The sequence below is a fragment of the Urocampus carinirostris genome, chromosome 9 (genome assembly GCF_059441175.1).
Source record: "Urocampus carinirostris isolate Australia breed hairy pipefish chromosome 9, RoL_Ucar_1.0, whole genome shotgun sequence".
NCBI classification, from domain to species: Eukaryota; Metazoa; Chordata; class Actinopteri; order Syngnathiformes; family Syngnathidae; genus Urocampus; species Urocampus carinirostris.
This window is the reverse complement of record NC_142357.1, coordinates 1,220,712-1,292,800: the sequence shown is the minus strand read 5'-3', so window position 1 is coordinate 1,292,800 and position 72,089 is coordinate 1,220,712. Positions and strand designations below refer to the sequence as shown.

Below are 72,089 nucleotides of genomic sequence, written 5' to 3'. Positions count from 1 at the left end.
AGTTCCTGACGGTACTCCACTACTGGGAATGGACCTGTTCACTGCACTTCGCCTTCACATACAAGATGGGCAGATTGCAACACCTGCCGCATCGTAGATGAGTCACTCTGTCAACACTACAAATGCTTTAGGCGTTGCCACAGGTTTTATACACAAAGTTAAAGTGCGTGCTGATGTGCCTCCAGTCCAGCAAAAGCTACGCAGACTCCTATATGCCGTGCGTGACAAGGTGTCGGAGGAGCTGGCAAAACTGGAAACGAATACAAAACCGGGACATGAGAATGTTACTGCAGATTGCTTGTCACGTTTGCCTCTCCCCATCACAGACGACCACGAGGAGATGAAGTTGGAGATGGTGGCTGCTGTGTCTCCTGATTTTGCTGCAGTCACTGCTGATGAGCTCTCCAGTGCGTGTGAGGAATGTCCAGTGCTACAGAAGGTGCGACACTACATGCAGAAGGGATGGCCTCGTACTGCAAAAGGCCTTGACCCCCTCATCGTGCCATACCTTTGTGTGCAAAATGAGCTCGCCTTGCAGAACAGTGTCATTGTGCGTGGCACTCATCGTGTTGTGATACCACAACAGCTACAGGAAAAAAATGATCCAACCTGCTCATGCTACACACCAAGGGATCGTCCGCACAAAACAAAGACTGAGAGACTTGTACTGGTGGCCTAGAATGGATTCTCATGTTGAGCTCGCCATCAAATCATGCACCACCTGCTTGCAGCATGACGAAACCGCAATCACACGTACTGCCCCGTTACAGCCTGTGCCTACCCCAACTGCTGCCTGGGAAAAGTTTGCTGTGGACATTGTTGGTTCTATTCACTTTGCGCCGCTTCGCCATCACCCTCATTGACTATTACAGCCGATGGCCTGAGATTGCCTTCTGCTCAAATGTTACTTCTGCCTCTGTTATGACTTTTCTTTCCATTGTGTTTAGCAGAGAAGGTAATCCACAGGAAATTGTTACTGAAAATGGCCCTCACTTCGTGTCGACCGAGTTTGAAGCATTCCGTAGTGACAGGAACATCACACACCGTCGCAGCTCTGTGTACTACCCACAGGCCAACGGTGAAATTGAGCGTTTCAACAGAGTCTTCAAGGACTCTCTACAAAAAGCCAACATCGAAGGTAAACCACTGAAAGCCTTCTTCACTGAGTTTTTACACACTTACAGAGCCACACCACATGCCGTGACTTCAGTGTCCCCCGCTGAACTGTTGCATGGTAGACCACTGAATACAAAGCTTCGCATCACAGGTCTTCACTCCATGCGCCCCACTGCTGACAAAGGCAACATGCTACAAAACAAACAACGGAGGTCAAAACAATACACCGACAAACGTCGCGGTGCAAAATCACCCAGCTTCCAGATTGGCTCTGCGGTTCGCATCCGCAAACCTGGAATCATTGCCAAAGGACACTCAAAGTTCACCAAGCCACTGACAGTGGTAGCCCAAAAGGGTCCAGCCACTTATCTGCTGTCTGATGGAAAGGTGTGGAATGCTTTCCACCTTGCCCATTCTTCCACCTGTGCTGCTGCTTCAGCGCCACAGCCTGCTGATGCTGATGCTTGCCTCCTGCCAAGCAACCAAGGTGCTGAGCCACCTGAACCTGAAACTGAAACTGTGCCCTCACCACATCCCTCTCTGAGTGCACCGAGAATACGTCATGCTCCTGCATGGCTTCAAGATTATGTGACTTAAGAAAAAAAAAAAAAAGATACAGAAAAGATGTGGTGATGTTAAAAAAAAAAAAGACATGATGAATGTTCATTGTTTAAAAATTGTCATGTTTGTTTATGATGTGATCTTCATACAGTCTGCTTACGTTTACAAGGTTTACACACTTTTGCTTACCAATATTGACAAAATAGTTCCTTACATTATTGCTTACCTTTGATAAATATTTACCTCTAATCTGGTAATGAATATTGAAATGTATGTTTTCTATAAGCCCATACTTACCAAAGAGTTATTGCGTATTTCAGATTAATGCTACTGTTTGTGTCCTATTCTAACACAAAGGGAATATGTGGTGTCGTGTAATACACTCCCATTCCTGTGGTGTCGCTGTATACTAATGTGCAGCCTTGTACTTGTGCTTGACAACTACCGAGGGAGAAGTTAAGTAAACACTCTATATATGTACCGTCCGTGCCTGTCTCAAATCCTACTACAACCCTACTACATACACAACAGTTACTCAAACAAAGTTGCAGAAAACTTGAACGAAAATGGCGCACTACTAAGCTGGAGGTCTTCCTACTGGCCTGGTGTGACAGTTTGCTGAAATATAAAGTAGCTCTTGCCTCAGCTAAAGCTTCGTTTTTCTCTAAGATTATTGTTAAACATAAGAATAATCCGAAATTTTTGTTTGACACAGTGGCGAAACTTACCAGACAACAACTTAACCCAAATGGTTGCACTTATTCTGCGAACGACATTATGGAATTTTTCAATAAAAAGATTTAACTAATCAGGAATTAAATTTTAAAAGAACGCTCTGTATCCTCCTCCTATATCAAAGATATAGAGGTGTTAGGTAAGGACCGTTTCGGCGGTTGTTCAATTATTATTCAATTATTTCTTCTTGATAATCTAACACAGATAGTCAGTAGGGCCGAACAAACTACGTGCCTGCTCGATCCGTTTCCAGCTTCACTGGTGAAGGATCTGTTTGGGATCTTAGGACCATCAGTTTTAAATATTATTAATATATCGCTATCCTCGGGTATTGTTCCTGTAGCCTTTAAGTCTGCCATCATTAAACCCATGCTTAAGCCACCTAACCTTGACCCAGAAAGCCTAGGTAATTATAGGCCAGTGTCAAATCTGCCATTTTTTTCAAAATTACTTGAAAAGGTCGTTGCACAGCAGCTAAATGACTTCATGTCAGAAAATAACCTTTTTGAAACTGTCCAGTCAGCATTTAGGGCAAATCACTACTGAGACAGCCCTGGCAAAAGTAACCAATGATCTCCTTTTAGCAACAGATTTCGGTGCCTCATTAATGTTACTGCTGCTGGATCTCAGCGCTGCTTTTGATACTGTCGACCACAACATATTATTGGTTCGGCTAGAACGCATTGGTATCTCAGGAACTGTACTCTCGTAGTTTAGGTCCTACCTGTCAGACAGAATGCAATGTGTTAACTATGGCCATCTGACCTCTAAACAATCTAATGTCCCCTGTGGTGTTCCTCAAGGCTCTGTACTTGGCCCCCTTCTTTTTACTATTTATATGATCCCGCTTGGTGACATTATTCGCAAGTATAATATTAGTTTCCATTGCTATGCAGATGACACTCAACTGTATGTGCCACTGGAAAAAAACTGGACATTTAAGTTGTAGAAATCTGGAGGCTTGCATATTCAAAGATGGATGTGACTTAATTTTTTACGCCTTAACCCACAAAAAACTGAAATGTTGATTATTGGTCCAGCTCACTGTCGTCAGTTTTTTTCAAACACTACCCTGAACCTAGACAGATGTAATATCACCCATAGTGACTCGGTCAAAAATCTAGGTGTTATATTTGATCCTAATCTGTCGTTTCAGTTACACGTGAAAAATATTACTAGAATAGCTTTCTACCACCTCCGTAATATTGCGAAGATTCGTTCGACTCTGTCCCAATCAGATGCAGAGGTTTTAATTCATGCGTTTATTACTTCTCGGCTTGATTACTGTAATATATTGCTTTCTGGTCTCCCGGTGTCAGTATTAAAAGTTTTGCAGCTGGTTCAGAATGCGGCAGCTAGACTTTTGACTAAGACCAAAAAGTTTGAGGATATTACTCCTGTATTGGCCAACTTGCACTGGCTCCCAGTCCACTTAAGATGTGACTTTAAGGTTCTCTTATTAACATATAAATGTTTGCATGGGCTTGCACCCTTTTATCTCTCCGATTTGATTTCCCCCTATGTTCCTGCACGGAGTCTGCACTCGGAAAATGCCGGTCTACTTGTGACTCCGAGAGCCAAGAAGTCTGCAGGCTCGAGAGCGTTCTCCATCCGGGCCCCGGTGTTATGGAATGCCCTGCTTCTGGAGATAAGATCTGCAACCTCAACGGAAGTTTTTAAATCGAGGCTTAAGACACACTTCTATTCCAAAGCGTATGATTGATGCCCACCTCATATTCTGTCCTGTCCTGTCTTTTTCCGACGCCTGCCTGGCTGATACGAAGGAGAAGGATGATTTGAGATGAGTCAACGGACTAGCGTCTTACCTGCAGCATGTCAACTGCATCTACCAGCTGGCAGAGATAGGAAGTAGCGTCGTGGCCGTCATAGACTTTCTGGACTAGTTTACAGGCTGGGGGCGTCGTTGGTGTCATGCTCTCTCCGGACATATTCAATATCTTACCTAATGTTTACTATTATGTGTACAGTAATGCTAATTGTAATTCACCCTGGTCAACCCTGGAAGGGGGATTACCACATGTGGGGTCCTTTCTCAAAGTTACTCTTTTTTCCTCACACTGAGGTTTTTGAGTTGTTCCTTGCCCGCATGCTGGTTTAAGATCAGGTAATTGTGTAATTGTGTAATTTTGTAATTGTAATCCTGTGCAGTCCTTTGAGACATTTTTGTGATTAAGGGCTATATAAATAAATGTGACTTGACTTGACTTGACAAAACAGCTCGCCTCTTCTTTACACTTTACACCAACCAAATTGATTGGATCCACGAGAAATTAAACAATAAAAACGTCAAAGTTCTTAGCTCGCTAGAGATACAGTACACGTAGTATGTTTATACACAAACTCGGAAGTAAAAGCCGGATTTTCGGGCGAAAAGAAGAACTACAGTACTGTAGAAAAAGGTGCACAATATACAAAATCTAACTTACAGCAATATCCGTATATTTTTCGACATCCCGAAAAAAAATGTTCGTTTCTACCGTTTTTTGGAAGTCGAATCGTCGTAAGTATATCTTTTGTTCCTGAATAAACCGCTCCAATGACTGCATTATATTTGGTAAAAGTTTGGCAGTTCCGGTTTTAAACAAGCAAATGAGGTTATTGTTTTTTTTTTGGGTGGAGGGGTTTGCACGTAAAAATAGACTGTGCGATAAATTATATCGCTTTTTAATGTCAAAAGTTTGGGAATATGTGAGAACAATTTTCAGTCATTTTTCAACGATTTCACCTGTGCCCGCTCGTTTGGCACAAGCCGCTGCTGGCTTCCTGATTGTTTCCTCATCTTACTTGAGCTCAGTCCTTTCACTTGCCTGGTGTCAGTCGAACCTCTGTTTTCTCAAGGCAAGCATTTTTGACTCCCGTCGGTCCCGTTTTTCACCCATTTTCCACCTGTCCGTTCCTGATCTCCCTGTTTGTCTCCGGCTACGGCCCGTTTTTTGACCCCGACCATGTTTTATATCTCAATAAAACTTGTGACTAACATTTCGCATCTGGGTTGTACTTCCGTTCTGGTCGTGACAGTAGCAACTGATTATGTTTATGTGATTTTAAACTAAAAGGTTGTGTAAAGCATTTGACATTGGGTAAGAATTCCGTTTTGCAATGTCAAAACAAAAAAGATGAAACTATGTAAGAACTTGTGCATTGAATATCAAATACCATGTTCTAATTCAGTTACAGTGATTTAATTATTTGGTCGCAACTGGGCATGAGGAGTTATTTCGCGTTTGTAAAAGAAATTACGTTCCGGGTTGCCTTGACGACCAGTCCCCAGGAGGTCAGTCAGAGTGGTGGGAGTTGGTGGGGTCCAGACTGGGATTAAAGACTTGAGGACTGTCACACCACCAAGGACATCAAAACTGCATGCCACCACATAATTGAGACCAAACTCTATATCATGGTGTCAGGTATAAATTGGTAGGAATTTAGGGGTAATTCTGTCAAATTACAAACCAACCCATTTGCGTTTATAGTAAAAACTACGTACGTGTTGTTTTTCTATCCAAATGGGGCTTGTCAAGATTCCAGCGTCCATCTTTTTCTGTTTTGTCTTATTGTGTTCTAGTCAAGTTCCTTGTGTAGATTATTATTATAGAAAAATTCAATCATCTGAGTGTATGTGTGTGTATGTCTTGATTGAAGTACGTTCAAGTGTCAAAAGAATATTCATTAAAAAAACAATTCATTTAAAGTGTGTGGCCAACCTTTCAGGATAACTAAAAAAACGTTTTCGTTTGTTTCCCTCATAAGATTAATCAAAAATTAATGTGGTTCTCCAAAAAAGGGTAAATGTGTTTGAAAAGATTAAACTTGGCTCTTTATTTTAAATTGGTCAATTGATTATTTGTTAAAATAACTATTGACCACCCATATTTCCCTACAAATGTATAAGTTTGCTTTAAAACAAAGCACAAAAAAGCTATTATGTTGAGCTTGGTAAGTAAGTGTTTAACGACTTTTTTTCCCCTTCAAAGTTTAGACACGTCACCTTTGAAGTGTGATACAAATAACACAAAAGGATGGTGAATAACAATCAGGTATGGCGATGGTAGCCAATACAAGTATTGCAATTGTAAGCAGTTTTCCACTAGCATTTTGTACACTACTTGTGGCCAATTATAAAGACTTAATTTTCACAGAGCAGGGTGGGTGCAATGATCCAAAATGTTGTCTGGTTGAAAAAAGGAATTCTGTTTATGAAAGTGGAAACGGTAATAAGATGCAAGATTCAAGACAATATACATGACAAAATATGCAACAAAGTAAATTACATAATACATTACAAAATGCATAGTTATATGAATTCTTTATGATTATTTATTTAGGTATTACATTAAATATTTGTGTTCATTTGTTTAGATGGCATACATTTGGTGGTATTTATTTGGTCATACATTTATTTTTTCATATGGCAGTCCTCCATAAATGTAATTTATGTCAAAGGCGTTGGAGCCAGTCGTGTTTTGTTGAATACTTAATTGAAAATTGACAGGATAAAACTTAAAAGGTGCATTTGATATGCCACCGCTGATAAAATAAAAATGGTGTCAATGAACTACAGTTGTGGGTGGGAAATGTAGACTCTAAGAAGCAACTTCAACCTCACATTTACTAGTATGTCCAAATTATTTTGATAAGGGAGCGAAAGAGGATGGTGAGTTCGTAACCTGATTGAGTCAGTGGAATTGGGAATAGATATGTAACTCAATTATAGGAGGACATTTTAACCCTTCCCATATGCTTGGATGAACTGGATCAAGTGAAGACACTGTCACAATCACCCGGATCAGGAACACCTGTGTTCAGGATTTGGCGCCAACAGCCAGGACAGCTGATTGGCGCACCCTGTACATTTAAATCCCCAGCTTCCGGTAACACTTTATCCGATTGTACTATGCGATCTATTGCCATCTGCTCAGAAAGCCCGTACCTCCGACTCTTTGCCAGCCTCCTGTTTTTCTACCTGATCTCCGTTGCCGACCCGTTTCCAAATTTGCCTACGACCTGCCCTTGCCCGCCTGACTCCTGATCTCTCTTCCGAACACAACGACGCCCTTCTTCTCCAGCCCCAACCAACAACACGACGACTACGCCTGTCCGCGACCATTCCCGCCAAGACTTCACCCGCCTGTCAAGTCTCGACAATCCGTCAAACAACTGATCGAAGATTCACGTCTTGTCATTCCTTCCTTCCAATAAAAACCAAGAAACGAGTGCAAGTGATCTCAGTTTTCCTTCCGTCCTGCCTGACAGAACAATCGGATCACATAATGAGATCAGCGCACGTTTCTCCGAAGGAAGAACCAAGCAACTCGGAGCCTCCTTCCGCTCTACAACGGCTACAATGGACCGAGAGTGCCGTACAGAAGTCTGCAAGTGATGTCGCCACACCAGAACAACAAGTCCAACAGCAACTAGGTCTTCTGCAACAGCAACAACACCTCTTACTACAGAACCAACAGCAGGTCACGAGCCTGTCTGAGCAGCTGTCAAAATTACTGACGTCACCATTTCCACATTCCGTCAACCTGTCTCCGAGTCCACAAACACTCCCGCCGAGTCTTCCATTGCCTACCTCGCATGTCTCTGAAGCAGCAGAACCCCATGTGGGTGCACCCGAAAGGTTTTGCGGCGACCCTACCCAAGTCCGTGCCTTCCGCGTAAACTGTCGACTCATTTTTGATCTCCAACCCCGAAATTTTCGATCTGAGGGAACCAAGGTAGCGTCCGTCATTAACCACATGAATGGGAGAGCTCGGCTTTGGGGTACTGCCGAGTTTGAACGAGGATCGGTGGCATGTTCCTCGTTTGCACTATTCTCCCAGGAGATCCTGAAAGTATTCGATACTGGGTCTGCCGTTCGATCGCCGATTACTCCATTGACTTCAGAACACTCGCTAGCCAGAGTAATTGGAATGAGGAAGCGTTAGTGAACGCTTATCTCCACAGTTTGGCCGATTACTTGAAGGACGAGTTGGTGTCCCATACTCCGCCTTCTACCCTCGACGAAGCCATTGCACTGACGGCGCGAATTGACCGTCGGGTCCAAGCACGGCGACAGGAGAGGGGAAGAACAATACGACTCCAGACAAATTCGCCCAAAGAGCCAAGTGGGTTTCAAACGCCCCGATCCCCGATGACAGTTACTCACGAAGCCATGGAGATTAATCGGGCAGCGCTATCAGCGGGTTTCTGAGGGACTTTGTCTTTATTGCGGCGGCCAAGGGCATCAAATCTCAACGTGTCCGTTAAAAGGGGGGGCTCGTCGGACAATGGAGGCGTCCGATTGAGTTCTGCCCTTATCCCGTCCTCCGAAACCTCTCGACCTTCCCTCGAGTTGCATCTCTTGATTGCTGGTTCCCCACAGAGACTTTCCGCGCTAGTGGATTCCGGGGCCAAGTTAACATTTTGGACCTCTCCCTCGCCCACAAACTCAAGATCCCATTAAATTCCCTTGCTACTCCTATCACCGCCCGAGCACTAGATGGCCGTCTTCTGGTCACAGTTACCCATGTTACCGAACCAATGAAGATGAGACTTTCTGGCAATCATAGAGAGCAAATTCGGTTCCACCTGCTCCCATCCCCCAGCCAGCCACTCGTTTTGGGCCATCCATGGCTGGTGCGGCACAACCCTCACTTTGCTTGGCGATCGGGGACCGTAATGTAATGTGGCGTCGAGTGCCATCAAACCTGTCTACGTTCTGCATATCACCCCGAACGACCCGTGGCTTCCAAGTCTCCTCCTGACGTGTCCAAAGTCCCTGCCTGCTATCACCACCTACAGGAAGTTTTTAGCAAAGCCAAGGCCACTTCCCTTCCTCCATATCGCCCCTATGACTTGCTATCAACCTTCTGCCTGGCTCTACTCCCCCGCGGGGTCGTCTCTATTCCCTTTCGGCACCCGAAAGACAGTCCATGGAGGAATGCATCTCGGAGGCCTTGGCAGCCGGAATAATTCGGCCATCCTCTTCCCCGGCTGGAGCTGGTTTTTTCTTTGTTGGCAAGAAAGATGGTTCTTTACGACCGTGCATTGACTACAGGAGCCTTAATGACATAACAGTTAAGAATTGCTACCCTTTACCACTGCTCGCCTCCGCCTTTGAACTGCTGCAAGGGGCCACGGTGTTCACTAAACTGGACCTCAGAAACGCTTATCATCTGGTCCGTATCCGGGAGGGAGATGAATGGAAAACGGCCTTTAACACTCCCACGAGGCACTACGAATATTTAGTCATGCCTTTTGGTCTAACGAACGCCCCCCGCCGTCTTCCAGTCCCTTATCAACAACGTGCTGCATGATGTGCTCAACAAGTTCGTGTTTGTCTACTTGGATGACATTTTGATTTTCTCTAAATCCCTGGAGAAACACACGCAGCACGTCCAACTTGTCCTTCGACGACTCCCGGAAAACTCCCTCTTCGTTAAGGCTGAGAAGTGTGAGTTCCACGCCCAAACCGTGTCATTCCTGGGGTATATTATCACGGAGGGGAGATTACAGATGGATCCTGCAAAGGTGTCGGCAGTCACCTCCTGACCTGTCCCCACGGATCGCAAGAAGCTCCAGCAGTTCTTGGGTTTCGCCATTTTTTACCGACGATTCATTCGGAACTATAGCAGGTACCCTGATGGCTCTCACTAGTCCCAAAGAAACATTCAGATGGTCTCCTGCGGCCGACAAAGCATTCACCACCCTGAAGGCTCGATTTTCGACGGCCCCCATCCTCCAAGTACCTGACCCGGGGCGTCAGCTAGTTGTTGAAGTGGATGCCTCGGACATAGGAGTTGGGGCTGTTCTCTCTCAAAGGTCGACCGAGGACCAAAAGATGCACCCGTGTGCATTATTTTTTTACGTCGCTTATCCCCTGCCGAACGCAATTATGACGTGGGGGATCGTGAGCTGCTAGCAATAAAATTGGCCCTTGAGGAATGGCGCCACTGGATTGAAGGGGGGCCAGTTCCGTTCCTAGTTTGGACTGACCACAAGAATCTTGAATACATCCGTTCTGCTAAACGTTTGAACCCGAGACAATCCCGCTGGTCACTCTTCTTCACCCGTTTCAACTTCACCCTTTCCTACCGCGCCGGGTCCCGCAATGTCAAGCCAGATGCCCTTTTTCGCCAGTTTCAAAAGGAGGACAATCATTCCCAGGGTCCGACAGCCATCCTTCCTGAGTCCCGGTTACTGGCCACTCTCACCTGGGACATCGAGGACCGCGTCAAAGAGGCCCTCCAAGACCAAGCAGGCCCCAGTACTTGGTGTCTGCTGGATTTCTCAAGGCTTGTGGGAGCAAATAAACTCGAGTCAACGCAGGTCATTCAAGGGGGAGGAGTCAAGTCCACCCCAAAACTGAATAATCATAAAGAGGTCAGTCCACCGGATAGATATACAGACCCTGGTCAGTTTCCTATTCTAATCAAGGGAAATATAAGTCAATATATCCCATGGAATTGACCTTGCTGGACTGATCTCCCGATTGCCAGACATACATGAAGGTGCTGGAAAACTAATTTTGATGGATTTGAGGAAGAGACTATTGTTAAACTGCTGGCCATCGGCGATATCAAGTCAGTATTCGCACAAAGTGTAGGTCCTTCAATGATGGAGAATCTCCTGCGCCACAGCAACTATGGATAGATGATCGATGTGAAGGCCGATGGGACTGAGTTCAACGCCTACCGTGCAGTAGTGTGGAGAGCACTACGAGACGAATACCCTGCCAAAATCGATCAAAAGGCACAAAAATGTGAAACTTTCGGCGAAACCAAGAATCCAGCTTCATACATCAGCAGGCAGCTCAAATGATGGAAGCAGGAGAAAGAAGAAGTGGAGAACAGCCCTCTACTTTCAACTCGGTTTCGCAATGCCGTCATTGGAGCCCTGCCAATACAAGTTCAGAGTAAGCTGGAGGATGTCGTAGGGTTAACCTCGATGCCATACAGAGAGTTCCGCAACCATGTTGTCCACGCCATTGAAAAATTCAGGTAAGATCAACAAAGGCAGGATTTAGGCCGAATTTACAACTCATGCAGGGGAAACTGGCAGGGAACCAATAATCCAAGTCAAAGTTGAAGGCAACAAAATCCCAATGCTAGTTGACACCTGAGCTACATATACCAGCGTGAGTTCGGATTATCCCAAAACTTCCCTATGTCCAGCAAATACATAAAAACAGTAGGATTTTCGGGATCAAAAGAAACCATTCGAATGACAGCCCCAGTAAAAATCTCGACTGGGGAAGGCGAAATGATGATACCCATTCTGGTGTCAGATGAAACACAAGTACATTTGCTGGGAAGAGACGCTTTGTGTAAACTTGTTGTCAAACTGTGTTGCACTCCAGACGGGGTGTATCCGGATAGGATTGGACTCAAAAAATCAAATTTTACAACAAAGCAAATGCGCAAAGGTCTATTGGCTGGGGGATCTACAAGAGCCTGTTGATGACATTCTGAAAACAAGGGAACCTTTCATTTAATACAGATTCCATTTTGCATATTCAGGGATTTTGTGTTGCTTTTCGACTTTGTATTTGTTCAGTGTGTAAAAAACCTATGATTGTTTTGTATTTTACAATTTATTTTTTGTAGATCTGTAAATATTTTAATTTATAATTCCTATGTTTTTCAGTTTTTCACTTAAAATGGTATAAAAAAATCAATTACATAATTTGACTATAAATAGAAGATATAGTAAACGCAAATTCCTTTACTTGGATCAAAAATAAATGTATATGTAATAAAATCAAAGGAAGTAACGTCGTCGCTATAGTTTGTTTTTCAACCAAAAATATGAAAATTAAGGAGCTATGAACCAAGAAATCACCTAAAAGTTTATTTTTGTATTTATTCTTTGTTGTTGCACTGAAACGTTTTCACTTTTTAGTTTACATTTTGTGTCGTAATAGTCTGTAGTTTGCAATAGTATTTGATCTGTGCAGCCCTTTGACTCTTTGTGATTAAGGGCTATACAAATAAACGTGACTTGACTTGACTTGCAGGGATTCTGTGTTGCTGGACGTAAAAGTCCTTGGCTGCGAACCGTAGAGGGCGATGATGCTTTACATGACGCCATGATGCTAGCAACCACCAGGGAAGAGCAGGCGTATTATTATAATGAAGTAGACTTGTTTTATTTTTCTATCAAGGAAGACTGCAGACGAAAATGGCAATGGTAACAATTTCAAGCTTTTACAATCATTTCACCCTAATTTGCAGAACTTTTCAAACCTTGAAAACACAACATAAAAATTAAAGCATTTTCAAGGATGTCATGCACCCGTACAAACTCTAGAGGATATGGTGCAAGGTTTTTACATAAAATGTCTCTCTCTCTCCCTCTCTCTCTCTCTCTTTCCCTCTCTCTCTCTCTCTCTCTCTCTCACGTGCTCTATCATTCTCTCTCTCGCTGTCCCTCTTCCTCTCCTCTCTCTATCTCACCTTCCCCCTCTCTCTTTCCCTCTCTACCTCTCATCTCTCTCTCCCTTTTTTTCTCTCTCTTGCTCTACTTCTCTCTCTCTGTCCTTCTCTCTCCCCTCTCTCTCTCTCTCTCTCTCTCTCTTTGTCTCTCTTTCCCTTTCTCTCCGACTCTTTTCCTCTCCCCTCTCTTCCTCCCTCTCTCTCCTTCCCTCTCTCTTCCTCTCCTTCTATCTCTCTCTCTTTCTCTCTCTTTCCTTCTCTCTCTCCCCTTCTCTCTCTCCCCCTTCTGTCTTCCTTTCTCCTTTTCTCTCTCTCCCGCTCTGTTTCCCTCTCTCCTCTCTCTCATTTTCTCTCTCTCTTCATCTTTTCCTCGCCCTCTCTCTCTTTTGCTCTCATTCTCCCCCTCTCTCTCACTCTTGTCTTTCTCGCTTTCTTTTTTCGACCATTTTCTTTCTCCTGATTCTTTTTCTTTATTTATATGGCTCTATCTTTCTCACTCTCTCTTGTTCACACTTTTCTCTACGAGGCCCCTGCAATATGGGGCGGGGGCACTCGGTCTTGCTGGAGTATGTTTGAGCTCGCGCCTCTGAATCCTTCCCCTACAACTGGTCAGGCCTCTTTTTTTTTTTTTTTTTTTTTTTTTCTTGGAGGGTCTACACAGCATGCACTTACTTTTACTCAAGTACGTGAAAATGTCTACTAAACTATCATTTTAACTCAAAATCACTAAATCCAAATGACTGTTCCTCCTCGGTATTGGGGTAAAAAACTTTATTTATAATTATTTTTTTCCGTGCAGATTTTAATTATTATCAGCAATATACTGAACAAAAGGAGCCCAAAACCTTTTTTTTCCTTGTTTTTAGTTCTTTTTTCCTTTTATTTCTTCTATTGTTTCCTTTTCCCCAAGGTTTTCAAGTATGTTTTTTCTTGCTTCTTCTTTTCATCATTTTGTTTCCTGCTTGCTTTCTTCTCATTTTTCTCTCTTTTCCCTTTTTTATTCTTTGTTTTCTTTTCCCCTAGCTTTTTACTTCATTTTACTTTCCTTTATGTTTTCTTTATTTTTCTTCTTTTTTCTTTTTTTGTTTCCTAGCTTTCTCTCTTTTCTTCATTTTTCCTCTTTTTTTCCCTGCTCTTGTCTTCTTCTTTTTCAGTTTTTTCATTTATTCTTTATTTCTTTATCCCTTTTCCCGGGTTTACTTTTTTCTTGCTTTATTATTATTATTATTATTATTATTATTATTATTATTATTATTATTATTATTATTATTATTATTAATTTATTAATTTATTTATTTATTTATTTATTTATTTATTTTTACATACTTCTCTCGCCACTACATCCAGTTTTCTTTGGGTGGGGAGAGTGTGTCCGTGGTTGTGAACTGCCCACCCCTGGCCCCCTAGTAACAACACCCTTGACCAAACTTCTTTGAAATGAAAAAATAAAAAAATAAAAAACGGGGTTGCACAGAGGCACATCTTTTTACTAGTTTAGCTTTGGAAAGACGTTTCCATGACGTATGCAAGTCACTTACAAAAGCACCAGCTATCCTCCATACATCTGCGTTTAATTTCACAATTGTATTTATGGATGCACGCATAATTCTCTTTTTTTTCCCATTACCTGTTATGTATCTTTTTTTACCTGTACTGGGTTTTTTTCATGTCTACTTATAAACATTTACAATTGTGACCATGATTATTTTGACATAACTTGAGTCTGAGTACCTTTCTATATATCAGGCACAAAAAAATCAACCCTGCGCACAAAAATCAGGGCTTTTTATTGTAAAATTAATTCGCAAGAACGCAGGTTCCCTCTGCAGTCTTTAAGCCAGGTATTTGGAAGTCAATGTCTGGACTAGATTGAGTTAATAAAAAAGCAATCATGCATGTGAGCTTGAGTTCTTGCACCAGAAAAGAGAGTCAGGGGGACTAGAGAGGCGGCGGAGTGCATGGTGGGGATTGCTTTTCAAACAAAATATTATTATTGTATTTTTTATTACTACGGCATTAAAATATAGAGGAACAAGTGTGGTTTTATTTAAATATTGCCTTCCCTGTTAGGCTATGTAGCCACGGGTCCTTTCATACCTACGCGCCTACATCAATGTTACAGGGCAAGGTTCCATCTCTTCGATGAAAAAGCGCCTCTTTCACTTTGGCTCACTAAATAGAGACGACTCTTTCAGCTCCCAAACGACTCTTCAAATAAATCCACAAAATGTTAGTGGTATGTGACAAAAATTACTTTTTTAAAAACGTTTGTGGGCCGTGCAAACATTCAATAGTACGTTAGCTAATTCATTAAAATGTGAAAAAAATTTAATCATATCTGGTTGTATTTACCATAAATAGATGTGAAACGAAAACGAGGCACTGTCTGACAATACAGTAAAAAGATTAAAAAAATGTTCCTAACCCTGCTCACAAGTGCCACCTAGTGGTTGTATGAGTCACTGAAGAAATCTAAAGAAAGAAACAACATAAAAAATAATGCACCTGAGCAGAGACAGACGGGATTCAAGTAACAACTTTAATTCAGCCTAATGTAAGGGTACCCTTTATCCTTCACAAATCTCCTCAAGTAAAAATAAAAGTACAGTGGTTTAAAATACTCCTATAAGTATAGAATGTCACAACATACTCAAGTAAATGTAACAGTGTAAATGTAACTCGTTACTACCAACCTCTGCTAGGGAGAAACTATTCAGTTACACATTACTGTGGCCGAGTCATTCCTAAGACTTAAAAAGTGGTCGGCGGCGCCCTCTGTTGGCTGCGGCTGCATCGGCTCGCTACAACGGGTCAGGTGCAATCGACATTTCGTTCTGTGTACATTGTTACACAGAATGACAATACAAGGAAATTATTATTATTATTATTATTATTATACTCAGTGTTTTGGAGAACTACTTTAAAAACGTAATCCGTTACAATTACTGACTAATTATTAACTAATGTAATCGGTAACATAATTTGAAAATCACAATATTGAAACTCTGGGACATGTTGGTAATTTCTCGCTGAGAAAATATATTTTTCTTCATTTCAAGCAGTTTTAGTGGGGTTGGCTTTATCGCGAGTATATACCGTAATTTGTAACTGGATCAGGGTTGTTAAACAGATCTTAGCTGGGGGCCAAATGTTAGAAAAAAAACTCACAGGGGCAGGGCTAGTAGGTTTAAGAGAAAGAGAGAAAGAGTTTAAAGGAGAGAACAGGGAAGAGAAAGATAATTAAAGTGAAAAAACAATGGAGACTGAGTAAGAGAGCGATAAGGTAAGAGACAGAAAAAGTGAGAAAAAGTGAGATAAATAGACGCGACACAAGAGAGAGAGAGAGAGAGAGAGAGAGAGGGAGAGAGCGAGAGCACAATAGAGAGATATAGGGAGAGAAAAAGTGAAAAAGAGATGAAGAAAGAGACAAAAAACAAATGAATGACTGTCAAGAACCCGAACGGGATCAGGACCCAAACGCGTGACGTTTCTCACACAAGCCTTTTATTTTATGGGAAATGGGGAGTCATGCACGTTTGGCAGCAGTCTGGCGTGAAATGATAGGAAGCCAGCGGCCGACAAGATCGATACCTATTGCCGAGTAGATAACGGACAGATAGGGTCGATACCGGACAGAACGGGACAGACAATGTATCAGGATATCAAAATAAAACAGGGCAAACTAGACGGCAACGGAAACTGGAGAGAATACTAAACAGGACAAAAATAGACAGAAACGAAACTGGAAACTGATGTTAAACAGGAAAAAAAGTAAACGGGTACAATACCGGACAGAAATACCAACAGGAAAAAGGACCGAGTCAAAACCCACGTCTTGCGGGGCAGAGGTTTGTTGACAGACTGACAAAAGAAGAGAAAGAACACTGAGCTTAAAAAGACGGAAAGCCAATCTGTCAACGAGTCGCAGCTGGCGCCACACGGGCAAAGCCAATTGGGCACCATGGCAACCGTGACAGAACCCCCCATCAACGGTCGGCTCCAAAAGTCCCCCCGAACAAAAAAAAAACACAGTGCTCTCCAGAACGGTTTGATGCTCCCGAGAAAGCTGGCCCCACTTCAGCCTCTGGAGGCTTGGCAAAAGCTGGACCAGGAAGAGGCTAAGCGGGCAGGCAGGCGTCCCAGCAGGCTGACAGGCATCGGGTCAGGCGGGCTGACGGGCGTCGCGTCAGTCGGGCTGACGGGCTTGGTGTAAAGGCCGACGGTGACCTCGGACAGATCGGCGCCAAATTTTCCCGAAAAACCCATTTGATGCACAGCAATTCCCATGGCGAGCGAGTCCCTTGGGTGAATGGGCGGGAATTGCGACAGCACGGCAGGAGAAGAGCCCCCTGGGAGGCGGGGCCGTTGCAGACAGCTGACGCGACAGGAGCTCAGTAAGTTGAGCTAATTGCTCCTGCTGACGCCGCATGATCTGTTGATTTTGCTGGAACAGCAACTGAAGGGCGGTGACGTCACTTGACAGTCGCCAGACATCGCCCTCCGTCCGGTGCAACTGCTGCAGGGCGGAGGGAGTTTCCAGCTCTCCCCAATCTGAGTTTGTTTGAGCGTTCGCTGGGTCTATTTTTTGGTCAGTCCGTACTGACAAGAACCGGAACAGGATCAGGACCCAAACACGTGAAGTTTCTCACACAAGCCTTTTATTTTACGGGAAATAGGGATTCATGCACGTAAGGCAGCAGTCTGGCGTGAAATGATAGGAAGCCAGAGGCTGACGAGGTTGATACCTATTGCCCGAGTAGATAACGGACAGATACGGTCGATACCGGACAGAACGGGACAGACAGGATTGATAATGAAACAGGATACCAAAATAAAACAGGACAAACTAGATGGGAACAAAAACTGGAGAGAATACTGAACAGGACGAAAATAGACGGGAACGAAACTGGAAACCGAAATTAAACAGGACAAAAAAATAAACGTGAACACTACCGGTCAGGTGATGCCAACAGGAAGCAGGACAGAGTAAAAACCCACGTCTTGCGGGGCAGAGGTTCGTTGACAGACTGACAAACGAAGAGTGAGAGCACTGAGCTTAAATATACGAAAAACCAATCTGTCAATGAGCTGCAGCTGGCGCCACATGGGCGGGGCCAATTGGGTGCCATGGCAACCGTGACAATAACGAGAGAAAGAAATTGAGTAAGTGCGTGAGAAAGAGCAAAGAATGAGAGAAGAGTTTCTTTCTTTGACAAAAAGAGAAAGTAAGAATGAGTATGTTCTCATGCTCATAGAGAGAGAGAATGAGAAAAAGACATAAAGAAAGAGAGTGAGGATGAGAAAGAAAAAGAGAAATAGAGAGAGACAGAGAGAGAAAGAGAGCAAGAGGAAAAAAAATAAATAAAGAGATAGAAAGATAGATAGAAAGGAAAAACATAGAGAAAAAGAAAAGACAGAGAGAGAGAAAAGAGAGAGGGAGAGGAAGAGAGAAAGACAGAGAGAGAGAGAAAGAGAGAGAGAGAGAGAAGGAGATCAACTGCACCTCTTTTACTATTGCACTTATCTCATTGTAGTATTGCGAGGGGGGTTAAAACCCTTGGTGGGCCACCTGTTTAACACCTGTGGATTTCTCTCTCTTTTTCTCTTTCTTTCTCTATCTCTTTCTAGCTCTTTCCGTCTTTTTTATCATTTTCTCATTTGTTTATTTTTCTCTTTCTTACTTTCTCACTCATTCTGTCTTTATCTATTCCCTTTTCTCTCCTTTTATTTCACTTTCTCTTTTTTACTCTTTATTTATTCGCTTTTTCTGTCTTTTTGGTATTTTTCGCTTTTCTTCCCATTTTTCAATCTTTTACTTTTCTTTTTCTCTCTCTCTTCTCTCTCTCCCCCTCTCTTTCTCTTCCTTTTTTTCTCTTTATATCTTTTTTCTTTCTCATATTGTCTTTCTTTCTAACTCTCTCTCTTCTCCCTCTTCTTTTTTCTTTCTTTCTTTCTCCTTTTTTTCTATTTCTCTTTCTTTATGTCTTTCTTGTTCTTTTTTTTTCTCTTTCTCTCTTTCACTCTTTATTTTCTCTCTCTCTCTTTCACTATGTATTTCTCTCATTTACTTTTTTCTCCTTTTTTTCTCCTTTTCTCTCTTTTAATCTATTTTTATATTTGTCTTTTTAGCTTTGTTTTGTTTGTAGTTTGTTGCGTTCTCTCTTTTCTCTGTATTTTTCTTCCCCTCCTCTTTTCCCCTCCTTTTTGTGTTTGTGCCATCTCTTTTTCTCTTTATCTCCCTTTATCTCTTTTCTTCCCTTTTCCTGTCTCCTTTGTTTTCTCTTTCTTTCTAACTTTTTTTTTTTGTTGTCGAAATAGGGGGGAGCTATTGCAGCCAGAACAGAATAGTGATGGGAATTCCGACTCTCTCCACAGAAAAGACTTTTTCGGCTCGGCTCACAGAAAAGAGACGGCTCTTTCGGCTCCCAATCGGTTCTTTAGGTTTTTTTTTTGGTTTTGTTTGTTTTTAATTGTGTGTTACCAATAATAGTGACATTTTGTGCACCCAATTGATTAATTTTGAAAAATGCACCCAACCAACTAATCAACCAACTAACCGTTATTCTAGAATATTATTTTAGCCTTTACCTAATTCAGACTTCCAAAGGTTCTATAAAGCAAACAATACAGAAATATTGCCACTCATTTTGACCAGTCAGAGGCAGGCATTCAAGAGAGGGGGGTGGGGGGTCAGAGAATAAAGGCTAGAGAAAGACATAGACTGAGAGAAGAAAGATAAGTGAAAAGAGAGAGAAAGAGAGAGAAAGGAGGAATGAAAAGAGTAAACAAGCGATAAGATAGAGAGCAGGAGAGAAAATAGATGATTGGAGTAGGTCGAGAGAAATGGAGCAATGGAGAAAGTTAGGAAGATAAAGAGGTGGAGAGGGAAACAGAGGGGAAAATAAATGGAGAGGGAGAAAAAGAAAAACAAAGAGAGAGAGGGGAGAACAGAAAAAATAGGGAAAGAGAGTGAGAAAGAAATAGAGAAAACGAGGCAAAAAGAGAAAAAAAGAAATGAGTAGAATGAGAAAGAAAGAGAAAAATAGAGAAAGAAAGACAAAAAAGAGAGTGAGAAAAAGAAAAAAATAGATTAAAGACAGGGAAAATGAGAAAGAGGGGACGGAAAGGGAAAGATATATAGAAAGAAATGGAGATTGTGGAATAGAGATAGAGAAATAGAAAGAAAGAAAGAAAGAAAGAAGAGAGAGAGAGAGAGAGAGAGAGAGAGAGAGAGAGAGAGAGAGAGAGAGAGAGAGAGAGAGAGAGAGAGAGAGAGAGAGAGAGATGCGGAGGAAAAGAGCTAAGGACAACATAAGATTAAAAAAAGGGATACAGTATAAAGAAAGATTGTGAGAGAAATAAAGACAAAGAGAGAGGGTGAGGGGGAGAAAGAGTCTTTTCAATGGGGAGCCCGCGCGAGGGAGCCAGCTCATAAAGAAGTTTCGTTCGTGAACGACCCAGTCACTAGACCATAATTCGTCCAAAGGCGATAGGAAGAGCGAGAGCGCAGTGACGGAGCGTAGTGCCGGGGGTAGACGTGAAGCCATAACACTCGATACAGGTATCCTTGGAGGAAATGACACACTTATACTTTTTAGGGTTGGGTTAATCGTTCTTTTAACGCGTTAACGTGTTAATTGCGTTTTACTGGAATGTGCACAAATTCGTTCCACGACCAACCTGTGAAGTAACAACGAGGAGATGTGATGTGGATTATTTTTGAGGCAATGACATCTAATTGGAAAATCGGCAAGATGTATGTACCTTTTACATTTTAACTGGATTTTGAGGTTTTAATATTTTCTTCACTTTCATTTTTATTGTGTTTTTTTTTAACCCACTGGTGATGATTTTGCTTTTAATTGGGGCGTGCATCGCGCATGCAGCGCTTGGCCAAATCCGCTACTCCGTACCGGAGGAGGCGGAACGCGGTACCCTAGTGGGAAATATCGCTGAGGACTTGGGACTGGACCTCACTAAACTGGCATCACGACGCTTCCAAGTCGTGCCCAATTACCGGACTCCTTACCTGGAGGTCAACACCGAAACCGGCATTCTGTTTGTTAAAGACAAAATCGACCGGGAAAATATTTGCAAGCAGAGCCCCAGCTGTCAGCTCAACATGGAAGTGTTCCTGGAGGAACCGTTGGAGCTTTTTCGAGTTGAGATCGAGGTGGCGGACATCAATGACAACTCACCCATCTTCCCTGAGTCGGACATGTTTGTGGAGATCTCAGAAAGCGCTACTCCGGGGACCCGCTTCCCGCTAGCAAGCGCCTCAGACCAGGATTCGGGTACCAACTCTTTACGCGCATATGATATAACCGTCAACAACTACTTTCACCTGGATGTGCAGACCCAAACGGACGGGAACAAATTTGCTGAGCTGGTGCTGGAGAAACCGCTGGATCGCGAGCAGCAAGCAACTCACAGATACGTTTTGACGGCGGTAGACGGCGGTTTGCCGCCCCGCACGGGCACTGCGCTTTTAGTAATCAAAGTGCTGGACTCCAACGACAACATGCCCGTTTTCGAGCAGCCCGTTTACGCCACGACCTTGGCGGAGAACGCACCTGCGGGCACGCTCGTTATCCAGCTCAACGCCACCGATAGGGATGAGGGACTCAACGGCGAGATCGCTTATTCTTTCAGCAACCACATCTCCAACTATGTTAAAAACATTTTCAGCATCGATCAGCGCACGGGACGCATCGTGGTGCGCGGAGAGTTGGATTTCGAGGAAAGCGGCCTGTATCAGATTTTTGTCCAAGCGAAGGATATGGGACAGAATGCGGTTCCCGCACACTGCAAGGTTCTTGTTACGGTCACCGATGTGAATGACAACGCGCCGCAGATAACTTTCAGCACCGTGACCGAATCTGTCAGTGAAAACGCAGCCCTCGGGACTGTCATCGCTCTGCTGAGTGTGACCGACTCGGACGCCGGGGACAATGGACAAATGAACGCGGAGATCCTCGGCGAAGTACCGTTCAAATTAAAATCTTCCTTTCGCAATTACTTCACTCTTGTGACTGATGGGCCGCTTAACAGGGAGCAGGCCAACTCATACTCTGTGACCGTAGTGGCTAGGGACAAAGGTTCACCTTCTCTTACCACCAGCAAAACCATTCGGGTCCAAGTGTCAGATGAAAATGACAATGCCCCCAAGTTCACTCAAGCAGTGTATGATGTTTATGTGACTGAGAACAATGTGCCAGGGGCGTATATCCATGCCGTGACTGCTTCGGATCACGATATTGGGAAAAACGCTGTCATCAGTTATTCCATATTAGAGTGTGAGATCAGGGGCATGTCAGTCAAAACGTATGTGTCAATCAACGAGGAGACGGGATACTTGTACGCACTGAGGTCGTTTGACTATGAACAATTGAAGGAATTTACGTTCATAGTCCAGTCAAAAGATGGAGGCACCCCAGAGCTCTTATCAAATGCCTCTGTCAAAGTCATCATCGTGGACCAGAACGACAACGCCCCCCTGGTTTTAGCCCCCATAGGGAAGAATGGCTCAGCCACAGAGCCGCTGCCTCGCACGGCCCAGCCCGGCTATTTGCTGACGCGTGTGGTGGCCATTGATGCGGACGACGGCGAGAACGCCAGGCTGTCCTACGGCGTTCAGAAGGGCAACGAGAACGGGATGTTCAGGATGGACTGGCGGACGGGCGAATTGCGGACAGCGAGGCGGGCCTCAGGTAGAAAAGACCCCCGTCAGACGTATGAGCTGCTGATCGAGGTGAGGGATCATGGTCAGCCTCCGCTGTCATCCAGTGCTAGTATACTGGTCCTGTTGGTGGATGGCATGGCGGAAGGCCGTGGCAACGCTGACAAAGCGGGGACCTCCAAAACCAAGGAAAGCCCTTTGGACCTCACGCTCATCCTCATTATTGCCTTGGGCTCTGTCTCCTTTATTTTCCTGCTGGTCATGATCATATTGGCTGTTCGTTGCCAAAAGGACAAAAAACGTAACATTTACACCTGCTTGAGTGGCGACTGCTGCCTATGCTTTAGCTTTTGTTGCTCACAACGAGGAAGGGCTAACAAAAAAAAGCTTAGCAAGTCTGATATTATGTTGGTCCAAAGTGCGATGAATGTCGCTGGGAGTAGTGCGGCCCAAGTACCCATTGAGGAGTCTGGCCACTTTAGTTCGCACCACCTAAATCAGAACTATTGCTACCAGGTATGTCTGACTCCAGAGTCTGCCAAAACCGACCTCATGTTCCTAAAGCCGTGTAGTCCGTCTAGGAGCACAGACAGTGACCGCAATCCATGCGGGGACAAAATGGCAGCTTATACTTACCAACAGCCTGACATCATATCAAACAGCAGTTTATTATCAAATGAGGTAAGTAAACCCCACTTGTGGTTTTGGTGTGTATGTCCCCCAGTTAGTCATGTTTACTGAAAAGCCTGATCCATTGATAGGATGTTGCCCTTAAAGCATTCTGTTTTCCCCTCATCTTAACCAGTTTTTATAGCATAATGTCCTTAAGCATCTTTTTCTTTCAATACAATGTGTCTCATTAAGATCCGAGATAAGACTAGGCCTAAAAAAATCCAACCCCACCCAGGCCCTCCGGTATTAAAGCCCGACCCACCCCAATCCCATAAAATTAACTTGATTTGCAGTACCGAGCCAGAAGCAAACTCGAAATTGTATATTTTATTTGTGAGGACTCGGGTGGAGAAAAGGTGATTTGTGATAACTGTCTTTTGTAGTTAAACAAGACTGTATGAAAATGTTCACATTTTATATGTCTGTGCCTGCAGCGGATCAACCAAATGTATTCCCTCATTGACAGATATTTTTAAGCGTTGAGTTTAAAGCTGTCCGCCGGGTTAAAAATTGGGCCATAAACCACAGAACCAGTACTTCCTTAAGGATCTAGCTCTGCACTCTACGAGAAAGGCAAAGAGACGAAGAACAATGAAAGGATGAGAATGTTTTAACAAAGGCTGCGAGACAGAAGCCCGACCCGAACGTAATGATTGAAATTTTTCCCGCGACCCGGCCCAAATTTCAATTTACTCTCAGGCTTTAGATTTTACCTAGGATTCAGACAGGGTTTGTACGGGTGCTTGAAATCCTTGAAAATGCTTACATTTCATTGTTATGTTTTCAAGGGTTGAAAATGCTTGGATTTTAGGTAAAGTGCTTGTACATGCTTAAAGTTCTTGCCATGTTTCTTAGGTTAGGTGTTGGGATAGAGTTAAGAGCTAGGGTTTGCTTTTTCGCGTTTTTTCGTTCATTATTATTTTATTTCTGTCTTTCTTTAGTTCTTTCCCTCTCTCTAGTTCTCTCCCTTAGTCTCTCATTCTCTCTCTCTCTCTCTTTTCTAGCTTTTCTTGTGCTCGCCCTCTCTACAGGACTGTCTCAGAAAATTAGAATATTGTGATAAAGTTCTTTATTTTCTGTAATGCAATTAAAAAAACAAAAATGTCATACATTCTGGATTCATTACACATCAACTGAACTATTTCAAGCCTTTTATTATTTTAATATTGCTGAATTTGGCTTACAGCTTAAGAAAACTCAAAAATCCTATCTCAAAATATTAGAATATCATGAAAAAGTATGCAAGTAGGCTATTCAACTAATCACCTGAATCATCTAATTAACTCGAAACACCTTGCGAGGGTTTCCTGAGCCTTAAAAACACTCAGCTTGGTTCAGTAAACTAAATCACAAGTATGGGGAAGACTGCTGATCTGACTGCTGTCCAGAGGACCATCATTGATACCCTCCATCAGGAGGGTAAGACACAAAAATAAATTTCTCAAAGAGCAGGCTGTTCACAGAGTGCAGTTTCAAAGCATATCCAGAAAAAGTCTGTTGGAAGGGAAAAATGTGGCCGGAAACGCTGCACAACCAAGAGAGATGACCGCAGCCTTAACAAAATTGTGAAGAAGGGCCGCTTCCAGAATTTGGGGGAGCTTCAAAGACAGTGGGCTGAAGCTGGAGTCCAGGTATCAAAAGCCACAGTTCACAGACGTGTCCGGGAAATGGGCTACAATAGCCGTATTCCCATGGTCAAGCCACTTCTGAACTCAAGACAACGTAAGAAGCGTCTGACTTGGGCTATGGAGAAGAAGCACTGGACAGTTGCAGAGTGGTCCAAAGTCCTCTTTTCAGACGAAAGCAAGTTTTGCATTTCATTTGGAAGTCAAGGCGCCAGAGTCTGGAGAAAGGCTGGAGAGGAGCAAAATCCAAGTTGCTTGAAATCCAGTGTGAAGTTCCCACAGTCAGCAATGGTTTGGGGAGCCATGTCAGCTGCTGGTGTTGGTCCACTGTGTTTCATCAAGTCCAGAGTAAAACTGTGTACCAAGAGATTTTAGAGCACTACATGCTTCCATCTGCTGAAAAGCTCTATGGAGATGAGGATTTCATTTTCCAGCATGATCTGGCACCTGCCCACAGTGCCAAAACCACCAGTAACTGGTGCACTGACCATGGCATCACTGACCTTGATTGGCCTGCTAATTCCCCTGACCTGAACCCCATCGAGAATTTGTGGGGTATAGTTAAGAAGAAGATGAAAGACACCAGACCTACAAATGCAAATGAGCTGAAGGCCGCTATCGAAGCATCCTGGGCATCAATAACACCTCAGCAATGCCACAGGCTGATTGCCTCCATGCCACGCCGGATTGATGCAGTAATCCGTGCAAAAGGATTCCCAACCAAGTACTGAGTGCATCAATGGACATTTTCAAATGTTTGATTTAGTTTTGCTGTTATAAAATTATTTTTTTACTTGGTCTGAGGAAGTATTCTAATATTTTGAGATAGGATTTTTGAGGTTTTTTCAGCTGTAAGCCAAAATCAGCAATATTCAAATAATAAAAGGCTTGAAATAGTTCAGTTGATGTGTAATGAATCCAGAATGTATGACATTTTTGTTTTTTTAATTGCATTACAGAAAATAAAGAACTTTATCACAATATTCTAATTTTCTGAGACAGTCCTGTATATCTCCCTCCCAATCTTTCTCCGAAATCTACCAGTCTGGTACCCCTTGAGAATTTTTTTTCTACATTGTGACCCACAAGCTAAAACGAGTTTGACGCCCCTGTAATAAAGGATCACTACATTCTGTTTGGGAACTAGTTAATGCAACGTTTGATGCATGTTTCTGAAGTGATATATTTTAAAAAACATTCAATAAACATAATATTAGTACCTGATCTACAGTGTTCATTTCACCTTTAAAAGGGACTCGCATGCTCAAAAACCAATTGGTCCCAACAAAAATCTATTGGTCTCCAAGATTTAGTGTTATCGAGGTTGAAATTGTAAATCGGCGACAAATATATAATATCAATCTATATATTCATTCAGTTTTAATCATCACAGTTTATTGGTAATACAAATCAGTTATCACTTCAAGATTTTTCAGTTCACAACAATATTGTACATTATACAAAATAATATTGCTGAAATAATTATTTTAATCTATATTTTCATTCAGTTTTAATTATCACAGTTAATTGGTAATTCAAAGCAGTTAGCACTTCAGATTTTTCAGTTCATATATTCTTCGTGGTTTGCTGTCACTCAACAGTTATGAGGAGGATGATAATGGATTGGACCTTGAGAAGGCATTACGCTTTCTCAAGGTCCAATCCATTATCACCCTCCTCATAGCGTAACCAGGAAAAAAAAAGTCAAATTTAGCAGAAAAGTCCTTATCTTGCTTAGGAGTATTATTTTGTTTATTTTGTTTCGTCGAGTCGTTCGCTTCAACACACGTGTTTTCCTAGCCTCTCGTGTTTTCCTAGCGATCTTCCGAAGAATTTCTCCGCCGTTTTTTCGTGTCGGAATTATTGCCGTTGTTATCACTTTCGGCATTATTTTTCGACTTATTACTGACACTGAAGAAATTAACAATTTTGTGTTGATTATCACCTTAAATCGACGAAAACCACCACAACAATGACGTAACCTCGAAGCAACGAGATCTCGTTTGCCGAGATTGGCGTGCCGACGAAAACTCGAACCGCCAGACCAAAATAACAATGGCGGATCTGCCTGACAAAAAGTTTGGAGTGCGGTAAATCTTTGTTAAAAATAAAAGTAATCGGGTAATAATCACAATTTTGTGTTGAAAAAGTTGCGTCCCGGGGACGCACGTTGATTCGACACTATGCCTCCACAGCAAAAATGATGCGTCTAGGACGCAGGGACGCGGGCAAACGAGAACACTGGATCTATGTGATGATAAATTGGTATTTTCTATAAACAAACCAAATTGGGTAATTAAAAAAAGACAGTTTGTGTATATTCTCACAACGTCCAAGTTGGGGAACAGGGGCCATTTGTGGCCTTCATTACATTTTCAGCGGCCTATACAATACACCAAAAAATATACTGTTTTCTAAATAATAATTTTTATACTCAGTACAGCACACTAGAGCACATGATGATGATATTGATTCACTATTGTATTCTACTCCAGCATTGCTGAGTGTTTTATTTTACTGTATGTTACTTCTCCTTGAAGAAAGTGTTGTTTTTGGTAATATTGGTAATATATATATATATATATATATATATATATATATGTATATATATATATATATATATATATATATATCATCTCATCAGCCGTACCGCTTATCCTCATTAGGGTCGCGGAGGGGGCTGGAGCCCATCCCAGCCATCTCCGGGCAGTGGGCAGGGGACACCCTGAACTGGTTGCCAGCCAATCGCAGGGCACACAGGGACAGACAACTCATTCGCTCATTCACACCTATGGACAATTTGGCCCGGCCAATTCACCTGAAATGCATGTTTTTGGAACGTGGGAGGAAACCGAAATTCCCTCATTTGACATTATAAAATTACCTAAAAATGTTGGTGCGGCGCAAGTAAGAACCCTGTCGTGAATTTGTCTCCGATCGTCCCGGGCGGACGTAAAAAAATTAAAATTAGGGTCACGGGGGGGGGGCTGGAGCCCATCCCAGCCATCGCCGGGCAGTGGGCAGGGGAGACCCTGAACTGGTTGCCAGCCAAATGCAGCTGCAAATCACATTAGTTCTCGCAGCTAGCTGCGTTCTTCATCGACGCACGAGCCGAGTGATCCACCACTATTAGTCGTACAGCTGGGCGGTTTTACGTCCGCCCGGGACGATCGGAGACAAATTCACGACAGGGTTCTTACTTGCGCCGCACAAACATTTTGAGGTAATTTTATAATGTCAAATGAAGGAATTTACCGGCAAGAAAACACTTGCCTCATATATCACTGCTGCATGAGATTTATTTTACAGATACACTATATGCAATTTGAAGTTTTTTTTAAATTAAAGATTGATACATGGACCTTTTACCTTTATTCCAGAACAGACACCAACGACCTGATCCAAAGTACATGGAGGACAAGCAAAGACGTGTTAATAGGTAAATATGGCAATTGGAGAATTTTTTTTCATGAACGCATAAATGGGTAGTAACGAGTAACATTCACGGGCAGCACGGCGGCGCAGTGGTTAGCGCGTGTGCGGCAAAGTTCTGAGGTCGTGGGAACCTCCCGAGTGGGTTCAAATCCAGCCACCGGCCTTACTGTGCGGAGTTTGTATGTTCTCCACGTGCTTGCGTGGGTTTCCTCCGGGCACTTCAGTTTCCTCCCACATTCCAAAAACATGCATTTCAGGTGAATTGGCCAATCCAAATTGTCCCTAGGTGTGACTGAGCGAGTGAGTTGTCTGTCCCCGTGTGCCCTGCGATTGGCTGGCAACCAGTCCAGGGTGTCCCCTGCCCACTGCCCGATGATTGCGATGGGCTCCAGCATCCCCGCGACCCTACTGAGGATAAGCGGTGCATGAGATGAGATGAGTTACATTCACCCCGTTACATTTACCTAAGTAAGTTTTGGGACATGCTGTGCTCCTAGAAGTATTTTTAAATAGGTATACTCTTTACTTTTACTTGAGTATTTTTGTGAAGAGGAAACTGTACTCTTACTCGGCTCCGTTGGGCTACATTTAACCCGTTTAGTCAAATTCCCTCCACGGAAGTATGTGGCTGTCTGTCTCTACTAAGGCCCGTTTATTTTGTCAGACACCTTGTTTCTTTTAATTAGATTTGACCACAGTGACCCAAACAACCACCAAGTGGTACTTGTAAGTAAGTGTTAGGAACATATTATTTTACTTTACTGTATGTGCAATGTATATAGCTGTAGCCTCACACACACACACACACATATATATATATATATATATATATATATATATATATATATATATATATATATATATATATATATATATATATATATATATATATATATATATATATATATATATATATATATATATATATATATATAAAAGACGGTGGTTCCTTAACCTTTCTCTGTATAACCACCTGAACCTGTGATACATCTGACACATGACTAGGCTGACTCAATGTGTTTGCTACATCTTGTGTGGCAGCAGCGCTAGAGCTACTATATTGTGTGACTGTATACGTGAGAAAATGCTATCTCCTGAATAATATTTGTCATCTGATCAGCTACACCCTCAGAAATGTCACTCGTGCTCTGATTAAACATGTTTCAAAGATGTAAATAAGTGAAAATCACACAATAAATCAACAGACTGCGTAACACGTCACTGTATAGCACACTTAGTTATCTGCATCACTGTGACACTGCACGGTAATGAGTTTAACGATAACGTTTATGCAACCAAAGTTTTAAATACTGTGAGCTGATGGCTTCATGAAACGATGGCAGGTAGGACAGTCCTCGGTTCGGAGAGCTTGATAGAAGTCACGGGTCACGGCACCAATGTAACCGCGGTGTACTTGTCCCACCAAAGATCCACATTCACGCTGGAATGGATGATGATTTTTATTAGTTACTGCAGATGAAATGAGTCACAACATTAGCTTTTCTGCTGGCTTTGATCTCTTTGATCTCGTTAGCAGCTCTCTCTGTAGACTGCCAACAAACCCCGCCTCCCGGTCACATGTCAGAGGCCAAAACCAAACCTTACCCCATACTAGCAGGTGGCACTGTTGGACTTATCATTGCAGGACACTTACCAAAAACTATACACATATTTCAGCAGGAATTTCAATAAAGCAAAAGTTATTATTACACCCGTTATATATATATATATATATATATATATATATATATATATATATATATATATATATATATATATATATATATATATATATATACATATATATATATATACTTTATGCACTATACTGTATGCACTATACTGTATGTACTATTATTATTAATCCGCTGAGGATTTACCCGAAAAAACTGAGTACACAGAATTAAAGGTACACAGAATTGTAATCTATCGTTAATCGGATAGAGTTTGATATTTGATTGTCTGATTGAATGGATGGTAAAACACAAAAAAATCAAAGTATATTGGTGTATTGTATATGCCGCTGAAAATGTTATGCAGGCCACAAAATTAACAAATCTTTGTTCACCTAATGACTCCCAACACATCAAGTGGGTTTTCAAATGGACTCATGACAATCTCATAGTAAGAATGTGGATACCATTAAAACTGAAACTAAAAATAAGATGTTGCTACAGTTACTCAGTACTTAAGGAGCCTTTTACCAAAGTTGTTTTTTTACCCTTATCAAGTAATTATTTGGATGACTGCTTATTATGAGTCATATTATTTTGACATAAAAGTACTTTTAACTGAGTACATTTTTTGGCTATCTTACACACCTCAGATCTACCGCCTTTTTCCGTGCTAACTCACATTACTGCACTGGCATGCTGTATGATCCGATGCTACCATATAGATTACATCTGTGCTGTTGAGGTACTTTAAAACAGTGGTTCTCAACTGGTCTGATTCCAAGACCCACATTCTAACCTTCTGATAAGCTGTGATCCAAACTATAAAAAATCATCAAATGATTTTGCAGTTTAAATCAGAGATAGTAGAATATATTTACCTTTTTGACAAAAAATAAAATGTTCAGAAAACCAAAACGACTTCAGTACCTTATGTACTCGCATTTAAGCCTTTATTGAATAAGTTACTCCCTAAAACTGCTTTAAAATAACCATTTACTAAAATAAATTCAAAATATTAATAAGGTGTGTACTTAAACATGAAATGAAATGATCTGCATTTATATAGCGCTTTTCAAGTCAAGACTTCCCAAAGCGCTTTACATTGTGCTTCACATTTCCGTGCAGCCATGTAAGGCGCTAACCTGCTTATTGGGGGTATTAGGGGTTCAGTGTCTTACCCAAGGACACTTCGACATGTAACACGGAGGAGCCGGGATTCGAACTGCGATCTCTTGATCCCAAGACGAGCGCTCTACCTCCTGAGCCACTGATGTAAAAAATCGAAATATGTAGTTAAGAAAGAATCAAAACTTAAAAATATAAAAATGTTAAACCATTTATCGTGCCTTCCAGCAGTGCTTCAATGGCAGACACTCATACACTATTTTCATATTTCGTATTGTTTCCTTTTCCGACTATTGTTGTTGTTTCTTTTTTCCACTTTCCCCACCCTTATCACTCATTTTCTTAGGACTCATTGTCATGGGCAGGAAAGGGAAATAAAACCAACAAAATCACAATAAAATGAGATGTGATCTCTCGCCAACACCCTTTTTGACCAAACTGAAAGATGAGATCAAGTAGGGGGCATTATAGCCTTTTGCTGTTAAGAAGTGTAATTGAAGCTACGTTTATTTTCTTTTTCTTAGCATAACTCTGTCAAGGCAAAGGCCCCATCATGGGTCCTGACCCACCAGTTAAAAAATACTGCTTGAGATGAATGGAAAAAGCAAAAGTTGAATTAATTTAATGTCTGGTTGCAGTTTAGCATTCCACGAGGCAGATCTGCTCAGCTTCAAAGACAGTGGCCATGGAGACAGCGAGCAGGGAGACAGCGACCATGATGCCATGAATAGAGGCATTTCTTCTGGTAAGAAAAGATGTATTATTTTGTGATTTTCTTCTTTGTAAACAGGGTTTGTATGGGTGCTTGAAATCCTTGAAAATGCTTGAATTTGAAAGTTGTGTTTTCAAGGTTAGGGAAAAGCTTAAATCTTGGGTAAGGTGCTTGAAAATGCTTAAAATGGTGGCCATTGCCATGTTTCTAGCAGCAAAAAAGCAACTTTATTTAAGTCAACAAAGACAACAAAAATAAACATTCTTTTGATTGACGCTGGATTTCTTCCTTTGAAGGTACTGGGGATAATTTTTTTAAATGCCTTGAACGTGCTTGAATTTGGCCTTTAAAAAAGTGTAAGAAACCTGTGTAAAACAGAGGTCTAAAATTATTGGAGTCGCGGGCAGCATTGGTTCGAAGACAGGAAATGACATTAGTTCTCGCAGCTAGCTGCGTTCTTCATCGACGCACGAGGAAATGAAATACTTTATTGATGTAATTAATTTCTTATATATGCTAATAGAGAGGCTTGAATCTGACACCTCAGCAATAAATGAAAAAATAAACAACCTAAGCCATTGGTCTCCAACTTTTTATATGCTAAGAGATTTTGGTTGCTAATTAAAGGTTACCCAATTTGGCATGCATTTCTAAAATAAGAACTTAACGTGATATCATTATGTTGTTAATATATTATTACCAGGATAAATATTACAGGTATGGTTAAAGAGACTTTGTCAACAACTGAAAAAAATAATTTGACTAGAAAATTACATTGAATCAGCACTGATAATACATTTTCAGAACAGGTCCATGGCTCTTCAGAATGTCCTTAAGAGGCACATTGGTGACCTCGACCATGATGTTGGAGACCCCCAACATAAGCAGATTGATTTATTCACGTTTGCATTTAATTGCACCAGTTGTGTTTAATTGTCTATTTGTTTATAAAGGTACAATTTCATCCAATTGGTTTTGCAACACACAAACTATATAAATACATTCATTTACATCCATTCATCCATTATCTGCACCGCTTATCCTCAGTAGGGTCGTGGGATGCTGGAGCCCCTCCCAGCTATCTTCGGGCAGTGGGCAGGGGACACCCTGAACTGGTTGCCAGCCAGTCGCAGGGCACACAGGGACAGACAATTCGCTCGGTCATTCACGCCTAGGGACAATTTGGACCGGCCAATTACCTTAACATGCATGTTTTTGGAATGTGGGAGGATATATACTGGTATATATATATATGTACACACACTTTTGAGACAGGCTGCACCGAACTCCTAAAACTGACACACCGAACCCAAGTTAGGAACCATTGTTCTCAAGTTAATCTGCGTTGTCGCTAAAGATTTCCTCAACCTTGAAACACACGCAGATGATGGTGGAGCTTAATAGCTTATTGCAATAAGAGGGCAATTATTAGACTTGTTTTTCTTTGGACTTTAATTGAGTGAAAGGTTTTTGTAGAGTAAAAAATACAAATAAAATGAAGAACAGAGTTCGTAGAGGTGCTTGAAATCCTTGAAAATGTTGTATTTTCAAAGTTATGAAAATGTTTGCGTTTTGGGAGAAGTACTTGAAAATGCTTGATATTGTTTCCACTGCCATGTTTCCTGGCAGTCTAAATCGATGGACCATGCTTTTAAATAAATATATATTTTTCAAACGTATGCAGAAATGATGCTGATTGGGGCTCCAGTCCTCATTATGGAGTTGTCATGTGAAACGTGACTGCCCCCTACTGTCGCATCCAAGACTAGTCATGGGAAATCGGTCTCTTTTTCGAAATGCGACTCCCAGCTTCTCAGATTATTTATTGTTCTAGTTATATATTTCAATATTAAATTATATAGTAAATAGTCATTTAATATGTTTTGCAAGATATCCTATAAAAAAAATGTAAAATACAAAACAATTTTTTTACACACTGAAGAGATTAAAAGTCAGACAACGACACAACATCCCTAAAAAAAGGAAAACAATCAAATATGAATACAAAATATTATATCTTCAATGCTATAAATAAATAATACAATATAATCAATTAACTAATCTACAATTCTATATCAACGAATTGAGACGCAGATCTTCTGAAAAACACACACACAAATATAAATTATGATAAGTAAAACAAAAAGCAAAAGGTCAGCAGTCGATAACAACATTGAATGCACTCTGTGTCATGACCAGCACACAGGGTAGACCCAATCGTGTAATGTTTTCTCACAATTTTATTGATAGAAAAAGGAAGGGCAGCAACCCCGATCCGATGCTCACTGGACGCGGGAAACAAGTCGCTCTCGTACTCGGATTGTGATCCGAACACGGAAGTGGATCTTCCTTAGGGGCCGATCACACAGACATTTGCGGCTGAATCACGGCCAGAAATTTCTGCCTTTGAGGCGGACGCTATTGGACGCATTGAGATCGCCATTCAGACGAGATACAGCAGTGCTTAACACGAGGTCGGAAATTCGCGCACGGGTGGCAGCGCGAAAAAGTTTTGCGCTGCTCAATTCTTCAGAGCGCGGGTACACAGCCTTTCACGAGCGTATCAAGGTTGAACCACGGCCAGAAATTTCTGAAGCAGATGCTGTTGGGCGCTGTTGGACGTTTTGAGACCGCCATATAGACGAGATACAGCAGTGCTTTACTCGCGGTCGGAAATTCACACGCGGTTGGCCGCGCGAAAAAGTTTTGAGCTGCTCAAAAGTTTGAGCACGTGTTAAACCGTGTGCCGCACACGTGGTCAACACGAGCTAATGACGCGGAAATGACGCGGAACGACGTGCTCTGGCTGCGGCCAGGGCGTGGTTACACATGGGTAGGACGGGAAATTTCAGCGGGTAATCATGGGTGGAGCATGGTAATAGCATGTTCTGCGCCTGTATCACGGTGTTATTACGTGAAATTAGCGTGTTACGCGTGTGACAGTCAAACGCCTTTCTCCGCGTATATACAGCGCGATTTGCCGAAAACATGTCAGTTGTGCTCGAGACGTCAAGGGGGTGAACATGGATCCCCGTCAGCGTAGTGACCTCGTCTTAATCCATTTTTATTTCTTGACATTTCTTTTCAAGATAATAAAATAAAAATGATGCCATAGCTTGAAATCTTGATCTTCACTGGACTGTGTCTTGAGCGGTTATGATTTCTACAGCCCGGTGTTATCCGAGAAATGCATCCCTGTCGAGATTCGCATCCCCACTTTTACCTCGTTTTATCTCACTTTTAAGGAATGTAATGGCGAACATATAACCAAAACCACTTTGTCTTGCATTTGTTGGGAATGTAATACAACTTAAACCATTCCGTCTTTGTTTTTGTTGTGAACGTAATCGAACAAAAGCGATCGCAGCAGAATGCGCGTTCACGCGAGGGGGCGGGTGGGGGGGGCGATCACAATGCCGTTTGCGGCTGAATCACGGCTAAAATTTTCCTTTTTTTTTGCCCGTGGTTGCCCGCGTGGAAAATGCGCAAAATTGGCCAACCCGCTGTTCATCGGTGGTATGCCCGCAAAACAGACGCCGGCGACTGTTCCGCTTCCTCATCGCGTCATTTCTGCGTCATTTTCTCGTGTGGACCACGGGTATAAAAGCTCCCGAGCCGGTGTTGTGCCCAAATCAGACTCCTACGCAACACCCCCACCCCCCCACCACCTTGCGTGAACGCGCATTCTGCTGTGATCGCTTTTGTTGTAAGCGTGCATTGACGTTGGTGACTTTTTCATCCGCGTTAACAAACGCATTTTGTAGAATACGATTGCACTTTATTGTTTAAATAAACGCGTTATATAGACTAGGATCTCCCAATTGTTATAATTAGCTCGCTTTATAGTTTTAATAAGCGTTTTATATAGAATACGATCACTTTCGTTGGAAGCGCAGCAGAATGCGTGTTCACTCGAGGGGGGAGGATTTACCGTTCGATTACGTTCACAACAAAAACGGAATGGTTTAAGTTGTATTACATTTCCAACAAATGCAAGACGAAGTGGTTTTGGTTATATGTTCGCCATTACATTCCCTTAAAGTGAGATAAAACGAGGTAAAAGTGGTTGTAGTAGCGAGGGGATGAAAATCTCGGCAGGGATGCATTTCTCGGATAACACCGGGCTGTAGAAATCATAACCGCTCAAGACACAGTCCCGTGAAGATCAAGATTTCAAGCTATGGCATCATTCTTATTTTATTATCTTGAAAAGAAATGTCAAGAAATAAAATGGATTAAGACGAGGTCACTACGCTGACGGGGATCCATGTTCACCCCCTTGACGTCTCGAGCACAACTGACGTGTGCTCGGCAAATCGCGCTGTATATACGCGGAGAAAGGCGTTTGACTGTCACACGCATAACACGCTAATTTCACGTAATAACACCGCGATACTGGCGCAGAACATGCTATTACCATGCTCCACCCACGATTACCCGCTGAAATTTCCCGTTCTACCCATGTGTAACCACGCCCTGGCCGCGGCCAGAGCACGTCGTTCCGCGTCATTTCCGCGTCATTACCTCGTGTTGACCACGTGTGCGGCACGCGGTTTAACACGTGCTCAAACTTTTGAGCAGCTCAAAAGTTTTGCGCGCGGCCAACCACGTGTGAATTTCCGACCGCAAGTAAAGCACTGCTGTATCTCGTCTATATGGCGGTCTCAAAACGTCCAACAGCGCCAAACAGCATCCGCTTCACGGCCAGAAATTTCTGGCCGTGGTTCAGCCTTGATTCGCTCGTGAAAGGCTGTGTACCCGCGCTCTGAAGAATTGAGCAGCGCAAAACTTTTTCGCGCTGCCACCCGTGCGCGAATTTCCGACCGCGTGTTAAGCACTGCTGTATCTCGTCTGCATTGCGATCTCAAAGCGTCCAATAGCGTCCGCCTCACAGGCAGAAATTTCTGGCCGTGATTCAGCCGCAAATGTCTGTGTGACCGGCCCCTTAGCGAGCAATGGCGCTGTCACGGACGGAAAAACTGGTTGGTAGCCTGGGAGAGCAAAGCGTGGTCGGGGTCGGAAACGAGTCGTAAGCAAGGACGGGAGAGTAGACGTAGTCGGGATCAAAAATGGGACAGTGAGCCAGTCAAAGTCTGCGGCGGTTGGCGCCAAAAGCACGGGCACAGGTGAATCACATCAGTAATCATGACACTGCTTCTGAGCAATCAATATCATTAAAATAAGTACAATTTTAGCTTGTTTTTCAGTTTTAATACATACGCTATTTTATTTCTATTTGTCCTCTGTATTGAACTCAGTTACTACCCAACACCTAAAGAGCCCTTTCCGTGTTTGTAAACAAGTGTGACGTATTGAAGCTGCGCATGTTGAAGCAAAAGATAAGAAATTATGTCAGTCTATAGCAGCCCATTGACACAAAAAGACTGTAGATCATAGATAGAACAGCTCAAAATAGCACAAAGTATATGTTAGCAGTAAGATAGCGACTATATTTCATTCATCAAAGTCAAGAACAAAAAATATTCTTATATTATATTTTCCTTTAAAGGTACTGGGAAAATTGAAAAGATGGCCTTGAAAGTGCTTGAAAAGAGTTTGAATTTGGCCATGAAAAAGGTGGACAAACTCTGTACAGTGTATGTTCACAAACTTGTCATGGTGAGCTCTTTTTTAAAAACAGAAGGGCACACCCTTTAGATTGCTAGTAGAGAGGAATCAGCATGCGTCCGTCTCCAAGCAGCAGCTGCTGCTGCACAAATGAACCATAAATGGCAAACTGGAAATGCCAGATTGAAAACAGAGAGAGAGAAAGTGACAGACTTATCTGTGAATATATTTCCCCTCACACCAAGCCTTGTGATTGCTCTCTCTGCCAACGAGAAATATTTTGACACCGTGTAGGTGGCATAAAAGCTGCGTGGCAGGAGCGGTGGGTGGTACTGGGAATTGTGCTAATGACCCGATTCAAGTAAATACATCATAATATCGATGTAAACCGATCCAAAACTGATTATTTTGCCTGGAATTGTCATGATCGTTGAATAATTAAACTCTTGCTCCCTTGAGTAGTAATACCATATAACTATAAATGTACCACCAAATTTGTCTCCGTCCCTGAGTTACTTAAGAGTGTTGAGGCTCATTTCGACCATGATTTTACACTTGCTTAATAAGGGTGCACACAAATGAATCACAAGTGGCCTTATGTTTATGCTAGTGTGTTATTTGAAAACACAGTGTATATCCGCATATCATTCTTTCCAGAATTTATTTGCCAAACCTTTGTGTCAATCATCATTTGATTCGGTTACTACTGCCTAAATACATTTTAAGCTAAAGAAGGTGATCCCTGTTTTATTAATACAGACCCTTATACTCTAGAGCAGGGGTCGGCAACCTATGGCACACGTGCCAGCAGTGGCACGCAAGGGGTTAACCAGTGGCACGCCAGCGCACGGCATAGGGTAGACCCAATCGCGTAACGTTTTCTTAAAATTTAATTTTATTAAAAAAAAAAAAAAACGCATTTTTACCTGAAATTTAGACAGTTTCAGTTGCGTGCCATGTTGTTTAGAGGCTTTACGGTAGCGCCCCTCCTTCTCTGAGTATGTGTCTGCATGGCGCCTAGGACAGGAGGAGAGATCCGTGTTTTAACCCAGCCAACGAAACACAGGCGCGTGATAAATGAATGAATCAGTGCGGCTCCTCCAGCGAAAAAATGTTCTTTTCAGCCAGCGTGGACAAATGACTAGGGCTTTGTGCAAAAAATGGCAATCTAGAAACACTTTTCTGCTGTTTTTTTTTTTAATATTTGTAGGCATTATTGTGTTTTGTGAAGTAAATATTTTACACGGTTGAATTCACTGGACGGTCCTGGATGAATGAGGCCATATTTGCGGGGAATCCTATAATCAGCTGACTCCTTGGAGACTCCTTGGAGACTCCTAGGAGACGTTATAGGTGAGCTATTTCAGTTTTTGGGGATGCTGTTTCAGACTGATCGTGATGTTTCTGTGATGAGTACATTTTGAATCCCAAGAAATTAAACTTTCCAACGATTTGTTGCGTGACGTATGTTAGTGTCTGATGACGTCCTGAAAGCACCCCCGCAACCCTACTGAGCATAAGTGGTGCAGATAATGGATGGATGGAGTTAGGTTCACCCAGTGGTAGTTTGAGGTATTGCAGCTACAGTTTATCACTTCCTGTAGTCCGTATGAAAAACTTACTGTTGTTTCATCAGGTTTGATTTTACACATGTGTGCATACTAGCTAAACACAGCAATTATTTGCAGTTTCATATACATTTTGAATGTCTAAAAATTACAGGGGATTTGATACTCAATCCATTATAAATATATATCAATATCAATATATATCAATGTTCGTTTTACCTATGTAACGGGTGTAATAATAACTTTTGTTTTGTCGAAATTCCTGCTGAAATATGTTGTATAGTTTTTGTGTAAGTGTCCTGCAATGATGAGTCCAACAGTGCCACCTGCTGTTATGGGGTAAGGTTTGGTTTGGCTTATGATCTTGTGACCGGAAGGCAGATGCTGTTGGCAGTCTACAGCGCGCTGCTAACGGTAAGGCACGATCTTTTGGTGCTCCTCAAAAAGTTAATTTTAAACATTAAAACCACAGCTGACAAATCTCTCAACATGCACAGTAATGTGATTGATATTGTTAAGCTGTTTGGATTTATTTTTGTTTTGTTCTGTCGCCGTTTAGGTTAGTTTTGCCGGACGTTGCATGTTGTGATAAAATGCTAATTCCACTTATATTGTTGAAAACCAGCAGAGGAGCTAACGCCGTGTTGTGTGTGACTCATTCATTTGCAGGTAAATTGTACCCGATTTTATACTCGTTATTGTTATTATTTCTATTTTCTCATATACATAAAAAGTATGATGTTGGTTAAGATTCAGTTTAAAAAAAAATGTTGAATTCATTGTAAACGTTAAAAATACACTATACGATCTCTTGTTAAAAGTATCTTGTTAAAATTAATGTAAAAATAATTGTCATGGTTGATTTTCTGGACTTGTATTGTATCTCAACTGTAAAGAAAATGTATTGGGCAGTCCACAGCGCGCTGCTAACGTGTTGAAAGCCAGCAGAGGAGCTAACCACGTGATGTGTGTGACTCATTCATTTGCAGCAATGTAATAAAAACATCATCCAGTCCAGCGTGAATGTGGATCTTTGGTGGGACGGGTACACCGCGGTTACATATATATATATATATATATATATATATATATATATATATATTGTGCGGCACAGTTCATGTCATGGGAACCTGTCGTGGGTTCAAATCCAGCTCCAGACTTCCTGTGCGGAGTTTGTATGTTCTCCCCGTGCTTGCGTGGGTTTCCTCCGGGCACTCCGGTTTCCTCCCACATTCCAAAAACATGCATTTCAGGTGAATTGGCCGGTCCAAATTGTCCCTAGGTGTGAATGAGCGTGTGAGTTGTCTGTCCCCGTGTGCCCTGCGATTGGCTGGCAACCAGTTCAGGGTGTCCTCTGCCCACTGCCAGATGATTGCTGGGATGGGCTCCAGCACCCCCGCGACCCTAATGAGGATAAGCGGTACGGCTGATGAGATGAGATATATATATATATATATAAATATATATAAATATATATATCAGTGTTCATTTTACCTCTGAAAAGTGATGGGTCCCAGGGACTCGCATGCTCAAAAATCTATGGGTCCCGACAGAGATCTATGGGTCCCCAAAATTTAGCTAAGGCAGTGTTAATCACTTCAGATTTTTCAGTTCATATATTCTTCATGGTTTGCTGTCCCGCCACAGTTGCAGCAACGGAATTTCCATAGCTAAATTGTGGTTTTCATTGTCGTTGTGCCGATCCAATGTGCTTTTCTGAAAGTCCGTATTGAGAAAAGATTTATGCAATCCAGTTTTTTGTCAAGCTGGGTGCACGCATCACAGAACATGTAGCCTCCATTATCATCCTCTTCATAGCGTAACCAGGAATATAATTGAGTCCATTTTGGCGGCAGTAGCTCAGGAGGTAGAGCACTCGTCTTGGGATCAAGGGATCCCAGTTTGAATCCGGCTTGCCGTGTTACATGTCGAAGTGTCCTTGGGTAAGACACAGAACCCCTAATACCCCCAACGAGCAGGTAAGCGTCTTACATGGCTGCAATACAAGGCCGCTATTGGGAAATGTGAAGCACACTGTAAAGCGCTTTTGGGAAGTCATTGACTTGAAAAGCGCTATATAAATGCAGATCATTTTGATTTCATTTCAAAAGGAGTATTCTTTTATTTATCTTTCATCAAATCGTTTGCTTCAAAACACGTGTTTTCCTTGCCTTCGCGGTCTTCTGAAGAATTTCTCCGCCGTTTTTTCGTGCCGGAATTATTGCCGTTGTTACCACTTTCTGTATTATGTTTCGACTTATTACCGACACTGAAGAAATTACCAATTTTTTGTTGATTTGCACCTAATACCAACTGTTTTATATATATATATATATATATATATATATATATATATATAGAGAGAGAGATTTATGTCAACATGTGCAAGAACATAGACATGAGTACCATTTTACATTCGTGTGAGGTAGTGTTTTTGCAAGTTTTTCAGTTTTTTTGTGCGGTGTCTGTTTTGAGCAATAAACAAACATAGTGCAGTCAACATGTGCAAGAACATAGACATGAGTACCATTTTACATTCGTTCAATGTCCTCCAGACTGGGCAGAGAGCTGTTTTGATGACCCTCTGTAGCGTTTTCCTGTCTGCTGCTGTGCACCCAGCATACCACACCGTAATGCAGTATACGTACGAGATAAGCGTGGTCTACTGTAGTGAATGGGCCAATGGGGAGACGAGAATTCAGCGAGTGCTGGCCAATGAGTGTTTTGTGTTTTAAAATTTTGTAAAATGATGCAATTACTAATTCTAATTGAATATTTTGTTTTCAAATTTTGTAAAATAATGTAATTTCTAATTTAAATGCAATATTTTTCATTATTATTATTATTTTTTAAATTGATATTATTGTTATTATTATTATTATTATTATTTTTAACAATTATTATTTTTTAGGCCCGTGAAGCTCTGAACCCGCAAACGTCGAACCGCGAAGTAGCGAGATCCCACTGTATACACACAGTGGCTTGCGAAACTGTGTGGTCCCCTTGAACTTTGTGACCTTTTGCTACATTTTAGACTTCAAACATCAAGATATAAAAATGTAATTTCTTGTGAAACATCAACAATAAGTGGGCCACAATCATGAAGTGGAACACACTTCATTGAATATTTTAAACGCTTTTAACAAATAAAAACCGAAAAAGTGGGTGTGCAAAAATATTCAGCCCCTTTCAGTGCACCAAACTGTCTAGATCAGGGGTCGGGAACCTATGGCTCGCGAGCCATATATGGCTCTTTCTACGAGTATCTGTGGCTCAGAGACAGATTTGATTGCATGCAAAATTTCTCCATTTTGTCCAAAACTTGGGTCGTCTATCCTATTATGTTATACACAAAGCCAAACCGGAACTTAATGGTAGGCGATTACTTCGCAGTATATATATGGCACGTTTTTCACTACAATTTACAGTCAAGGTGTCACACAAAAAAATGGGGAAAAAAAAAACTCGTTTTAGCTGTACAACGCTAAAGAATCCTTTATATAAAAGTTCACTATGTAATCTGTGTTCAGTGTTCAGATACCTTATGATGAATCCACAGAACTGTAAATACGCCAAAACACCGGAAGAGAACTTAGTCATTTGATTGGGTGAGTGGGAGGGATGGGTGGAGCTATGCAAAAAGTACAAGCACTCCTTCCCATCTCTCGCCAAAGGTAAGCACATAAGGCTCCCTATTCTCAGAATGTTGTGACGTTTTTACAAAATAAATGCTTGCATCTGGTTTTGAAACCAATATGTATGATAAAAAAGGGTCAAAAGGAGTTTAACCGATCTTGAGTCATTGCAAGAGAGAGACAATTTTAAAGTGGTATGTTTGTTGATTTTGGGACAGGGGCTCTGGCATTATTCTCTTTTCATAATTTTTATCAAATCATCAAAAATAAATGTGCTGAAGACTAAGCTTTTGTCTGGGGCGCGGGTTTAGCAATTTTGTAAATTTGTCTCATAATATACGGTGTGGCTCTTTCCCAAAATAAAATTAATATTTTTTTACTTTTATGGCTCTTTGAGTCAAAAAGGTTCCCGACCCCTGGTCTAGATGTTCAATGAGGATCTCTGAATGATTCAATGTTGATCTAAATGACTAACAATAAAAAAATGGAATCCACCTGTGTGTAATCAAGTCTCTGTAAAAATGCACCTGCACTGTGATAGTCTCAGAGGTCTGTTTAAAGCGCAGAGAGTATCATGAGGAACGGGGAAAACACCAGGCAGGTCGGAGATACTATTGTGGAGAAATTTAGAGCTGGATATCCCAAGATTTTTTTTTTCCCTCGCCTGACCTTCTTGATTCTCAAATTAAGCATTGTGTGAAATGTTACGCATTTGGTTCCACTACCTGTTTCGGTCGTGACACTGTGACACATTCAAAAACAATCAATAATAACTTGAATAAACTTTCCTACTGCATTTGTTAGAAATATAAACACATTTGACTCACCGAAAAACCTTTTATGCGTGCACATAAATCTCTCTTCCTTCGTTTACACGAGAAGATTTCAATTACTCTGTCGAACAGATTTTCCCTGCGTCCCAGTCCTGTTAAAAAATTATTTTGTATCGCCACCAAATCTAATGCTGAAAGTTTAGCCTGTCTTGTCTTATTTCTGGCATATGTTTTTTTCAATTACAGCTGAAAAAGTCCGATAGAGAGCCATATAATATATTTTAGGACAAAATTCCACAAGATCAACAATCAGACTCTCCAGAGCTAGTTAATAAAGCTAATTCATCACTTTCTATTTCACTGTGTGACGTTTAATAATTAAAAAAAACTGTATGAAATAATAAAAACAGTGTGTCCAATATCAATATAAATATAACTGTAAATATCCATCCATCCATTATCTGCACCGCTTATCCTCAGTAGGGTCGCGGGGGTGCTGGAGCCCATCACAGCTATCTTCGGGCAGTGGGCAGTGGGCAGGGGACACTCTGAACTGGTTTCCAGCCAGTCGCTGGGCACACAGAGACAGACTCACTTGCTCATTCACACTTGGGGACAATTTGGACCGGCCAATTAACCTGACATGCATGTTTTTGGAATGTGGGAGGACACTCGAGTTCCCGGAGGAAACCCACGCAAGCACGGGGAGAGCATGCAAACTCCACACAGGATATTCGATCTCATTACCTCAGAACTGTGGCGCACACACGCTAACCACTGCGCCGCCGTGCTGCCCCTACGTAAATATATACATATATATTAAACCTGTATATTTCCTGAATAATTATTTTAAAACATAGTGCAAGATAAGTTGCTTTGTTAACATGTCACAAACTACTGCAAACAAAGATACATACACATTTACTTTCAGTGTAAATGGTTCTAGGTGAGGAAAAGGATGCGTGTGCTGCGTGCATAACTTCCCCCATAGCTTCGACCATTGCTTCACCAATAGCTTTGCCCATTCCTACCGCTTCCCCAATCAATTTGTCCAAAGTGCTTTGCTAAGGCTTTTGGGTGTTATGTGGCTTTTCATCAGAAAGTATCTCATCAATGAACATAGATTGTTTAATGAGCTTTGACAAAAAGTATTATTTACCGATTCCCAGCCAAAACTGGGTCTGTTATTTTTATACTTTGACTGTAAATCGTAGTCGAGACTGTGCCCTTTATATACAGTACCAAACACCCGGTCTTGCACGTGCCATGATTGACTCAACGTATATCAATTCAACAAATAAATGTGTGCATAGGTTCCCAAGACCGACAGCTTTATGGAACACTGATTTTATGATACCATGTCATCAGAAAAGTTTTTGAAGCTTTCGGGTAGATTTCTGATCTTGGCAACAAGTAATGGCTGAAATGTTATTGGTTGAATGCTTAAATATAAGAAAATACATATCTGGATGCAGCACAAAAAAAGTAATGAAAGGAAGCTGACAGCAATTTTAAATTATTTAAAGGACAAAAACATAATTAACAGACCAGCAAAGAAGGCCTTGCGGACCCTGATGACCCACCATTGTGTGTCGACACAATTCATATTAATTCACTGCAGGACCGCTATCTATAGAACTGCTATCTTTGGCAGCCAGCAACTTTAAGCTTCCACAGACTGGAACCATTTATTAAGAGATAAGAGCGCATCCCAAAGGTTTTCATACTCCTTCTGGCACTGCAGCAAGAATCGTTTAAATCTCCTGAATTGTTTCAAGCTGTCCTCTGTGCCTTTTCAAATTACAAAAATGTCAAGAACAATAAAGGTTTTATCTAGTCGAGTGCATCTGTGTTTGTGTGAGTGTGTATTAAAGTGAACAGAGTCTGTGTCATGATTACTGATTTGGGGCACCTGCGGCTGCCCCAGTGGCGCCAACAGCCCTGGTCGCTGACCCCCCGGCTCCCTGTTACCGGCGTTCGATCGTTGCGAACCTTCAGCTCCCGCTAAGGCAAGCTTTCGGACCCTGACTCCCTCCTGTTTTTTGGCTCTCGTACGTTTCCCGGCTTTGACCTGTTGCTGTTTGACCACGTCTCTGCTCCTCCGCCCCAACAACCCGACCTGTTTTCCTGTCTTCGACACCGCTATCGCTCGCCACAGAAGTGCCACTTGCGCGTCCCGAGCGACCTGCTCCCCGCAACCAACGATCACTGGATCGTGGGTGCCAGCCTTCGTCTCCTTCTCAATAAAACTAAGAAACGAACACAATTGGGTTCTGTCTCCGTTTCTGGTGCCTGACAGTCTGCTGGTATTTAACTTGTATGTGCTTTCAATTTTGGTAATGCAGTTACACTGGTGATGGTTTCATATTAGTTTTGCGCTATATATTTTTACCGGTGTGGCACCAAGTGCATTGCTTGATTGATCAATCCATCTGTCCATCCCAGGGGTCGGCAACCCCAAATATTGAAAGAACCACATTGGACGGAATAAAAATTAAAAGCTTTATATAATCCATCCAATGAATGCAACTTGTGCTGTGTATATTTACTGTTATATTACTGTATATTACTATTAGACTACTATCAAGTTCAATGCAGGGTATCCTGTGGAGAATGATACACCACGTGACTACTCTATTGTAGTATACTTACAATATTAATGAATTATATTATATTTCATTTCTTTGGTAAAACATAATGAATGCATTAAATATTTTTTTATTTTATTTTGAGGATTGAGGAAAAAATGCATAACACACCTTTATCTTGACAACAAAAAGAATGAAATAAAACAGCATGCATTTATAAAAAATAAAAGGGCAGCCTTTTGATAAGGCATAGTAAACAAAATCACATTAATGCAGTTTAAGTTTAATTTCTGTGCAAATGTCAAACAAATCAGTACATGGGTACAAAAACAGCAGCATCCCCTTGTCTCTCTCTTTTGATACAAAAAGTAGCCATGCTTGGGCCCGATCAGCAAAACTGTAGCGAAAATGGGTGGTAAATAAATTATTCAAACAAAAAATGTATTGACCAATTGAATTAAAAGGCCAGTTTATACTTTTTAAACTTGTCTTGCCTTTTTGGAGCACCACATACGTTTTTAGATCATTATGTCAGGAAAACGGATGAAAAACCTTGTTTAGTAATTCTGAAGGGTGGCTACACACACTTTAGGTGAAATCTTTTTACCGTTTTTGATAGTTCAATATATTTTAATCAAGACACACACACACACACACTCTTTGTCACAGTTGCCCATGGCGCCCAATTGGGCCCGCCCGTTTGGCACCAGCTGCGGCTGGTTGACTGATTGGCTTCCCTCCTGTTTAAGCTCGGTCCCGTCACTCACCCTTTGTCAGTCTGTCAACAAACCTCTGCACCTGGGTTTTGACTCTGTCCGGTTTCCTGCTTGTGTTTCCTGTCCGGTATCTATTTTGTTCTGCTTGATATCGATCTCCATCGTCTGGTAGCATTCCCGTCTAGTTTGTCCTGTTTAATTTCGATCTCCAGTGTCTGGTATCGTTTCCGTCTATCTCGTCCTGCTTGTTATCAGACTCTAGTCTCCAATGCCTGATATCAATCCTGTCTGTTCCGTCCTGTCCGGTATCGACACCATCTGTCCGATGCAATTGGCATCGATCTCGTCAGCTTCTGGCTTCCTATCATTCCACGCCAGACTGCTGCCTTACGTCTTCCGCCCAACGATCGCAGAATCAATGGCGTTTGGGTTAACGTGCATGACTGACCCATTTCTCGTAAAATAAAGCTTGTGTGAGAAACATCACGCATCTGGGTCCTCCTCCTGTTATGGTTCTTGACACACTTGGATTTATGGACTTTTCTTTTACTAATTATCTACTGAAGAAGCTTGAACAGAAAACAAAACTAAATTAAGAAAATAAAACAAAAACAGACACGTTTTGTAAAAAGAAAACTGTGAATGACAGCATTGTGCTCTTAATTGCTTAATGTGACTTATCTGTTAAAATTAGGAGTGCAGCTTTAAATATTGATATTGCCCTTTGTATGGGGCGGAGCTTGCGCTATGCTAGGCTCTAACAGAAAAAAAAAATGAAGAAAAAGGAAAACAAGCAAAGGATCTGATTTCCCTGTCACGTTTGACCCTCTGGCAAAAAAACATATTACAAAAAATAAATATTTCCCTCATTTATTTTTGGGGGTATTTGTAAAAATTTTTGGAAAGATGCCAGGGAGCCACTTCGGAGCGCTAAAAAGCCGCATGCGGGTAATGAGCCGCGGGTTGCTGGCCTCGAGTCTATCCATACCTCTCTTGGTAGGGATAGATCTGGGGTCTCAAATTCAATAGTCTGAGGATCCACCTTGATCTAAAGGTTTAATTTTAGGGTGGACTTCGACATGTTTAAAATGCACGCCAGTGTAATTAGGCAACACATTATTTGCCTTTAATGAGTAGTGAAATAACGCTTCATTTAGTAATGATAGTTGAGTGGCAACATTTTAATAACAAGTCGTAGTACGCTTTACTGTGAACAGGTGTCCCCAACTCTGAATCAGTTTTTTATTGTTTTTTTTTTTATTGGTTTTATAAATCAAATGAGCTAACGGTTGGTCTTTTTTCTAGCTACACAGTTAAATTCTGGGCTCATTTATAGCTAGCTATCTAGCTTTGTTTTAGCTTAACTATTTAGTTGGCTTTATACGCTTTAAGCTCGCCATCTACCTCCCTTTTAGTTTTTTACCTGTTTACCTTGCCAGCTGTCCACCATGATCTGCTACCTTATCGTGGTGGAGGAGTTTGTGTGTCCCAATGATCCTAAGAGCTATGTTGTCGGGGGCTTTAAGGCCCTGGTAGGTTCACCCATGGCAAACAGGTTTTAGGTGAGGGGCCATACAAAACGTAGATCAGAAGACCCTTTGTGAAGAGTAAAATCATCTGTCCACATTTTCCCTTGCGGGTTACCGGGGCCCCCTTCTGGAGCCAGGCCTGGAGGTGGGGTCTGCTGGCGAGCGCATGGTGGCCGGGCCTTTGCTCACGGATTCCGGCCGGGCACAGCCGACGTGGGCCCTCTTCTCATGGGCTCACCACCTGTAGGAGGGGCCAAAAGGGTCGGGTGCGAAGAGAGCTGGTTAACGGCTAAGGGAGGGGTCCTTGGCGCGAAGATCCCCGGCTACAGAAACTGACTTTTGGGACATGAAATGTTACCTCTCTGGCAGGGAAGGAGCCCAAGTTGGTGTGTGAGGTTGAGAAGTTCCGACTAGAAATAGTTGGACTCACCTCCACGCACGGCTTGGGCTCTGGTGCCAGTTCTCTCTAGAGGGGTTAGACTCTTTTCCACTCTGGAGTTGCCCGTGGTGAGAGCCGTGGAGAAACTAATTCTCCCACACCTGCGCCTGTATGTTGGGGTTTACCCCAGTAGACGAGAGGGTAGCCTCCTTCCGCCTTCGAGGGGGACAGGTCTTGACTGTTGTTTGTGCTTATGCACCAAATAGCAGCTCAGAGTACCCAACCTTCTTGGAGTCCTTAGAGGGTGTGCCCGTCATGGTTTGTCCATAACGAACACCATGTTCAGCCATAAGGGTGTCTATATGTGCAATTGGCACCAGGGCACCCTAGGCCGTAGTTCGATGATCGACTTTGTCGTCGTTTCGTCGGACCTGCGGGCGCATGTTCTGGACACTCGGGTGAAGAGAGGGGCAGAGCTGTCAACTGATCACCACCTGGTGGTGAGTTGGCTCCAATGGTGGAGGAAGACGCCAGTCCGACCCGGCAGACCTAAGCTGTTGTGAGGATCTGTTGGGCACGGCTAGCAGAATCTCCTGTCAGAAGAAGTTTTAATTCACACCTCCGGCAGAACTTTGCCCATGTCCCGAGGGAGGCGGGGGACACTGAGTCCATGTTCCACGCCTCCATTGTCGAGGCGGCTCATCGAAGCTGTGGCTGTAAAGTAGTCGGTGCCTGCCGTGGTGGCAACCCTCAGACCCGTTGGTGGGCACTGGCGTTGAGGGATGCCGGTCAAGCTGAACAAAGAGTCTTATCGGGCCTTCCTGGCCTGTGGGACTCTGGAAGCAGCTGACAGGTATTGGCTGGCCAAGCAGAATGCGGCTTCGGCTACATTTTAAGCTATTTAGCAAGCTATCCAAGTTGCTTTTTCAGAAATATGTACCAAAATCTTTGAGCTAATTCGTAATGAAATGTAGCTCTCAGCTTGAAAAATGTTGAAGACCCCTGGTCCAGAACCAACTCTGGCAGCCCCAACAGAAAGACAGACAGACAGGATGGATGATGGTAGCAGTTAGTTGCTCCCTCCTTTGTCTGGCTCCATAATAAAATGTAATTTTATGGCATGTTGGTCAATAATTATTAACCCCTTCTTGTTAGCCATTTGGGCACTTTTCCAAGCTGTTATTGAGGGCAACCCAAATTAATCTGCTTTGTAACAAAGCAAAATCCCCCTTTGCTGACCGCTACATACATACAAAAGAAGACACACACACACACACACACACACACACACACACACACACACACACACACACACACACACACACACACACACACACACACACACACACTGGAATGGCAGCGGTTAGAGCCTAATCAGACTGCATTCCCGGGAGGGGGGGGGCATTATGGGATTACCAGATAACTTGAATAATAAAAAGAGACTCACAAACAAATACAAATCGTTTGGATTTAGCTTGAAAAATAGCATACAAAGGGAGCAGACTTAAAATAAGCAGGAATGAAAACAATGTCTTGTTTTTTACAGTTTTGATTCTGTCTGTCAACGCCCCTCATAATCATGAATATCTAAAATGTTTTTTATTTAAAACTTTTATTCCAGACAATGTTATAACTTTTGTTGATAATTACTCTCTAATTGTAGGAGTATGAATATAGACCAGGGGTCTCAAATTTGTGGCCCACGAGATAATAAATTGAGGCCCCCGCCATAATATGACAATTTGTGCTAAAAGGCACATTAAAGAATACAAATAACTGGGTTTGTACACCCTTTTCATTGCCAAATTCAAGAACTTTAAAGACCAGATTTTCCAGGAACTTTGAAGGGGGAACTCCAAAGCCGATCAGAATAAAGTTTTTCTTTTGTTGGCTTTGATGACTAAAATACAGTATATTTCTCACCCAGAGAGACTCAGTCAAAAATTTAGGTGTCATATTTGACCCCGATCTGTCCCTTCAAACACATGTGAAGAATATTACTAGAAAAACTTTCTTCGCAACATTGCTAAAATTCGTCCTGCTGTCTCAGATTATGATTCACGCGTTTGTTACATCCCGTTTCGATTGCTGTAATGTACTACTCTCCGGTCTCCCGAAGTCCAAATTCATCTGGTACAAAATGCTGCAGCGAGGCTTTTAACTACGACAAGAAAGTTTGATCACATTTCCCCGATCTTAGCTAACCTGCATTGGCTCCCTGTTAGCTAAAGATGTGATTTTAAGGTTCTGTTGGTATTATACAAAATCATGCATGGACTTGCTCCCTCGTATCTTTCAGATTTAATTTCCCCTTATGTTTCGGTCTGGAGCCTTCGCTTTAAAAATGCTGGTCTACTAGTGATCCTAAGCGCCAAGAACAGATCCGCACGTTCTCCATCCGGGCCCCGGTGCTGTGGAATGCTCTTCCCCCTGAGATCTGTAACCTCAGTGGAAATGTTTAAATCTAAACTTAAAACACAATTCTACTCTATAGCATATGAATAACCTATATTTTATGTTGATACTTTGTATATTACTTGTACTCATGTAGGTTTTAGATGAGGGGATGGTGTCATAATAGTCTGTAGTTTGCATTAGTATTTGATCTGTGCAGCCCTTTTTGAGACTCTTTGTGATTAAGGGCTATACAAATAAACATGACTTGTCTTGACTTGACCTACACATGCTATTTCGAGCTGTTACTATCTATGATCTGCAATCTTTTTATATCAATGGGCTGCCATTAACTTCCATTCTGCATCAACAATGCATGCATATCTTGGCTATGTCCCAATGTTTACAAACATGTAAAGGGCTCCATAGGTGTTGTTGTTCGACTTTAAATCTGTTCAGTATGTAATAAACTGAGATTCTATTGTATTTTAAAAACATTTTTAAAGATCTGTGAATATTCTTATTTATATTTCATGTGGTTTGCGGGCATCCTCTGTAAAACTTATGAAACTTCTGAATAATATATCACCAAAAAAGAGGGAGCCAACATAGCTCTTCTTAGTGAGCACAGCCAAAAGAGCCGCTTCTCGAAAAAGCCGGAATTCCCATGACTACTCAGATAACCCACTCTTGGATGCAGTTTCAAGGATTTCAAGCACCCGCACAAACATTGTTTCTCTGTTTTTTGCTGAATTTTGCCCAGCCTTTTCAAATAGTTTTGTTTTTTGGGGTACCTGTAATAGCAAGATAGCGGACAGTCATCTCAGCTCCCTATAGTGGAATGTTTTTAATCAGCGTTTTTTTTTTTGTGGAAAACCCGATTTTGCCCAAACTCAACCAGACGCTAGCTCTGGCAGCCCCCAAGTAAATTGAGTTTGAGGCCTCTGTTGTAGACCTCATCACATTAGGTGTTTATTTTGGATTTGCCTTTGTTAATTTTACAATTTAAGCGTGTATCTAAACATTTTTTTGCTGTGTTATAACGCACATATTAAGCATTTAAGACTTTCTTTATAGGTTTGCCTAACACCGTTACACCCTCGCTTGCCTAGAAGGTTTTCACGTTTTGTAGTCATCTATTAAAACACAAGTTGAACCTCATTATTTGATTAACTGTCAAGTGCATCTCGCATGCCACTTTTTTTTTTAAAATGAACGAGTGGGCGTAGTCTCTGAATCCTTCAACTTTATTGTGTGGGAGGCCAATCATGGAGAAATAGAAAGCCGTAATGTGAAAAATTAAAGAGACAGATGTGTCATAGCACTTTGTGGGAAAACAACTGGCTTTAATAGGAGTATTTCCTTGTTTAACACTCTTTGTAACCCAAGGGCCTGTTTTATTTCTCATCCTTTGTAATTCTGCACTTACCACAGGTGCTGATCAGTTCTCGAACTGCACCGAGGAGTGCAAGGCTCTGGGCCACTCGGATCGCTGTTGGATGCCTAGTTTCACGACCACTGACGGCCGGCAGGCCCCACACTACAGCGGTAACCTTCATGTGCCGGGTATGGACTCAGTCCCAGACACAGAGGTATTTCAAACCTTATGTGGAACAAATGGTTGATAGGTCTTCTCCGCATTTGGAAAAGAGACACCAATACAAATACCGCCACCCTCACATTCTTCTTTTATACCATAACGGTTAGGTTTTGTTAGGTGCAGACAAAACAAAACAAAGACCAAACAGAAATGGAGATGCAGATGAAAATAGTAACAAGCAAACTCAAGTGGCCGCAAACAGAAACAAAAACAAACCTGGCATAGCAGTGGAAAACACAATGAACAAGTGAGTGCAAGCAACTTACAAAATGTCTCATCTCATTAGCCATACCGCTTATCCTCATTAGGGTCGCGGGGGGGCTGGAGCCCATACCAGCCATCTCCAGGCAGTGGGCAGGGGACACCCTGAACTGGTTGCCAGCCAATCGCAGGGCACACGGGGACAGACAACTCACTCGCTCGCTCATTCACACCTAGGGACAATTTAGACCGGCCAATCCACCTGAAATGCATGTTTTTGGAACGTGGGAGGAAACCGGAGTGCCCGGAGGAAACCCACGCAAGCACGGGGAGAACATACAAACTCCGCACAGGAAGTCTGGAGCTGGATTTGAACCCACGACAGGTTCCCATGACATGAACTGTGCCGCACAAGCGCTAACCACTGCGCCGCCGTGCTGCCCTTACAAAATGTACAAACCGGAAAGAGGAAACAAGAACAAAATCAGCTGTAGCAATGAAAGTGGAAATGCAAATGAGTGAAGTGACAAACAAGTTGTCACAAAAAAAAAACATGTCCAAACAACACCTAAACTGACATGATACAAACCAGAAAAAAGGCCAAAGCGGAAATGGAGATGCACAAAGTCACAAACACAAATGGGCATGACTAACAAAATGTCCCAACCAGAAACAGGAAATAAAAAACACTTTAGATGGAGCAATGATAGTGGAAATGCAAATGAGCAGAGAAACAAACAAGTGGCCACTAAATTACTGAAAAAAAGGCCTAACAAGAACCCAGAAACAAAAACAAACCTGACGTAAGGGTTGAAAATGCAATGAAGAAAGTAGCAAACAAAAACTAGTGGGCACAAACTAACAGTGTCCAACAGTGGAACCAAATACAAATTTGATATAGCAACAACAGTGAAAATCAATCTACCAAACAACTTGTGCTGTCCATAATGTCATTATAAAGGGTCAGGATAATTACAGCTCTGTGGTGATTAACACATCTGTACCTAGTTTCCGACTTGGTTGGCGCCCTCTGGTGGAAGGTGGCATACCAGATCCTAACAATAATTATAACTGCCACATCAGGGCACTCTTTGCCAAACTCCAAATCAACTGATGACACAGCGTTCTCTTGTTCTTATGTGTCAGGATTGCTTATTGTTTACTCTCTGATCTGGCTGCCAATTAGGGGAAATGAGAACTATTTAAACAGAATTTTGCTCCTGAATTAATAGGTAAAATGTCTCCTGGGAAAGTATTTACCTAAGTCTTGACTTTCACCATAATGATGTCATCCTCCCTCACCTTTCCATCCATCTTACTATTCTGTAGTGGTGTCAAACATGCGGTGCGGTGGCCTGATCAGGCCCATCAACGGATTCAATCCGGGCCGCATGACAAGAAACTCTAGGAAAAAATGGGCAACAATGACGTGCAGTGACATACTAACAAGTAGATGCTAACAATTCATGCTAACAGCTACATACTAACAACTTAATGCAAACAGTTTTCCGTTTACTTCTCCTGAAAGAAAGAAACAACTTCTATAAGACTGCAGTCCCATTTCTCCAGCGCCAAGGCCCAACTCGAACAATTGCCGCGGGAATTGTAAATGTTTTATTATTTGCTGATACAAATACAAACATGAAATTTGGAAAATGGCTGGAGATGAGCACCGCATTTGTAAGTTACCCTAAGAAAAAATAATTAAGTATAGCAGTAAACAATTTTGAAAGGCACTGCAAAGACAAGCGTAATGACTAAAAAGGCACGGCATGAGCACAGCATTTTTACGAAAAGAGCCAATGTGTCTCACAGGCATTGCTACTCATTCACCTCTCAAAAGTAGATCACAGAAGCCTTTATGCAAATGTGTGTGTTGGTGGACGAGTGTGTGTTTGCCGTGGTTAAGAGGGAACCACAGGAGTGGGTTGGGGGGTCAAAAGAGAGTGGAGGAAGTTATAAAATGATAACAGAAGAATTAATCCAGGCATGTCAAACTCAGTTTGGCTTGGAGGCCGGATCTAAACTTTATGTTCATAGGTGGGCCGGATCGGTGAAAATATGTCAATGCCAATTATTTTGCTTTGTTTGCCCACATTTACAGCCTACCCTACAAATCATAAACATAGATGAGGGATATTTTTTAAGCACAACAGATTTATTCACAAATAATGGAAACAAATGTTTGCATGTTTTAGATTTAAAATGTAAACAATTTGTTGAGGCAGCACGGCGGCGCAGTGGTTAGCGCGTGTGCGGCACAGTTCTGAGGTCGTGGGAACCTCCTGCGTGAGTTCAAATCCAGCTACGGGTCTTACTGTGCGGAGTTTGTATGTTCTCCCCGTGCTTGCATGAGTTTCCTCCGGGCACTCCGGTTTTCTCCCACATTCCAAAGACATGTATTTCAGGTGAATTGGCCGGTCCAAATTGTCCCTAGGTGTGACTAAGCGAGTGAGTTGTCTGTCCCCGTGTGCCCTGCGATTGGCTGGCGACCAGTTCAGGGTGTCCCCTGCCCACTGCCCGATGATTGCTGGGATGGGCTCCAGCACCCCTGCGACCCTACTGAGGATAAGCGGTGCAGCTAATGAGATGAGACAATTTGTTGATTTTAACAGTATAGTTAACGCAGCTTTACATCTGAACCAACTCACAGCAAACGTAAACAGTCGGGGCTATGAATAAAACTATGCTTGAATCAATTGCCATACTGGTTTGAAACAAAAGTTAAAATAAGTGTTTCAGCAGTGAACAGGCAATGACATAAGATCAAACTACTAGGTTGGGCTTACTAAAGCTGGGACAACTTCCCATTATTGCCTTTAACATCAAATCAGACTGGGCGTCAGCTCTTTCACCTTAACTGCCCTCGAGTGTCAGGAAGGAGCATTTGTTTTTTACTATTTGAAAAAAATCATAACCTTTGATAGAAATTAGCTAGTAACTTAGACAAGCGTTGTACATCATATCACTGATAGACAGACACTTTTGTCCTGGGAATTGAGAGGCTGGGCCTACATTTTGGTTAAACATAGAAAGCGCTAGCGCAATTGTCGCAGGTTCGACTCCTGGCTCCTCTGAGTTCAATGTCGAAGTATTCTTGGCCTGGACATTAAACCCAGGGATTGTACACTTTTTTCATGGCCAATTTAGATTACTTTTAAGGACAATTTTTCCAGTACATTCAAGGAAAAATATCAAGCGGCAATCAAAAGAACGTGTTTTTTTTGTCCATGGCTATGATATACGATCGTTTTGTGTCAGTGGACTGCTCTAAACTGAAATAAATTCGGCCCTTCTGCTTCAACAATTCATGCGCAGCTTGGCTATCACACTTCTTAACCAAAAAGGAAAGGGCTCTATAGCTGTTGTTTAATAATGGAGTTCAATACGGAAGACAAAAAAAGGAATGTTCTATATGTATAAAAAGCAGAAAAATGAGCCAAATTTCGACTCATTTTAATGATAGTGATAGCTTTGAAGCAGAGTGCATTCAGTCGTTCAATCTTAGTGACTGATAATCTTTTGCTTTTTGTTTTACTTTTTTTAATGTATATGTTTTTCAAAAGATCAATGTCTAAGTTGGTTAAAGTAGAATTTTAAAAAGTTAATTATTTGCATTTTATCAGAGTGAATATTTTTATTTATATTTTATTGTTTTGTATTTTTAGGGATTGTGTGTTGTTCTTCGACTCTGATTCTGTTGTGTAAAAATCCAAAAGAACATTGTATTTTACTAATATTTTTTAGATTTGTGAATATTTTAATTTATATTTCATGTATTTTTCTGGGAGGCTGTGCAAAACATGAAAGGCTCCTTTTTCAACTTGGCATAACTGAGCCACATTCTTTGGTTTGTGTCCTAAATAAATTGGCTGTGCCATTCTCACCAAAGAAACCCCTGCCCCTCGCGACACACACACACTGTCTATTTCGTAGTTGCACACTTATTATTCATAAACCAAGAATATGAGACATTCTATTGCTTCTGTGTGAATGGGGAGTCTGTGAGAATCAGGTCATTATTCCCTTCCTTTTGTTTTCTTTCCTTCAATTTACAAACTAAACCACCCCTACAACTTCTTACTCAATATTACCATAAATCAGTGGTTCTCATATAGCCCCTGGTAGGGCGTGAGGCTCCATTGACCTTGGGAACCTTTTTTATTCAACTTTTCTAAAATCACATGCAACTGCACTGACAGTAAAGTAAAGGGAAGTGTTTTTTGTATATATATATATATATATATATATATATATATATATAAATTTATATCTCATCTCATCTCATTAGCCGTACCGCTTATCCTCGTTAGGGTCGCGGGGGGGCTGGAGCCCATCCCAGCCATCTCCGGGCACACAGGGACAGACAACTCGCTCGCTCATTCACACCTAGGGACAATTTGGATCGGCCAATCCACCTGAAATGCGGGAGGAAATCGGAGTGCCCGGAGGAAACCCACACAAGCACGGGGAGAACATACAAACTCCACACAGTAAGTCCGGCAGCTGGATTTGAACCCACACATGAGGTTCCCAAGACCTTAGAACTGTGCCGCACACGCGCTAACCACTGCGCCGCCGTGCTGCCCCATGTATATATAAATATATATATATAAATATATATATATATATATATATGTATGTAACGGGTGTAATAATAACTTTTCTTTTGTTGAAATTCCTGCTGAAATATGTTGTATAGATTTTGTGCCCTGCAATGATGAGTCCAACAGTGCCACCTGCTGGTATGGGGTAAGGTTTGGTAAGGCACGATCCTTTGGTGCTCGGCAAAAAGTTCATTTTAAACATTAGAACCACAGCTGTCAAATCTCTCAACATGCACAGTAATGTGATTGATGTTGTCAAGCTGTCTAGATTTGTTTTCGTTTATTTTCTGTCGCTATTTATGTTAGTTTTGCCGGACGTTGCATGTTGTGCTAAAATGCTAATTCCGCTTATAGTGTTGAAAGCCAGCAGAGGAGCTAACCACGTGTTATGTGTGACTCATTCATTTGCAGGTAAATTATACCCGTTTTTATACTCGTTATTGTTATTATTTATATTTTCTCATACATATTAAAAGGATGATGTTGGTTAAAATTCAGTTTAAAGAAAATATGTTGAATTCATTGTAAACGTTAAAAAAACACTATACGATCTCTTGTTAAAAGAATCTTGTTAAAATGAATGTAAAAATGTATTGTGATGGTTGATATTCTAAAATGTATTTTATGTAAACTGAAAAGAAAGCTATTTGATATGTTTGGGAGCAGTCTACAGCGCACTGCTAACGTGTTGAAAGCCAGCAGAGGAGCTTGTGTGTGACTCATTCATTTGCAGCAACTTTAATAAAAACCTCATCATCTCATCCAGTCCAGCGTGAATGTGGATCTTTGGTGGGACGGGTACACAGCGGTTACACATATATATATATATATATATATATATATATATATATATATATATATATATATATATACTTGTTATTTTTATTATTTCTATTTTCTCATACATATAAAACGGACGATGTTGGTTAAAATTCAGTTTAAAGAAAAATATGTTGAATTCATTGTAAACGTTAAAAAAACACAATACGATCTCTTGTTAAAAGTATCTTGTTAAAATGGATGTAAAAATGTATTGTGATGGTTGATATTCTAAAATGTATTTTATGTAAACTGAAAAGAAAGCTATTTGATATGTTTTGGGGGCATATATATATATATATATATAACTAGTCACCAGCTGATTGACTACAGCGTGGCATCAATACCCCTAGAGTCTCCCGAGAGGGGGGGAGGATGAGAGACTCAAGAGGACAGATTCACTGGTAACGACTACGGCAAGGACAAAGACGACGAGACGGCTTACCCAAACCACACTGACTGGGGACATGTTTGAGGCAAAGTGCCACTGCGGGAAAATCTGTAAAAACGCAAAGGGACTTAAGATACACCAATCCAAGACCATCTGTGGGAAAGGGGTAAATCGGATGCAGCACATAGTGGAGACACTCAGTGAGACGCAGGAGGATTCCAGTCAGGAAGCACCCCACAGTACAGGAGACCTCTCGGCATCTGCGATACTCCTCGACCATAGGGTCCCCCCTCACACTACCCCAGGCGCCCAACCCCCTAATGAGGGAGTGAATTGGCCTCCAGCAAACAACAACCTTGCATGGAACCAACTTGACCAGGACCTTGATAGAGTCCTAGAGGCCACTTTGGCAGGATCAGCAGAAAGGAAAATCAACAGCATGGCTGCTTGTGCTTACTCCATGGCCAAGGAGCGTTTTGATACAGAGGAGAAGAAAGGCAGCAATATAGCACCTGCAAAACAGTCCAACAGAAGGGAAAAACAGATCAAGAGGTTGAGAAGGGAAATCAAGGCTCTCAACTCGCAGTACAAACATGCCAGTCCCAGTGAGAAGGAGGGCATAAAAGACTTGACCACTGGACTTCGAGGACAATTGTGCAGACTAAGAAGGGCAGAGAGGTCTCGTAGACTGAGAAAGGAAAATGAGGTCAAACGTGCTCAGTTCATTAAGAACCCGTACAAGTTCACCCAAACCTTGTTGGGGGAAGCAAGATCCGGGAGACTGACCAGCCCTAAAGAAATGGTAGAAAGTTCCCTTAAAGAAAGTCACAGCGACACCTTTCGAAGCCAAGCCTTGGACATCCACCCAAGGATTGGAAGCAACAAAACCCCGGAAGAGAAGCTCAACACTAAGGAGCCATCATGGAGAGAGTTCCAGGACGTTGTGAAAAAAGCCCGGTCATCATCTGCCCAAGGACCCAGCGGTATACCTTACAAAGTGTACAAGAGATGTCCATTACTTCTACAGAGGCTGTGGAAGCTACTGCGGAGAATTTGGATGAAGGGCATAATCCCAACATCCTGGAAGAGAGCGGATGGGTGCTTTGTGCCCAAGGAAAAGGACTCATCTGACATAAGCCAATTCCGAACCATTTCTCTACTAAGTGTTGAATGTAAGATATTTTTCTCAGTCCTGGCACGGAGGCTGACATTGTACTTGGTCAAGAACAAATATATCGACACATCAATCCAGAAAGTTGGCATCCCAGGGTCCTCTGGATGTCTGGAGCACACAAGCATCATCAGCCAGTTGATCCGCAAGGCCAAGGAAAGTAAAGGTGACTTAACAGTCGTCTGGCTAGACTTGGCCAATGCATATGGGTCAATTCCCCATGATCTCATCAACACTGCGATGGAGCATTACCATATCCCACAGCACATAAGGGGAATGATCACTTCCTACTTCAGTGGATTCAAGTTTCGGTTCCAAACCACCAGTTTACCACCCAGTGGCAAGACTTGGAGAAGGGGATCATCACGGGGTGCACCATCTCCCCCATCCCGTTTGTTAAGGGCATGAATCTACTCATCACTGCCGCGGTGAAGGAGACCAGAGGGCCAATGATGAGGTCTGGCATATGCAAACCTCCGTTAAAATGCTTTATGGACGACCTCACTATTACAACAGTGACCCATGTGCAAGCAAGATGGATCCTGAAGGCACTTGACGAGGTAGCAATCTGGGCTCGGATGAGATACAAGTCTAGAAAGTCAAGAAGCATGGTGATCAGGAGCGGGAAGGTCATAAGCAGGTTTCAACTTCGAATCCAATTATTTATATATATATATATATATATATATATATATATATATATATATATATATATATATACATATTAATTCCCTACACAAAATAATATCTAAAAAGTCTTTCAATAACAAATGTATACATACCTGTAATCAGCTAACGGCTGCACTCAAAGGAACAGTGTTTATTATTCAGTGCCTCCCAGGGGTAAAAATGTAAAATAATAATTATCAAAAGTACATGAGCTATCATATAGAGGTACCATATTTTCAAATACACAAATAAATTTCTATTTATTTGACATAACATGAGCCTCACCTAGAGTAAGATGATATAATTGTCTGCCATCTTGCTGCTACGGGTACCCGAAAACCAAAAACTGGGTAAAAAAAAAAAATACAAGAAATCTTCCTTCATAGTCACTTTGAGTCTCCGTAATTGTCATTCTTAATTGTAATTATTTGCACTTGTTTCTGTTTGCACGGCATAATACTGCAACATCTAGTGCTCAAATATTACACACTGTCGCTTTACCTTTCTCATCAAGGAAAGGAATCGGTTCCAACGACACTTAAACATCGCTACCCGAAAAGAGTACTTGTAGAAGTGCAGAGAGATAGTATAGAAGACGGCAGAGGCGAAACGCGTGGCTTGGCAACTCCACCTCCAAAAGATTGCGGGGACCAAAGATTCAAAGCAAGCTTGGGCGGTTGTAACATCTCAGTCTCGACCACCTTCAGAAGTGACTAGGAAGACAATCAAGTACAACAACCGCGAGTACGCCTCAGACAAGGCCAAGGCGAAGGACTTTGTCATGGAATACGCGAGGGTGAGTGGGCGTAAAAGTTATAAGTAGAGTAGGAGGACCGTATGAGGGCTTTAAAGGGATGCTCGTGGACTACAAGGTTCCCCTCAACAATCGCTCGAGAGCTCATTCACACTTGATGAACTCAGCCGTGCTCTTCACCAACTCTAACCAGGAAAAGCTGCAGGACCAGACGCCCCTTCAAAAATGCTTATTAATGCTTATTATTATTTTTCAGACCCGCGAAGCTCTGAACTCGCGAACGTGGAACCGCGAAGTAGCGAAGTCCCACTGTATCTATCTATCTATCTTATAGACTTATAGATCGATAGATAGATACAGGGGCTGTATGGTATTGAAGGCACTGGAGAAGTCCGAAAATGTAATCCTCACAGCCCCCTCACAGATAGATAGATAGATAGATAGATAGATAGATAGATAGATAGATAGATAGATAGATAGATAGATAGATAGATAGATAGATAGATAGATAGATAGATAGATAGATAGATAGATAGATAGATAGATAGATAGATAGATAGATAGATAGATAGATAGATAGATAGATAGATAGATAGATAGATAGATAGATAGATAGATACTTTATTCATCCCCGCAGGGAAATTCACATTTCCAGCAGCATCCCTGAGCTGAGAACAATACAATAATAAAGCAAAGAGAATACAATATACAAATACCCAATGTGACGTGCAATGCCCACGGTAGCGTGTTATATAGAATATCTAAATAGTGCTACACAGAATACATATTGCAATAAAATTCGGTAATATGCAATGTAGGGGGGTGTGGTTTAATGTGGGCTTCTACTCTGCCGGGTAGAGTTAAAGAGCCTCATGACATGAGGAAGAAAAGATCTCTTCAGTCTGTCCGTACTACAAGACAGTGACAGCAGTCTGTCGCTGAAACTGCTCTTCTGTCTGGAGGTAATGCTGTGAAGTGGATGCCATGGATTGACCGCAGCTTTTCCAGTGCCCGTCTCTCAACTACTTTTGTCAGGCTGTCCAGCTCTGTGCCCACAGCAGAGCTCGCTTTCCTCGCCAGTTTATTGAGACGAGAGGCATCCTTCTTCTTGACGCTGCCTCCCCAACACGCTGCCGCATAGAAGAGGGCGCTCGCCACAACTGTCTCATAGAATATTTTCAGGAGCTTTTTGCAGATTTTGAAGGAGGCCAGCCTTCTTAGGAAGTAAAGTCGGCTTTGGCCTTTCCTACATAGACCTTCTGTATTGGCAGTCCAGTCCAATTTTTTTTTCCAGCTGAACACCCAGGTATTTGTAGGTCTGGACAAATTCTACACATTCTCCTTTGACAGTTACAGGAACCGGGTGAGTTCTAGTTCTCCTGAAGTCCACCACCATCTCCCTGGTCTTGGTGGTGTTCAGGTGCAGGTGGTTTGCGTCGCTCCATTGGACAAAGTCCTGAATGAATTTCCTGTACTCCTCCTCCTGCCCATTTCTGATACATCCCACGATAGCAGAGTCATCTGCAAACTTTTGCACATGGCAGGACTCAGAGTTGTACTTAAAGTCCGATGTATACAGAGTGAATAGGAACGGAGAGAGCACGGTCCCCTTCGGAGATCCTGTGCTGCTAACCACAGTGTCCTGTTTCACATACTACAAGGTGTGAGCTAACTCCCATCTCTGTCAGTTTCCTACTCAGTAGCAGGGGCTGTATGGTATTGAAGGCACTGGAGAAGTCCAAAAATGTAATCCTCACAGCCCCCTTAGCCCTATCCAGGTGAGAGAGGGATCGGTGTAACATGTATATTATAGCATTCTCGACTCCCACCTTCTCCTGGTAAGCACATTGCAGAGGGTCAATGGCGTGACGAGCTTGTAGCCTCAGGTGGTGCAGCAGCAACCGCTCCATGGTTTTCATCACATGTGATGTCAGGGCGACCGGCCTGAAGTCGTTGAGTTCCTCAGGTCTTGATTTCTTTGGGACTGGGATGATGCAGGATGTTTTCCACAGCTGAGGGACCCTCCCCTGTTCACATTTATTCATGAAATTATGAAGAAATGTATGTTGCAACAGAGCGCAAAGCCATATCAATTAGACCGTCACTTAAAGCCATTACATACTTTTTGACTGTTGACTTTTTTCACTGAAAATGGGCCAAACAAGGGAATAGATTTGGTATGGACGGAGGTGACATGGTATTAATATCAAGCAATTCTTATCTGTTCTTCACCAATAGTATGTGATCCCTTAAAAAAAAAAAGAAAACAGGTAGATCAACGCCTTGTTCAAGTAGAAGAACAGAAAAGATGAAATCACGTTCTATGCTGAAGCTCACACAAGACAAATGTATTGGTGGTGCCTTTTCCATATTTAATTAAAGACTTACACTACTGTTCGGAAGTTTGGGGTGGCTTGAAAATGTTCTTATTTTTGAAGTAAGATCATTTTTTTCAATGATGATACGTTAAACTAATCAGAAATATACCACATGCATCGTTTTTGTGGTAAATGAATATTTTAGCTGCAAACGTCCCTTTTTCAAAGCAGGCCCATTTGCAGTAGCCATTACTCAAGTGTTTAATAGAAACATTCTAATAGAACATTATGTTCGCTAATTGTGATACAAGGGTAATGGGTGATTGGAAAAACCTTGAACAAGTATGTCATGATTGTTTTCTGTTGTTGGTGTCAATGAATTTGTTTGGACCAAAACAAAACTTTGGCCTGGACGGATCTATTGACACTAACAAAGATGTTATATAATGAAATTGTGAATATGCTTGATTTTCGAGAAGGGTTGTTCAAACCTCACATTGTGTTTGCTGTTAAAAACGTCATATTGAAATATAATATTGTGAATGTGCTTAATTGCTGTTGAGATTGTCATGATTGTTTTCTGTTATTAGTGTCAATAAATTTGTTCAAAAAAAAAAAAAAAAAAAAAAATGTTAGCACAGCTTAAAACAGTTTATCTGGTCAAGGAAGATATAAAACTGACCTTCCTCTGAGATAGTCGAGCATGGGGCATGACAGAAAATAATTGAGAAACACTGGCTTAAGTTACCCACTAACAAGAATTTCCGTTTTTTTTTTTTCCAGAGAGGAAAGACATTTAGTCGTTCCTTTTGTATCGGCATTCCGGAGACTGCATGAATTTGCATGATAATCCCTCCCATCCCAACAGAGAAAACTCGTCTCTCCAAGAAACACATACGTATACACACACGTGAACATAAAAAGAGCGTGGTGAAGTAAATGGCCCTTTCATTTCATCTGTGTTCTGCAATTCATTGAGGACTGAATAAGTGCAGGCATGTAGACGGACGTCCTTCCTGGAAAGACCTTAGCAGTACTGAGGAACTGGAAATAAACAAAGAATGGATTGATGGATTCAGCAAAGAGATGACATTTGAACTTTGATATATTTTTGTTGAGCCTGTTTACAGTCAAGTCAAGTCAAGTCAAATTTATTTATATAGCCCTTAATCACAAAAATGTCTCAAAAGACTGCACAGGATTACAGTTACAAAATTACACAATTACCTGATCTTAAACCAGCACTCATGTGTGTCTCCAAGGACATTTTAAACAGGCGCGAGAAGGGCAGGCCCCATTAAGCCCTTTCTGAAATCTGAAACACCAACTGTACAGGATATTCCTTGTGCATTTCACAATTTTGGCTTTTATATCGTTTTTTGTGTCGTTTTTTCAATCAGTTCATATTTAAAGTATTATGGGGCTAAAAATTTATTTTTGGAGGTTGTGGGGGACCATAGTGAGGGTGGTATTTTTTTTCCACCAGGTGGCTCAGCAAGGACCCAGTAGAGAACATGTGATTTAGAAAATGTAAGTATATTTCACAGGCACATGGTGGGCTTGGATTGTGTTCTTGAAGCATATAGTAGTTTCTGTCTTGTGTGAGAAGTGTTCACTGTACTCAACTTAAAAAAATAGAAAACTGCTAACATATTTGTAAATCTGTATTTACATGTTATGGAATCACGTTATCCATGGGCTCCAAATTCAGCATTGAATTATTTTGTCTACAAAGTGCTCCTGCAGACATTTGCTACATTTTAGAGACAGAAGCAAGTAAATAAATGGCCTTAGCAAATGTAAAAAAAATTGCCATGTTTCATAACTTGTTTATATTTTTTAGCTATGGTCAGCTAAAAGCTTTCTACACAATGCAGTTGGATCCATTAAACGCACTTCACTTCTTACAATGCATACCCAAACACAAGAACACCAATAATTCAATAATAAACCAGATTATAAGGCGCACCCACCACATTTTAAGAGGAAAACCGATTTTGTACTTACACAAGCCGTGACTGTATATAAGCCGCATGCGCCCACATTAAAAAGATGTAACACAAACACAAAATTAAACCAAACCTGACTAAGTCCCACCATTGAAACTGAATGTCCTTCATAAAAGTACACAGTACAAAAATCACAGCCGGCAAAATGAACGGAAAATGATACCGGTACTTAATGTTTGATGCAGACCTGCAGAGTCTGGGTCCCGTTGAAAGTAATTCAAGGAAAAAAGTGTATATTTCCAAAGGTAAAGGTGGGAAGAATATATATCCACTATTGTCTGCCGCGTCCACAAACACTCACCTTTACCGGTCCCCATTTCCCATCAGCTCGTGTTTTTTTCGCCCCTTCTTTTTTATTCGCACGTGGTAAACACAGCAGAATAAGTTTCTGAAATAAAGACATTACAAAAATATACAGTTTCAAATACATATTGTACATGGTTACACATATTTACAAATAAAGACGGCACACCGAGAGTTTTCAAAGCTTTAATAATAATAACTTTCATCCCAAACGGTGCCTGTGACAGGTGGCAACACGCTCGCAACACAGTAAACAGGTCTGTTAAAAAAACATACCGTACTTGTAAAAATCACGGTAAACCGTCCTTATCTTCCTCCTTAGAACTGAAGCCATCGAAAAGCAACTTTGTCATATAGACGTCGTCCCACGCTCCCTTATTCCAAAACACGCTAGCAACACGCTCGCAACACTAAACAGGTCTGGTAAAAAAAATATACCGTACTTGTAAAAATCACGGTAAACCGTCCTCATCTTCCTCCTTAGAACCGAAGCCGTCAAAGTCGTCTTCCTCAGTGTCGGAAAGAAACTTCGTCATATAGACGTCGCCCCACGCTCCCTTATTCCAAAACACGCTGGCAACACGCTCGCTCCTTCTTTATCGGACTGCTCGATTGCTTTTAGCTTGAAAGCTGCGTCATGTGCCTTTCTTTTTTCATTTTGCATGATGAGGGTATGTTTACGCTAATTTGATTTACTGTTTGCGCAAGCCAAGAAGTTGCAGTCTTCCTCGGCGCATATATTCCACCGGTCTAAATCTTACCTTATGTACTCGAGCGCCGCTGGCGGCCGTTAGAAAAATTACATAAATTGGCCGATTCACTGAATAAGCCGCAGGGTTGAACGTTTTGAAAAAAAGTAACGGCTTATATTCCTGAATTTACAGTATATATATATATATATATATATATATATATATATATATATATATATATATATATATATATATATATATATATATATATAATATATATATCAACTCATTAGCTGTACCGCTTATCCTTATTAGGGTCGCGGGGGGCTGGAGCCCACTCCCGAGTGGTCGTAGCACCGAGCGCTTAATGTCTGGATGATCGCATATCCAGCAAAAAAAACTGCGATCGTATTGTTTTGCACTTGTTGTTTTTGCACATTACAAGTGTCACTATATTGCGATTGCACTAACGTTTAATTTACCATCAAAGTATCAGACGTTTTTTTGCGTGTTGACTAAATGGAGGAAAAGTAAAATGTTATGCCTTGCTGTTGTTCAAAGATGTTAAAGATGGGTCACGAAAATGCTTTACCTCAGAGAAAATAATAAAACGGCTGTTTATTTATTTTGGGAGTGAATGGAGTTTTGGAAAGCTTGTTTGTTATCTATTACTAAAGTTTGACTATTTGATATTTTCTAACTTGTTTTAATAAGCATTGCCATCATTCATATTGTGCGGAAGTGGGCAATATACGGTCCGTGGGACACATTCGGCCCGTCAGGCTTTTCATTCTGCCCGCTAAACAAAAATGTTAAAAATATAATGATAATATTTCTAAAATGGTAAAAAAAAAAAGTACTACTAATAAAAGGTGTTAGTGGCACTCTTGTTCCCTGAGTCCCAAACATTTAAAGAGATGGTTAATTTTCTTTATATTTGATAATTTTATCATGTATTCAATTGATTTACCAAGCTATTTTTCAAGTTTATTGAAAAAAAAACTGACTAGCCATATTGCATTTGGAGTTTTTCCACTACATATCATCAAATGTAATGTTCTAAAAAGGGACAAAATTGCCGACTGCATTAATTCTGATCCCTTTGAAACCAATTTGATTAAACAGTCTTATCTATAGACCCAAAAAATAAATGCATCCTAAATGCATATTATAACTGCTATTCTAAAAATACGTATCTATATTTTTGGGACATTTTTTTGTCTCATTCGCCCGTTAGATTTTGTATTGTGTGCACCTTTGAGATTACAGGACTGTAGTGCTTCGTTCCGCTGCTACCGGCATGTGGCGCTGTCAGAGGTCACCTAGCATCCACCCCGAAGAAGAAATCTGCTTCCTCTTTCTCGTTGGTGGGCAAACATTCTATACTGAATCTCCAGCGCGTTAAGAACCTTGACATTTTTATTGTTTAATATCTCGTGCATCTATTCAGTATGGATGATGTGAAGTATAAAGAAGAGGTGAGCCGTTTCATTTGAAATGAAAGTTGAATATGGAAGCTTGATGCTGTTGAGAAAATGGGAGGATTCATTTTTTAGGCCACTTTTTACCACAGAAGAGGAAGTAGCCTAACTCTTGAAGCCCAACTTCCAAAAGTAAGTTAAACTTAACTTTATTCATCTTTATATATAATATTATTTGATGAAATGTTACTTTTTAGTACTAAACAATACATGTTACTTATACAAGCCTTAAACACATGTATATAAACCTTAAACATACAAAATATAACACTGAAGCAGCTTACGAACAAATTCAATTTACTAACGATCGTCCGAATTGTAAGTAGGGCAGCGCCTGTAGTATGTACTTAGGGGTATTGATATTAGTTTTATTTCTTTGTGGAAAAACAATCAGTGAAGATGCATGTAGAACTTCAGATTCCGAATCGGACTAGAAATGAACAACACTGATGGTTGTACAAAACATGTGATAATAAGAAACCTGACCTAATTAGATTCAGTCTGTTACTGCATTTTCCGAATGAGGAAGGCAAATGTGCTTTAGTGCCCTTCTCCTCTGATATGTTTACACATTCCATAATCCTCTCATTACTTTTTACAATAGTCATCCAGATTTAAAGGATCTTGTGTTTTATCCGTCTCAAATGGATGTTGAGCTACTAGATTATGATATTAGCAGATACTGATGAACTTATTGTGTGTGTAAAGGTTAAGGGATATGTTTACATGGAACCCATTGGTGCCATAAAAACATGAGCCACATGAGTATAATGTTTCCAAATAGCTTTACATCAATAAAAAAATTATAATTTGTTGGAATGTTGTCAAAGTGATAATTTGTAAACATTTACATTTGTAGTGATTAGGTGTTTATATATATCTATATCTATATATCTATATATCTATATATCTATATATATATATATATATATATATATATATCTATATATCTATATATCTATATCTATATATATATATATATATATATATATATATATATATATATATATATATATGTATATATATATATATATATATATATATATATATATATATATATATATATATATATATATATAAGTACCATAGCCTAGATGGTAAGGCGCCCGCTTTGAGACTGGGAGGTTCGGGTTCGCGCCCCGGCCGAGTCATTCCTAAGACTTAAAAAGTGGTCGGCGGCGCCCTCTCTTGGCTGCGGCTGCATCGGGTCAGATGCAATCGACATTTCGTTCTGTGTACATTGTTACACAGAATGACAATACAAGGAAATTATTATTATTATTATTATATTATAATACATAAAATCCAGTGTCAATTAAGAGAAAGGGAGTTTAAACATTAGTTTCAAACCCCACTTCTATCCCCAGAACTCAGAACACTAAATTCAGTTTTAAACCATAATTCACAGCCCAAACCATAGCTTCTAACCCTAGTACTAGCCTAGCTGTAAAACTAGCCCTAACCCTGTTTCAAACCATATCTTTAGCTCTAAACGTATTTTGGAACCATACATTTTCTTAAGAACCCTTATATGGAGCTCCAACTCTAGTTTCTAACTATAAACCTACACCTAACCCTACCTCTAACCCCAGCCCTAAAACTGTTTAAAATTGTAACCATAGCTCTAAACATATTTTGGATCAATGCATTCAGTTTAGAACCCTAAAATGTAGCAAAAACTCTAGTTCCTAACCATGAACCCACATCTAACTCTAGTCGTAGCACTCGCCCCAACCCTTTTTAGACCATAAATTCAGTTTAATACCCTTATGAAGAGCAAACCTTAGTTTTTAACTCACACCTAATCCTTCTTTTGAATCATAAAATATGTTTAAAACCGTTATTTGAACATCTAACCTAAGAAACATGGCATATATTTCCAAAATTCACAAGCACTTCTTTAAAAATTAAAGCCCTTTTTAAACCTTGTAAACACAACATTAAAATTCAAGCATTTTCAAGGATTTTCAGCACCTGTAGAAACCTAAACATCAAGTCCAATCTACAATCATTTGATCATAGGCGCCGTTGCGAGTGACAGCCTTTCCAGCAGCCCCCGTGTTATTTTTGCTATTTTTGTGATTTATTGTTGCTTATATCTTCAGTGTTTGCGTCCCGTTTAACAACTACACTTTGGATTACTTTCTATCCTATGGGTATGGGTTTTAATGCACAAAAATGAGTTTATTCGAGGAATCAACTCCTTGCCCTGAAGAGTTATCGGGCCGGTGTGTTTTCCCATTTACCTGACGAGGTGAGGCGACCCTATCGTGGCTGCAGAGCCAGTGCTAAGGTGAAGGCTAAGCGGCTAGCGGCGAAGTGGCGATATAAGCCTTCGGTACTGTCCATAATCATGGGGAATGTCAACTCCCTGCCAAATAAGATCGATGAACTGGCTTTGCTCGTGAAAAACATTAAAGCATACAGGGAGAGCAGTTTGCTGTGTTTTATGGAAACGTGGCTCACGTCAATCATTACGGACGCTAACGTCGAGCTACCCGGTTTCTGCGCTTTTAGAGCAGACAGAGAGACAAAAGCCTGCGGTAAGCGCAGAAGAGGCGGACTCGCTATCTACGTGAACACGAGGTGGTGTAACCCCGGGCATGTAAACACAAAGATTTCTATCTGCTGCCGTGATGTCGAACTTTTGCCCGTAAGTTTGCGTCCCTATTACTTGCCCAGAGAGTTTGGACACACCATTGCTGTTATTGTTTACATCCCACCGCTCGCTGATGCGGAAGTAGTGTGTGACCTCATCCACTCCGCTGTTGCCAAGCTACAAACACAGCACCCCGAGGCCGTCATGTTAATTTCTGGGGACTTCAATCACGTGACTCTAGATACAACATTGCCCTCTTTCTTACAGTATGTGGACTGCAAAACCAGGGGTAATAGGACTATTGATGTACTGTATGCAAACATTAAGGACACATACAGTGCTACGCCACTGCCTGCCATCGGGAAAGGAGACACAACCTCATTCTGCTTAAACCTCATTACAAACCAAAAGTAAAGAGGCTACCAACAACCACACGTTTATTCAGGAAATGGTCTACTGAGGCAGAGCAGGCTCTGAAAGACTACTTTGGACGTACGGACTGGGATTTCCTGCTAGGGTTCAGCAGTGGGGACATTGAGGAGGTGGCAAACTGCACTACTGACTACATTAACTTCTGTATGGACAATGTTGTTCCTGTAAGAACTGTACGCTGCTATGCCAACAACAAGCCCTGGATCACGAGCGACATGAAATGAAATGAAATGAAATGATCTGCATTTATATAGCGCTTTTCAAGTCAATGACTTCCCAAAGCGCTTTACATTGTGCTTCACATTTCCCAATAGCGGCCGTGATCTGTGCAGCCATGTAAGGCGCTAACCTGCTTATTGGGGGTAATTGGGGGTTCAATGTCTTACCCAAGGACACTTCGACATGTAACACGGACAAGCCGGGATTCGAACTGGGATCCCTTAATCCTAAAACGATCGCTCTACCTCCTGAGCTACTGCCGCCCCAGTGCCTTCTGAACCAAAAGAAGAGGGGCTTTAAAGATGGTGATCGGCAGGAGCTAAAACAAGTACAGGGGGAGCTCAGAGTCCAGCTCCGGGAAGCGAAGGAGCAGTACAGGAGGAAGTTGGAGAAAAAGCTTCAGAACAACAGCATGAAAGAGGTGTGGGAAGGGATGAAGACCATCACCGGCTACAGCACCAAGCAGGGTGTGGCCGTGGACGTAGATGTGGGGAGGGTAACCAGTCAAACAACTTTTTTAACAGGTTTGACCACCCCAACTCGTCCTCAACCCAGAGTACTGCAGCTGTCCCTCCCCCTCTGGACACCAGCATGGAGGACATCCCCCCACTCAAGATAATTGCAGCCCAGGTGTGTGGAGAGCTGAGGGGGCTGCGAACCAGCAAGGCAGCTGGTCCAGTTGGAGTATCCCCCTGACTGCTGAAGGCCTGTGCGTTGGAGCTGGGAGACCCTCTACAGCGCATCTTCAACCTGAGCTTGGAACAGGGGAGGGTCCCCCAGCTGTGGAAAATATCCTGCATCTTCCTAGTGCCAAAGAAATCAAAACCTGAGGAACTAAATGACTTCAGGCCGGTCGCCCTGACATCACATGTGATGAAAACCATGAAGCGGTGGCTGCTGCA

The 72,089-nt window shown here is 41.6% G+C and overlaps 1 protein-coding gene across 3 annotated transcripts; it reads left to right on the top strand.

Annotated features, from left to right (window-relative positions):
• The first annotated feature begins 20,349 nt into the window (after positions 1–20,349).
• On the top strand, positions 20,350–66,615 carry LOC148359071 (protocadherin-10-like). Of its 3 annotated transcripts, none has more exons than XM_088344111.1 (5): positions 20,350–23,208; positions 28,205–28,263; positions 31,699–31,805; positions 52,357–52,488; positions 64,236–66,615. In XM_088344111.1, the coding sequence occupies exons 1-5, from the start codon at positions 20,695–20,697 to the stop codon at positions 64,250–64,252; spliced, it is 2,829 nt and encodes a 942-aa protein (XP_088200237.1). In that variant the 5' UTR covers positions 20,350–20,694; the 3' UTR covers positions 64,253–66,615. The 3 variants fall into 3 exon arrangements, with proteins under 3 accessions (XP_088200237.1, XP_088200236.1, XP_088200238.1); XM_088344110.1 differs by having other exon boundaries at positions 52,357–52,514; XM_088344112.1 differs by lacking the exons at positions 28,205–28,263; positions 64,236–66,615 and having other exon boundaries at positions 52,357–52,487.
• The last annotated feature ends 5,474 nt before the right edge of the window (positions 66,616–72,089 follow it).

Coding starts and splice junctions, on each gene's coding strand:
- LOC148359071 (XM_088344110.1), top strand. CDS start 20,695: ATGATTTTGCTTTTAATTGGGGCGTGCATCGCGCATGCAGCGCTTGGC. Junction 28,264..31,698: donor AAGCAAAGACGTGTTAATAG/GTAAATATGGCA, acceptor GTCTGGTTGCAG/TTTAGCATTCCACGAGGCAG. Junction 31,806..52,356: donor GAATAGAGGCATTTCTTCTG/GTAAGAAAAGAT, acceptor CACTTACCACAG/GTGCTGATCAGTTCTCGAAC.